Genomic DNA, 71,097 nt, shown 5'->3' on the forward strand with positions numbered 1-71,097 from the left:
GACACCCTGATCTCAGACTTCCAGCCTCCAGAACTGGAAGAAAATACATTTCTGTGGTTTATGTTTACGTTGCACCCAGTCTATGGTATGTTGTTATGGTACCATGAGCAGCCAATGCAATATAAAAATAGTCACTAGTCAATGACACAAAACTCCCAGACTCTAAGATACACCCCCTACAGAGCAAACAGATTAAATAGTGAGATATTTTGAACATAAATATGCAGACAGCGCTAAAACCAAACATATTTTCTCCTATCCATAAGTCTAAAAATGGGCTAATCTTCCTATGAAGTCTTAGATTGAATAATGAAGCAAAACCATCATAAACTGTGGACAAGAGACGAGATTCACCCAAACACAAAGAGATTCAGGAAGGTTCATCCCTTCCTCCTTTCCACTAAGGGGAATTAAGCATTTCCTATGGGCTGGCACTATTTCCTTTTTTTTTTTTTTTTTTTTTTTGAGTTGGAGTCTCTCACTCTTTCACCCAGGCTGGAGTGCAGTGGTGTGATCTCAGCTCACTGCAATCTCTGCCTCCCATGTTCAAGTGATTCTCCTGCCTCAGCCTCCCGAGTAGCTGGAATTACAGGTGCCCACCACTGTGCTGGGCTAATGTTTTGTATTTTCAGAAGAGACGGGGTTTCCCCACATTGGCCAAGCTGGTCTTGAACCCCTGACCTCAGGTGATCCGCCTGCCTCGACCTCCCAAAGTGCTGGAATTACAGGCATGAGGCTGGGCTGGCATCATTCTAAGCACCAAGGTTGGATTCATGCATAGACAAATCCTGTCCTTGTGGAGCTTACGCATAATCAAGCAGATGATTTCAAGCAGGTGAATTTCAGCCATGGAAGGAGAAGAGGGGGGAAGGACAAGTGACAGGCGGGCTTGAGAAACAGCTGGAGGGGAGCGAGCCCAGGGAAGAAGGGACATGAGGCCTGACAGGCGGCAGGGGACCAGATCTGACATTCAGAAGAGCGGCACAGCCTACAGATGCCTTTCTGAAATCATCAGCTTATTGATGGTATTTAATGCCATGAGACAGGGTGAAATCACAGGGGGCAGACGGATCACGGGTTCTTAACCTTTTTTGGTTTCACGGACCCCTTTGGTAATCTGCCTATAGAGTCCTTCCTCCAACCCCGGCTTCTGACATCCAGTCTCCTCCTCCTCCTCCAGCACCCTGACCCGCCTGCCTCCCTCTTATAAGGATGCTTGTGATTACACTGGGTACACCTGGGTAACCCAGGCTCCTCTCATCTGAAGACCCTTAATATATATGTTTTTTAAGACAGTTTTGCTCTTTAAATTTTTTATTTTTTTGAGACGGAGTTTCGCTCTTGTTGCCCAAACTAGAGTGCAATGGCACGATCTCGGTTCACTGCAACCTCCGCCTCCGGGTTCAAGCAATTCTCCTGCCTCAGCCTCCCGAGTAGCTGGGATTACAGGCGCGCACCACCACACCCAGCTAATGTTTTGTATTTTTAGTAGAAATGAGGTTTCCGTGTTAGCCAGGCTGGTCTCGAACTCCTGACCTCAGGTGATCCGCCCGCCTCGGCCTCCCAAAGTGCTGGGATTACAGGTGTGAGCCACCATGGCCGGTCTAAAATATTTTTAAAGTTGTGATACAGTTGATAGTGTTGCTACAAACTTAGAGGCTCAAAAGAATGCAAAATTTGTACCTTACCTCTGGGAGGCCAGAAGTCTGCAGTCTGACTGAGGCAAAATCAGGGTGTCGGCAGAGCCACGTTCCCCCTGGAGGCTTGAGGGGAGAATCCGTTCTTTGAGTTTTCCAGGCTTTTTTTTTTTTTTGAGACAGAGTCTCCCTCTGTCGCCCAAGCTGGCGTGCAGTGGCGCAATATTGGCTCAATGCAACCTCCACCTCCTGGGTTCAAGCGATTCTCATGCCTCAGCCTCTTGAGTAGCAGGGATTACAGGTGACTGCCACCATGCCCGGCTAATTTTTTGTACTTTTAATAGAGAAGGAGCTTCGCCATGTTGGCCAGGCTGGTCTTGAATTCCTGACCCCAAGTGATCCGCCCTCCTCAGCCTCCCAAAGTGCTGGGATTACAGGCGTGAGCCACCACGCCCAGCCTCTTTTTCAGCTTCTGGAATCTTCCTGCAGTCCATAGCTCCTGGTCCCTTCCTTCAAAGCCAGAGTGTAGCATCTTTGAGTCCCTCCTCCTCCTCCGACGACAACCCCGGCTTCTGACATCCAGTCTCCTCCTCCTCCTCCTCCAGCACCCTCTGACCCGCCTACCTCCCTCTTATAAGGACGCTTGTGATTACACTGGGTACACCCGGGTAACCCAGGCCCCTCTCATCTGAAGACCCTTAATTTAATCACAGTAATCCTAAGAAAAAAGATTTTTTAAAGCAAAAATTAATTAATTTAAAAAGAAAACTGACTTTGGTCAGTGAAAGCCTCTTCTGGTTCGTCCTCGGTTCTTTTGACAGGACCTAGAAGACTCTGAGCACTTCCTTGCCTACCCTGCCACACACATCAGTGGTGTTTCCTCCAGAGCTCAGATGACAGAGAGTCCTTATTCTTTTAATGAAGTCAGCATAACATTAAAATCCGATAAAATAGCATTAGAAAGAGATAGCTTCAGATCAAATACATTTTAAATAGTCATGTGTCACTTAACAACAGGGAAACGTCTAAGAAATTTGTTGTCAGGCGATTTTATCATTGTGCAAACATCATTTAATTACACAAACCTATAGGGTAGAACCTCCTACCCACCTGGGCTCTATGGTATGGCCTATTACTCCTAGGCCACAAACCTGTAGAGCATGTTACTTGTGAAAGTTGATTATATAACTTGGGTCATTCTTTTTTTTGTTTTTTTTTTTTTTTTGAGACAGAGTCTCGCTCTGTCACCCAGGCTGGAGTGCAGTGGTACGATCTCAGCTCACTGCAGCCTTCACCTCCTGGGTTTAAGCCATTCTCGTGCCTCAGCCTCCCAAGTAGCTGGGATTACAGCTGCCCACCACCACACCCTGCTAATTTTTGTATTTTTAGTAGAGACTGGGGGTTTCACCATGCCCTTGGCCAGGCTGGTCTCAAATTCCTGACCTCAAGTGATCTGCCCACCTCGGCCTCCCAAAGTGCTGGGACTACAGGCATGAGCCACCATGCCCGGCCTTTTGAATTGGGTCGTTCTTGTCGGACCCAATTAAAACAGTTGAGAAGCTAGGGGGAAAAAGCTCTTAGAGCACATAACACAGGTCCCAGAATGCAATTCTCTGCAAGCCTGGCGGCCAAAACAGCCTGCTCTCACCTGAAACCAGTTTTATCTAATGGCTTCTGAAACCTCCTGCTACTGCTCTAAATCTAGTTTTACCTACTGAAGCCACTTACCAGTCAGAGTGTGCCAGCTCCCCAACACTCTACTAGTGCCAATGGACTTTCTGGAAAAACAATGCATAGCATTTCTCCTTTCTCTTCTTGTCGGACAGACAGGTCTGGCTGTTACTCAGGCTGGAGTGCAGGGGTACAATCATGGCTCACTGCAGCCTCAACCTCCTAGGCTCAAGCGATCCTCCATCTTCAGCCTCCCAAGCAGTTGGACTACAGGCTGGGGGCCACCACACCCAGCTTATTTTTTATTTTTTTGTAGAGATGGGGTCTCACCATGTTGTCCAGGCTGGTCTTAAACTCCTGGGCGCAAGCGATCCTCCTGCCTCTGCCTCCCAAAGTCCTGTGATTACAGGTGTGAGCCACCACACCTGGCCAACATTTCTCCTTTTTATAAAACCTCCTCTTTGTTCTTTGGACATATTGAAGACCAGTCAGTCTGTGTGTATGCCCGAAGTTACAATTCTGGTATCCCAAATAACATGAGAAATTTAGGGATTCATCTCTATATTTTAATTTTGACTTCAATATACTGCACTGAATACTGTTGGCAGCTGTAACACAATGGTAAGTATTTGTGTATCTAAACATAGAAAAATTACAGTAAAATACGGTGTAAAAGAGAAATAGGCTGGGTACAGTGGCTCACGCCTGTAATCCCAGCTACTCAAGGCTGAGGCAGGAGGATTGCTTGAACCCGGGAGGCGGAGGTTGCAGTGAACCGAGATTGCGCCACTGTACTCCAGCCTGGGCGACAGAGCAAGACTCCTTCTCCAAAAAAAAAAAAATAATAATAATAAAATAAAATAAAACAAAATAAAATAAATTTTAAAAACAGAGAAATAGTGCTTTCTTCAGTAGCACACATACTAAAATTGGAACAATACAGAGATTAGCATGGCTGCTGTTTAAAAATTAAATTAAAAAAAAATTGACTGGGCACAGTGGCTCACGCCTGTAATACCAGCACTTTGGGAGTCTGAGGCGGGTGGATCACAAGGTCAGGAGTTCAAGACCAGCCTGGTCAAGATGGTGAAACCCCATCTCTACTAAAAATACAAAAATTATCCAGGCATGGTGGCGAGCACCTGTAATCTCAGCTATTCGGGAGGCTGAGGCAGAGAATTGCTTGAACCCAGGAGGTGGAGGTTGCAGTGAGCCGAGATGGCATCACTGCCTTCCAGACTGGGCGACAGAAGGAAGGCTCTGTCTCAAAAAAAAAAAAAAAAAAGCAAAAACAAAAATTGCTGGGTGTGGTGACTCATGCCTGTAATCCCAGCACCCTGGGAGGCAGAGGTGGGTGGATCATCTGAGGTCAGGAGTTCAAGACCAGCCTGGCCAACATGGTGAAACCCCGTCTCTACTAAAAATACAGAAATTAGCCCGGCATGTTGGCAGGCATCTATAATTCCAGCTACTCGGGAGGCTGAGGCAGGCGAATCACTTGAACCTAGGAGGCAGAGGTTGCAGTGAGCAGAGATTGTGCCACTGCACTCCAGCCTGGGGGACAGAGTGAGGCTCCGCCTCAAAAAAAAAAATAAAATAAAAAACGGTACACTTGTATGGGGCATTTACAGGACTGGAAGTTGTTCTGGGTGAGTGGGGAGTGACTGTGAAGGTTTAGGACATTACACACTGTTGGAGACTTTATAAACACTGCACACTTAGGCTATACTAAATTTATGAAAAGTAATTTTCTTTCAATAATAAATATTAGCTTACTGTAACTTCATAATTTTTTTAACTTTTTGACTTTTTTTGTAATAACACTTAGCTTAAAACACAAATATTATACACCTGTACAAAAATATTTTCTTTATATCCTTATTCTTGACTTTTAAAATTCTAGGCCGGGCACGGTGGCTCAAGCCTGTAATCCCAGCACTTTGGGAGGCCGAGACGGGCGGATCACGAGGTCAGGAGATCGACACCAGCCTGGCTAACACGGTGAAACCCCGTCTCTACTAAAAAATACAAAAAACTAGCCGGGCGCGGTGGCGGGCACCTGTAGTCCCGGCTACTCGGGAGGCTGAGGCAGGAGAATGGCGTGAACCCGGGAGGCGGAGCTTGCAGTAAGCTGAGATCTGGCCACTGCACTCCAGCCTGGGTGACAGAGGGAGACTCCGTCTCAAAAAAAAAAGAAAAAAAAAAAATAAATAAATAAAATAAAATAAAATAAAATAAAATAAAATTCTATTAACAATTTTTTTTTGTTTTGAAATGGAGTCTCACTGTCACTCAGGTTGGGGTGCAATGGTGCGATTTTGCCTCACTGCAACCTCCACCTCCCGGGTTCAAGTGATTCTCCTGCCTTGGCCTCCTGGGTAGCTGGGATTACAGGCGTGCGCTACCATGCCTGGCTAATTTTTGTATTTTTAGTAGAGATGGGGTTTCACCATGTTGGCCAGGCTGGTCTCAAACACTTGACCTCATGATCCGCCCACCTTGGCCTCCCAAAGTGCTGGGATTACAGGCGTGAGCCACTGTGCCCGGCCATATTAACAATTGTCTTGATGAATTCAGAAGTCCCACAGGTTTACAAAGCTTTTTTTTTTTTTTTTTTTTTTTTTTGAGACAGAGTCTCTCTCTGTCACCCAAGCTGGAGTGCAGTGGCGCGATCTCGGCTCACTGCAAGCTCCGCCTCCCGGGTTCACGCCATTCTCCTGCCTCAGCCTCCTGAGTAGCTGGGACTACAGGCGCTCGCCACCGCGCCCGGCTAATTTTTTGTATTTTTAGTAGAGACGGAGTTTCACCATGGTCTCGATCTCCTGACCCTGTGATCCGCCCGTCTCGGCCTCCCAAAGTGCTGGGATTACAGGCGTGAGCCACTGAGCCCGGCACAAAGCCATTTTTAAATTGTGAAATATTTCAGACACAATCAGTTTTATTTTTATTATTACTTTTTAAGCTATACCTACTGGGATGGGAGACAGTTTTAAAACTTAATGATTTTCTTGGATGTTGCTGTTTTTAACTCTGCAAGTACTTCAGTTCTGCCAGTGCTGCCCTGAGCACTGGGGCTGGGAGAGCAGGTAGCAAGGGCTAGCACTCTAGCACTGGATACAGCATAAAGACATATTTCTCTTCCCCTTCAAACTGGCTGTCCCTGTAACCAATAAAATGTGGCCCATGTGACACTGGGTGATTTCTGAGGCTGGCCCTCCAGAGATCCAGCTTATGCTGTCCTTTATTTGGGAATGCTCCTTCTTGTAATCCATCTGCCATACTACGAGGAAGCTCAAGCAGCCACGTGGAGAGCCGCAGGTACAGGAGAACTAAGAACTAAGGTCCCCAGCTAGGAGCCTGCACCACATTGCTGGCTGAGCAAGTGAGGCCATTTTGGACTTTCCAGCCATTCCAGCACTCCATCCAATACCATCTAAAGCAGAACTGCCTGGTCAATCCACAGAATGAGGGGGAGGAAAATAGTCGTCTGGGGCAAATAGTTGTTGCTAAGTTTGGGAACAATTTGTTATAAAGCAGGCCATGCACTGTGGCTCACTCCTGTAATCCCAGCACTTCGGGAGGCCAAGGCGGGCAGATCACCTGAGGTCAAGAGTTCGAGACCAGCCTGGCCAACATGGCGAAACCCCATCTCTACTAAAAATACAAAAATTAGCTGGGCATGGTGGTGGATGCCTATAGTCCCAGATACTCAGGAGGCTGAGGCAGGAGAATCACTTGAACCTGGGAGGCAGAGGTTGCAGTGAGCTGAGATTATGACACTGCACTCCAGCCTGGGCATCAGAGCGAGACTCTGTCTCAAAAAAAAAAAAAAAAAAAAAAAATTGTTATAAAGCAACAGATAACCGAGGGTGTGGATTATCACAAGTGTGAAGTAACTTGGTACCTCCTTTCTCCCTTACTCCACCTGATGGCTTCCCACTCGGCTGCCACTAATACCTTTCTAGATTCCTCTACTGTGTGCTGGGATGGAGAGTATGGCCTTTGGAGTCAGACAGCAAGTGGGTTCCATTCTAGACCTTGCACTTTCTAGCTGGGTGACTTTAAGTACAACACTTCCCTTCTCTAAAAGGTACTGAGAAGGCTAGATAAGGTTTTGTATACTCATAACCTACAGATGTGTCATTTCTCCAGGCACAGACCCTGGGAACATACGGCAGGGGGTGGGAGTGGTAACATACACAGCTTCTTGCTCACATAGGATGTATTCTGATTGGTGTCTGCCCCACCCAAGCCACCCATTTCACCTCCAGCCAGGGAATTTCCATTTCCCTTTTTTTTTTTTTTTTTTGAGACAGAGTCTTGCACTGTCGCCCAGGTTGGAGTGCAGTGGTGTAATCTTGGCTCACTGCAACCTCTGCCTTCTCGGTTCAAGCAACTCTCCTGTCCCCACCTCCTGAGTAGGTGGGATTATAGGCGCCCACCACCATGCCCAGCTAGTTTTTTGTGTTTTTAGTAGAGATGGGGTTTCACCATGTTGGCCAGGCTGGTCTCGAACTCTTGACCTTGTGATTCGCCCACCTCAGCCTCCCAAAGTGCTGGGATTACAGGCATGAGCCACCGCACCTGGTCTCCATTTCCCTTTTTGTTGTTACATCTCAAGAGTGTGAGAAGTGCGGGGCTGGGGGACGGATAGCATTAGGAAAAATTTCTAACGTAGATGACAGGTTAATGGGTGCAGCAAACCACCATGGCACGTATATACCTATGCAACAAATCTGCACGTTCTGCACATGTACCCCAGAACTTAAAGTATAATAATACTAATTTTTAAAAAGAGTGTGAGAAATTTCTTCCATCTAGGACTCTCCATCCCATTCTCCCAGACAGCCCATTACTGGCTCAGATGCACCAATAAGGATTTCTGTTTAGGAGGGATCTCGGTGCGTGGTCTGACTTTAGAGGGAAGGCTGGCTTGCAAGGGCCAGTTGAGTGCGTGCTCAGCACCAAGCTAAGACGCAGGCCCAGGCTCCTGCTGTTTGGAGATCTAGCTGGACTCAAGGGACTACACAACTCTGTCAGCCACTTCCTCCAGCCTGAAGGTCTTCACTGCACCCCAGCACAGAGACTTCTTCAGGCTGGTCGTCTCTGCAGCTGTGGGTGGAAGAGCTGCCTGGAACCTGCCCCCATTTCTCTGATTTCCTTTCTCACTCAGACTTCTCAGCTTCCACTTACCAAGCTGGGGTGCTCTCCTGGCTTCTCCTGCCAGGTGGCCCTGTCCTCTCTGTCTTGTCTTACCCTTGGGCATCAACTTGCCAGGGGCCGGCCAGCCCACATGCGGGATCTCCACCCAGAACCTTCCTGTCTGCCAACCTTTGACAACTCTCAGGGCGGGGAAAGAAAACCTCTCTCCCCCCTCCTCCCAGGCCTGACCGCTCCTTTTCCTTGGTTAATTTTCCACAGAGGCTGCCGGTAGGCTGTGTCCGACGTACACGCAGCTGCCTGGAATAGAATTCACAGCAATGACGTTATCCCTGCCGAGTCCCACTGCCACCGAACAACAGCAGACTCGTTTCCATGCGTCGGAATGAGAACCCAGATTGGAATCAGCTGTGGTTGCTAACCCTGTCTTTTTCCTCTAGGGAGAAATTGTCATTTTAATGAAACCAAGGCACAGACATGCTAAACAACCATCCCAATGTCATCAAACGAATCATCCACAGAAGCTGGAGACTAATATTGGCACTCGGGCCTGAGGCCACAGAAAATCTCCTTTCCCTCGGATGCATCTTCCTGGGTTGAAGTCCAGCTCCTAGACTCGCTCGTGTGTGCCCCCTTGAACAGAGCAGGGAGACCTGGATGCCTGGGTCCAGGAAGAGGCTGCCCAAGCTCTCAGCTGGCCTCCCCTGTAGGGGTGCTGCATCCGCCTGGCAGGCTGAGGACAGGCAGAGCCCAGATCACTGGGTCCCCTTGGCACAGACCCAGGGTCTTGGAGTGCTGCAGTTTGCAGCCACCAGAGTGCCTTCCTCCAGGGCCCCGCAGTTGATATCCGGGTTGTCCTTGCCGTCCTCAGGGAGTCTGGGGAAGGGTGGGAGGGGAAAGAGGAGAGGTGTTTAGGGTGCCGGGGCCTCGCTTCCCAGACAGACCCTCTAGCCTGTGTGCCTGTCACCTCTACCGGCCTGCGCACTGAGTGAGTCACTGCACTGGTCAGCCACGTGGCACTGCATGAATTCCCAAATCTCCCTGGGCAGCTGAACCCGCATCTGTAAAACGGGGGTGACAACCCTGCTTGGGTGAACGTGCTGGGAACCCAAATAAGGAAGGAGTGAAGTGACAGGGACTCATCAGGCACCAGGCCGTGAGCATGGGCGTGGGTTGCTTTCTGAGTGGCATTCCAGGTTAGGGGAGCAGCAAGGAGGTGGACCCTGGACAAATGGAGGATCCAGAACAGCAGAGGAGGGAGAAAAGCCCATGGTCACTCACAGCTGGGGCGGCAGAGGGGCCTCGTCAATCCAGTGCCAGCCCTGGGGGCCTCGCCAGGCCCCCACCCAGGAGTGCCTGGAGACTGGGTATCTGCCCAGGAAGTCCTGAGGGAGAAAAGTAAGATGGTCACTCCCCTGGACACTGGCGTGGCTCACCTGGGGCGTATGGGTTCCACAGGGTCCCACCTGGTCAATCCAGAAGGATCTGCTCAAGCCAGTGCTTGCAGAACAAAACCACCTTGAAAGCTGGACTGGATGCCTGCTGGGTGCCAGGCGCTGTGCTCAGGGCTGGGGGCCAGAATGGGGGTGACCTTGTCTCAGCTAAAGGGATGTGAACGCCAAACACTACTAAGCAATGCTCAATGGGCGTTGAGTGGGCAAAGAAACAAGGAAACTCAGAAAGCGAGGGAGGTGGTCAGGCACGGTGGCTCATGCCTGTAACCGCAGCACATTGGGAGGCCGAGGCTAGCAGATTACCTGAGGCCAGGAGTTCAAGACAGGCCTGTCCAACATAATGAAACCCCGTTTCTATTTAAAAAAAAAAAAAAAAAAGCTGGGCATGGTGGCAGGTGCCTGTAATCCCAGCTACTTGGGAGGCTGAAACAGGAGAATCACTTGAGCCCAGGAGGCAGAGGTTGCAGTAAGCCAAGATTGTGCCACTGCACTCCAGCCTGGGCTGACAAGAGGGAAACTCCATCTCAAAATAATAATAATAATAATAATAATAATAATAATAATAATGCATGCAGATGTGCAGGAACAACAAAAACCAAAGTATGTTGGAGAGGTACCAGAGGAGACTTTTTTTTTTCTTTTAAATATTTGCCCTCAGTGTCACATTATTTTTAACAATGAATTAAAGCAAAAAAAGACAATGTTTTAAAGTATATATTTAAGATTTTTTCTTTTTTTTTTTTTTTTTGAGACGGAGCCTTGCTCTGTCACCCAGGCTGGAGTGCAGTGGCACGATCCTGGCTCACTGCAGCCTCCGCCTCCCAGGTTCAAGCGATTCTCCTGCCTCAGGCTCCTGAGAAGCTGGGACTACAGGCGTGCACCACCAGGCACAGGTAATTTTCATATTGTTAGTAGGGATGGGTTTTGCCATGTTGGCCCAGGCTGGTCTGGAGCTCCTGGCCTCAAGTATCTATCCACTTCAGCCTCCCACAGTGTAGAATTAGTGGTGTGAGCCACTGCACCCGGCCAAGATTTTTTAACTTGGAAAAAAAAGTTTAAATATTTTAAGCCCCAGGGTCGGACGTGGTGGAGGGGCAGCAATGCCGGCACAGCCCGCATCAGCTTGTTCTTTCTGAAATGTCGTTTGGCGCTATGTAACAAGAGCAGCACCACCGCTCCTGCTCCAATGGGTGATTTCGCTGGGAAATAAATCCGAGAATATAAAGGGGAAAAATGAACTTCTCTAAAGATAACATGGTACCATTTGTGAAGAAAAACCGGAAACTCCCCAAACGCTCAGCAACCGAGAAATAACAAGGCAAATTATAGGATGTCAACGTGATGGAAAATTATAGTGCTATTAAAAATGACAAGTGTATAGAAAATGTCATTATGCAGGAAAATGTAAATATGAAATCATGCCAAGTAAAAAAAAAAAAAAAAAAAAGACTACACTAGAAAGTACATATCGCTCACAACATCAAGAAGCACATGTTCCCTCTGAGGCAGGTTAGGAGCACAGTGGTATACATGAATTTTGTGTACGCTGAATTCTTCTTCCCTGAGAAAATGGTGTAGGTCAACAAAGACAAGCCCTGGGACTCAGAAAGCCAGCACTGGAGTGATGATTGTCCCGTTGCTGCCACCTCCTCCATCCTTCAGATCTGAGCTAAACGTTGCTTTTTTTTACGGACACTGGGCTGACCCTCTCCAAGGTGTACTAGGTGCTCCTCTCTCCCCTTGGTTTCCACAACTTTCACAGAATAAAGTTGCCTCTTTTTTATTTTTATTTTTGAGACGGAGTCTTGCTCAGCTGCCTAGGCTGGAGTGCAGTGCCACAATCTCGGCTCACTGCAACCACCGTCTCCCAGGTTCAAGGAATTCTCCCGTCTCAGCCTCCTGAGTAGCTGGGATTACAGGCACCTGCCATGATGCCCATTTTAGTAGCGATGGGGATTCACCATGTTGACCAGGCTGGTCTTGAACTCCTCACCTCAGGTGATCCACCCGCCTCGGCCTCCCAAAGTACTAGCATTACAGGCATGAGCCACCGCACTCAGCCTTTTTTATTTTTTAAGAGACAGGATCTCACTACGTTGTCCGGGCTGGCCTTGAACCCCTGGGCTCAAGCGATGCTCCCACCTCAGCCTCCGAAATAGCTGGGACTGCTGGTACGTGCCAGCACTCATGTGCTACCTCCTATGGCTTGCCTCCTTGTCGCTTTCCTGTATTAGATGGTGAACCTGGTGCAGGCCAGGAGCTCGTCTTACTCAACATCGTACTATGATAGCCCAGCACACAGTAGGTCAGCTCAGTGAAACTGCCTCCCCGTGCTCACTGCCAAAAATCAGCAAGAGCCACAGTGAACCCAGGCCATCAGGCCACTGCGTGTCCCAGAAGTGTCACAGAAAACCCATCTTCTGCCCCTCAAGGTTAGTACCAGTCAGTCAGCAGCCCAGAGAGAAGCCAGGGGCAACTTCCAGGCTGAAGGTCGCTAATCTTACCCTTCTTGAATCCTAAAGAGCACACAGGAAAATGGAGAGTGGTGAGTGGGTGGAACAGAGAAGGTACACTGGGCAGCTGTTCCTTGGCTGGTGCTTCGGGGACACACTGGGGCCCAGGATGGGGCTGGGTGGGGAACCCTAGAGAGGATGGGAGGGCCCCAAGCTGCTCTGAGGTGTGAGTGAGAGGGCTGAGCGGCCCAACACCGTCTTCCTGGGAGCACTCAGCTGCCTGTTTGGGAAGGCACACCAGGGCTCAGTGCCTCTCCAGGGCTGAGATGGGGCCAGGCTACCCCCTATGCAAATTCTGGCTCCATGACTTGTGAGCCATGTGACCTTAGACAAGTTACCCAACCTTTCAGAGCCGCTGCGTGGTCCTCTGTAAAATGAGGATGCTTGTGATGAGGCTTGAGATACTAACATAAAGCCAGGGCTACCTAGTACACACTCATCCCAGTCCTCTTGCCTCTGATGTGTGGTGGGCAAAGCTTGTGACCTGCCTCCGTCACACATGAGCCCCTTTGATGCTTACAGCAACCTCAAGAGGACCCTGCCCTTCTGTTAGAGCCCCAAGCCATCTGCCTCTCTCTCCCTTCCCCTCTGGGCCTCCTGGTGACAGGAGCTGAAGGCCTCCCCCCAGCCCCAACCCTGCCTAGACCCACCCACTCCATTCCATTCTTCTTTTCCTTGCAGTTGAGACTCCTGATCTCATTGTTAGCAAAAATGGTGGTGTGGGGAAGGTATCGTTCAGAGTTATAAATAAACTCCAGGAACTACTAAGTAATTTGTGGCTAAAAGGACTGCTCTGTGCAAAAGATCCTGAGGCCTCCTTAAACTGTAGATTCTCCAACTTCCCCACTAATATGGGGAGAGGGAATGTGATCCTGAGCAGAATGGACTGAAAATCTCATCTTTTACATCTTAAAATTATAGAAAATTATTTCCTATGCCTTCATACATTTCTTTTTTAAAAAATTGTGATAAAAGATTCATGGCCAGGCATGGCTGCTCACAGCTGTAGTCTTAGCACTTTGGGAGGCTGAGGAGGGCGGATCATTCAAGCCCAGGAGTTTGAGACCAGCCTGCGTAACATAGTGAGACCCTATCTCTACAAAAAAATACAAATATTAACCAGGTGTGGCGGCACACTGCTGTAGTCCCAGCTACTCAGGAGGCTGAGGCCAAAGGATGGCTTGACCCCGGGAGGTCGAGGCTGCAGTGAGCCATGATCGCACCACTGCACTCCAGCCTGGGTGACAGAGCAAGATCCTGTCTCAAAAAAAAAAAAAAAAAAAAAAGAAAAAGTTTAATGACATAACATTTACCATTTTAACCATGGTAAGTGTTCAGTTCAAGGGCATTAAGTATCTCCACATTGTTGTGAAACGGTCATCACCATCCATCTCCTGAACTTTTTCACCTCCCCAGACTGAAGCTGTCCTCATTAAACAACTCCCCATCCCCCACTGCCCTGGCAACCGCCATTCTACTCTCTATCTTCACCCATGTCTGTTTTAATATTAAAATGTTTCAAATTACTTTTCTTAATCCTACGATGTATATGTATTCATGGTTTAAACTTTTTGAAATTAGGATCGGGCTGGAGTTCAGCATGTGCTGTTAAGGTAGCTTCCTCCCTCCTCATCCTGCAAAGCAAAGCTGTTATTGAACTAATGGTGAGCACTTACAACTTCCTACTTTTCACTAATCCTGAGCAAAACAGGCTTCTGGGGAAGATGAGCCACGTCTATCCTGTACCCCCTGGCCCTGGTGCGTTCCTGGGGTTTGTGTGCACTGCTTCTATGTGTGTGTCCTGTCCTCCCCACCCTGCCTCAGCACCTTCGGGAGCTTCCGGTCCTTGTCCAGAACTCAGAAAAATTCCAGAGTTCCACAACCATTATATTCCAGATTTTAACTGCCTGGATCTTGAATCTTAGCGTTGTTCTTTTTGCAGGGAAGGGGTTTACCCAGAATGTGATATGTTTTCTGTAGATTTACTTATGTTTCAAATGATTGATGCTGTATGCATTTTTTTTGTTAAATTCTTTATCTCAGGTTGTTTCCAATTTGGATAGTTAAACCCACCTCCCCACACTGGCAACAAGGAGGTCTAAAATCATCTGAGGTGAACCTGTCTGACGCGAGGCCCATTTTATTGGCTTCCTGTTGGCATTTGCTGTGCTCAGTTGGTCTGTCTCAGGAAAAAATGCCATGTTCATCAGTCTTAAGCGATGGGATTACATAAGTAATGGGATGAACTATGTCCCTGCAACAATCTGATCTGTGCCCTGCTTGGCTCCTGGCCCCAACTCCAGGCACTCTGGAGACCACCTTTGGACCCACCTACATTCCTATAGGCCTTCAATTTGCAGATACAACCAGTCTGGGTCATTTGGTACAGGAGCCTGGGGTGCTTTCTTTGCACAGCCCATTCCCATCTCAACGACAACACCTCAGGGCCCAGCCCAGGAGCTGAGCAGAAACCGTTCTCTACTGAGCTCCTCTTGCCCTCACGGGCTACTGGTGCCCTGGCATATTCCCCCAGTCACAGTCTGTATTATTTGTGGAACATTTAGAAATAAATGGCCGGGCGCGGTGGCTCAAGCCTGTAATCCCAGCACTTTGGGAGGCCGAGACGGGCGGATCACGAGGTCAGGAGATCGAGACCATCCTGGCTAACACGGTGAAACCCCGTCTCTACTAAAAAATACAAAAAACTAGCCGGGCGTGGTGGCGGGCGCCTGTAGTCCCAGCTACTCGGGAGGCTGAGGCAGGAGAATGGCGTAAACCCGGGAGGCGGAGCTTGCAGTGAGCTGAGATCTGGCCACTGCACTCCCGCCTGGGCGACAGAGCGAGACTCCGCCTCAAAAAAAAAAAAAAAAAAAAGAAATAAATGTTATTCCTGGTTACACAGTAATCTGTGCTCACTGTAAAACATCACCTCCAGCTGGGCGCAGTGGCTCAAGCCTGTAATCCCAGCACTTTGGGAGGCCGAGGGGGGTGGATCATGAGGTCAGGAGATCGAGACTATCCTGGCTAACACGGTGAAACCCCATCTCTACTAAAAATGCAAATAATAAGCCAGGCGTGGTGGGTGCCTGTAGTCCCAGCTACTCGGGAAGCCGAGGCAGGAGAATGGCGTGAACCCGGGAGGCGGAGCTTGCAGTGAGCCGAGATCACGCCATTGCACTCCAGGCTGGGCGACAGAGCGAGACTCTGTCTCAAAAAACAAACAAAACAAAACAAAAAATTACCTACAACAGATTTTTTTTTTTTTTTTTTTTTTTGAGACGGAGTTTCACTCTTCTTGCCCAGGCTGGAGTGCAGTGGTGCAATCTCAGCTCACTGCAACCTCCACCTCCTGAGTTCAAGCGATTCTCCTGCCTCAGCCTCCTGAGTAGCTGGGATTATAGGCATGTGCCACCATGCCCAGCTAATATTTCTATTTTTTTAGTAGAGACTGGGTTTCACCATGTTTGCCAGGCCAGTCTTGAACTCCTGACTTCAGATGATCCGCCCGCCTTGGCCTCCCAAAGTGTTGGTATTACAGGCGTGAGCCACTGCACCTGGCCCTCCAGCAGATTTTTACATGGGAAAAATGGGAAGATACCAGCCACCCTTTCCTGAGCCTGCCACGGGGGTCGTGAGGGGACCTGGCCCCAGTGTTGGTGGTGGCTCCAATGTCATCATCTTGGTCTATTTAGTCTGTTTTCTGTTGCTGTCACAGATTACGACAGAAAGGGTAATTTATAAGGAAAATAAACTACTTCTTACAGGTTTGGAGCTGGGTCAGGTGCAGTGGCTCATGTCTGTAATCCCAGCCCTTTGGGAGGCCAAGATGGGGAGGTTGCTTGAGGCTAGGAGTTTGAGACCAGCCTGGGCAACAGAGTGAGACCCTGCCTCTACTAAAAATCAAAAAAATTAGCCAGGCGTGGTTCCAGCTACTCAGGAGGCTGAGATGGGAGGATTGCTTGAGCCTAGGAGGTGGAGGCTGCAGCAAGCCATGATCACCACACAGCACTCCAGCCTGGGCAACAGAGCAAGACCCTGTCTGAAAAAAAGAGGCTGGGCGCAGTGGGTCACACCTGTAATCTCAGCACTTTGGGAAGCCAAGGCAGGCAGATCACTTGATGTCATGAGTTTGAGACCGGCCTGGCCAACATGGTGAAACCCCACCTCTACTAAAAATACAAAAATTAGCTGCATGTGGTGGCAGGAGCCTGTAATTCCAGCTACTTGGGAGGCTGAGGCACCAGAATTGCTTGAACCCGGGAGGCAGAGGTTGCAGTGAACCAAGTGGCGACCTGCCACTGCACTCCAGCCTGGGTGACAGAGCAAGACTCTGTGTCAATTTAAAAAATGAGAAAGAGGGCAAGTTGGCTCACGTCTGTAATCCCAGGACTTTGGGAGGCCGAGGAAGGTGAATCAACTGAGGTCAGGAGTTCGAGACCAGCCTGTATTTTGTCTCTACTAAAAATACAAAAATTATCCAGGCGTGGTGGTGGGACCTGTAATCCCAGCTACTCAGGAGGCTGAGGCAGGAGAACTGCTTGAACCTGGGAGGTAGGTTGCAGTGAGCCGAGATCGCACCACTGCACTCCAGCCTGGGTGACAGAGCCAGACTCTACCTTTAAAAAAAAAAAAAAAAGAGAGAGAGAAAGAGAAATGTGGGGGACACACTGAAACCATAGCAGCAGTGTTGGGGTGGGGCTTCTGAGCCAGGCGTTTGGTACAAATATCTTCTCTGACACTCTGATCAAGCACAAGTTACTCAGCTTTTCTTTGCCACAAGATTCCTTATCAATGAAAGAGAAAAAGGAACCATCATCTCCACATCACAGGGCTGTTTGTACTGTCAGGCCTCTGAGGCCAAGCTAAGCCATCATATCCCCTGTGACCTGCACATACACATCCAGATGGCCTGAAGTAGCTGAAGAATCACAAAAGAAGTGAAAATGGCCTGTTCCTGCCTTAACTGATGACATTACCTTGTGAAATTCCTTCTCCTGGCTCATCCTGGCTCAAAAGCTCCCCCACTGAGCACCTTGTGTCCCTCGCCCCTGCCCGCCAGAGAACAACGCCCTTTGACTGTAATTTTCCACTACCTACCCGAATCTCGTAAAGCAGCCCCACCCCTATCTCCCTTCGCTGACTCTTTTCAGACTCAGCCCGCCTGTACCCAGGTGAAATAAACAGCCTTGCTGCTCACACAAAGCCTGTTTGGTGGTCTCTTCACCTAGACGCGAGTGAAATTTGGTGCCGTGACTCGGATCGGGGGACCTCCCTTGGGAGATCAATCCCGTCCTCCTGCTCTTTGCTCCATGAGAAAAATCCACCTAGACCTCTAGTCCTCAGAACAACCAGCCCCAGGAGCATCTCACCAATTTTAAATCGGATAAGCGGCCTCTTTTTACTCTCTTCTCCAACCTCTCTCACTATTCTCAACCTCTTTCTCCTTTCAATCTTGGCGCCATCTTTCAATCTCTCCCTTCTCTTAATTTCAGTTCCTTTGCTTTTCTGGTACAGACAGGAGACGCGTTTTATCCGTGAACCCAAAACTCTGGCGCCGGTCAAGGACTCGGGAAGCCAGTCTTCCCTTGACGTTTAATCATGTGGGGACGCCTGCTTGATTATTCACCCACGTTTCAGAGGTGTCTGATCATGCGGGGACACCTGCCTTGGTCCTTCACCTTTAGCGGCAAGTACTGCTTTTCTGGGGGGGCAAGCACCCCCACCCCTTCTCTCCATGTCTCCACCCTCTTTTCTCTGGACTTGCCTCCTTCACTATGGGCAACCTTCCACCCTCCATTCCTCCTTCTTCTCCCTTAGCCTGTGTTCTCAAGAACTTAAAACGTCTTCAACTCACACCTGACCTAAAACCTAAATGCCTTATTTTCTTCCGCAATGCCGCCTGACCCCAATACAAACTCGACAATCCTTCCAAATAGCCAGAAAACGGCACTTTCGATTTCTCCATCCCACAAGATCTAGATAATTCTTGTCATAAAACAGGCAAACGATCTGAGGTGCCTGATGTCCAGGCATTTTTTTACGCATCGGTCCCTCCCTAGTCTCTGTTCCCAATGCAATTAGTCCCAAATCTTTCTTCCTTCCCTGCCCCCGTCCCCTCAGTCCCAACCCCACGTATTGCTGAGTCTTTCCAATCTTCCTTTTCTACAGACCCATCTGACCTCTCCCCTCCTCGCCAGGCTGCTCCTAGCTAGGTCCCAATTCTTCCTCAGCCTCTGCTACCCCACGCTATAATCTTTCTATCACCTCCCCTCCTCACACCCGGTCTGGCTTACAGTTTCCTTCCGCAACTAGCCCTCCCCTACCTGCCCAGCAATTTCCTCTTAAAAGGTGGCTGGAGCTGAAGGTATAGTCAAGGTTAATGCTCCTTTTTCTTTATCCGACCTCTCTCAAATTGGTTAGCGTCTAGGCTCTTTTTCTTTCTTTTTTTTTTTGAGACGGAGTCTCGCTCTGTCGCCCAGGCTGGAGTGCAGTGGCACACGGTCTCTGCTCACTGCAAGCTCTGCCTCCCAGGTTCATGTCATTCTCCTACCTCAGCCTCCCGAGTAGCTGGGACTACAGGTGCCCACCACCACGCCCAGCTAATTTTTTGTATTTTTTTTTTAAGTAGAGACGGGGTTTCACCATGTTAGCCAGGATGGTCTTGATCTCCTGACCTCGTGGTCCACCTGCCTCGGCCTCCCAAAGTGCTAGGATTACAGGCGTGAGCCACCACACCTGGCCTAGGCTCTTTTTCATCAAATATAAAAACCCAGCCCAGTTCATGGCTTGTTTGGCAGCAACCCTGAGACACTTTACAGCCCTAGACCCTGAAAAGTCAAAAAGAAGGCCGTCTTATTCTCAATATGCATTTTATTACCCAATTCGCTCCCGACATTAAATAAAGCTCCAAAAATTAGATTCCGGCCCTCAAACCCCACAACAGGACTTAATTAACCTCACCTTCAAGGTGTACAATAATAGAGGCAGCCAGATGGCAACGCATTTCTGAGTTACAATTACTTGCCTCTGCTGTGAGACAAAACCCAGCCGCAGGTCCAGCACACAAAAACTTCAAAATGCCTAAGCTGCAGCAGTCAAGGATTCCTACAGGACTTCCTCCCCCAGGATCTTGCTTCAAGTGCCAGAAATCTGGCCACTGGGCCAAGGAATGCCCGCAGCCTGGGATTCCTCCTAAGCCATGTCCCATCTGTATGGGACCCCACTGGATATCAGACTGTCCAGCTTGCCTGGCAGCCACTCCCAGAGCCCCTGGAACTCTGGCCCAAGGCTCTTTGACTGACTCCTTCCCAGATCTTCTCGGCTTAGCGGCTTAAGACTGACACTGCCTCATCGCCTCGGAAGCCTCCCATCACGGATGCTTTGGGTAACTCTTACAGTGGAGGGTAAGTTCATCCCCTTCTTAATCAATACGAAGGCTACCCACTCCACATTACCTTCTTTTCAAGGGCCTGTTTCCCTTGCCTCCATAACTGTTGTGGGTATTGACGGCCAGGCTTCTAAACCTCTTAAAACTCCCCAACTCTGGTGCCAACTTGGACAACATTCTTTTAAGCACTCCTTTTTAGTTATCCCCACCTTCCCAGCTCCCTTATCAGGTCGAGACATTTTAACTAAATTATCTGTTTCCCTGACTATTCCTGGGCTACAGTCACACCTCATTGCTGCCCTTGGATCTCCCCACCTTAATCCACAAGTACAAGACACCTCTACTCCCTCTTTGGCAATTGATCATGCACTCCTTACCATCCCATTAAAAGTTAATCACCCTTGCCCCGCTAAATGCCCATATCCCATCACACAGCACGCTTTAAAAGGATTAAAGCCCGTTATCACTCGCCTGTTACAGCATGGCCTTTTAAAGCCTATAAATTCTCCTTACAATTTCCCCATTTTACATATCCAAAAACAGGACAAGCCTTACAGGTTAGTTCAGGATCTGCATCTTAACCAAATTGTTTCGTCTATCCTCCCTGTGGTGCCAAACCCATATACTCTCCTATCCTCAATACCTCCCTCCACAACCCATTATTCTATTCTAGATAAACCTAACTGACCCCATAAATCCTAAATCCTTTCCCCACTCCCCTTTCCATTCCTTAAAAAATAGCCCTAAAAGCTGCACCCACACTAGCTCTCCCTAACTCATCCCAATCTTTTTCATTACACACAACTGAAGTGCAGGACTCTGTGGTCGGAATTCTTACACAAGGGCCGGGACCGCACCCTGTAGTCTTTCTGTCCAAACAATTTGACCTTACTCTTTTAGTCTAGCCCTCATGTCTGCATGTAGCAGCTGCCGCTGCTTTAATACTTTTAAAGGCCTTCAAAATCACAAACTATGCTCAACTCACTCTCTACAGTTCTCATAACTTCCAAAATCTATGTTCTTCCTCACACCTGATGCATATACGTTCTGCCCTCTGGCTCCTTCAGCTATACTCACTCTGTTGAGTCTCCCACAATTACCATTGTTCCTGGCCTGGACTTCAATCCGGCCTCCCATATTATTCCTGATACCGGACCTGACCCCCATGACTGTAGCTCTCTGATCCATCTGATATTCACTCCATTTCCCCATCTTTCCTTCTTTCCTGTTCCTCACCCTGAACACACTTGGTTTATTGATGGCAGTTCCACCAGGCCTAATTGCCACTCACCAGTAAAGGCAGACTATGCTATCATATCTTCCACACCTATCATTGAGGCTACCACTCCGCCCCCCTCCACTACCTCTCAACAAGCTGAACTCATTGCCTTAACTCGAGCCCTTGCTCTTGCAAAAGGACTACGTGTCAATATTTATACTGGTTCTAAATACACCTTCCATATCCTGCACCACCATGCTGTTATATGGGCAGAAAGAAATTTCCTCACTATGCAAGGGTCCTCCGTCATTAATGCCTCTTTAATAAAAACTCTTCTCAAGGCCGCTTTACTTCCAAAGGAAGCTAGAGTCATTCACTGCAAGCAGCCATCAAAAGGCATCAGATCCCATCACTCAGGGCAATGCATATGCTGATCAGGTAGCTAAAAAAAGCAGCTAGCTTTCCAACTTCTATCCCTCATGGCAGCTTTTCTCCTTCTCATCTGGCCACTCCCAGCTACTCCCCCACTCAGACTTCCACCTATCAATCTGTTCCCACACAAGGCAAATGGTTTGTGGACCAAGGAAAATATCTCCTTCCAGCCTCACAGACCCGTTCTATTCCGTCGTCATTTCATAACCTCTTCCATGTAGGTTACAAGCCGCTAGCCCGTCTCATAGAACCTCTCATTTCCTTTCCATCGTAAAAATCTATCCTCAAAAAATCTCAGTGTTCCATCTACTATTCTACTACTCCTCAGGGAGTGTTCAGGCCCCCTCCCTTCCCTATACATCAAGCTAGGGGATTTGCCCCCGCCCAGGACTGGCAAATTGACTTTACTCACATGCCCTGAGTCAGGAAACTAAAATACCTCTTGGTCTGGGTAGACACTTTCACTGGATGGGTAGAGGCCTTTCCCACAGGGTCTGAGAAGGCCACCACAGTCATTTCTTCCCTTCTGTCAGACATAATTCCTCGGTTTGGCCTTCCCACCTCTATACAGTCCAATAACAGGCCAGCCTTTATTAGTCAAACCACCCAAGCATTTTCTCAGGCTCTTGGTATTCAGTGGTGCCTGGTTTTACCTCAAACTGCCACCCTTAAGTCTCTCTTTAAATGGATAGAAGATCGTCAGTGACAAAGTACACTCCAATACTTTCACCCTGATGAAGTCCTATTCTTTACTTTTATATTCACTCTTATTCTCATTCCCGTTCTTATGCCACCCTCTACCTCTCCCCACCTATCTCCACCACACTATCAATCTCACTCACTCTCTCCTAGACGTTTTTTAATCCTTTTTTTTTTTTCTTTTGAGACAGAGTCTCTGTTGCCCAGGCTGGAGTGCAGTGGTGCAATCTTGGCTCACTGCAAGCTCTGCCTCCCAGGTTCATGTCATTCTCCTATCTCAGCCTCCCGAGTAGCTGGGACTACAGGCACCTGCCACCACGCCCTGCTAACTTTTTGGTATTTTAGTAGAGATGGGGTTTCACCGTGTTAGCCAGGATGGTCTTGATCTCCTGACCTTGTGATCCACCAGCCTCGGCCTCCCAAAGTGTTGGGATTACAGGCGTGAGCCACCATGCCGGGCCTTAATCCTTCTTTAACAAACAATTGGGGAGGGGGGAGGGGGAGGGATTGCATTGGGAGTTATACCTGATGTAAATGATGAGTTGATGGGTGCAGCACACCAACATGGCACAAGTATACATATGTAACAAACCTGCACGTTATGCACATGTACCCTAGAACTTAAAGTATAATTAAAAAAAAAAAAAAAAAAAACAAAGAATTGCTGGCTTTGCATTTCTCTTTCCTCCAAAATCACCAAGGCCTTGACTTACTGCTAAAAAAAAAAAAAACACAAGAAAAGGGACTCTGTATATTTTTAAATGAAGAGTGCTGTTTTTACCTAGATCAATCTGGCCTGGTATATGACAACATTAAAAAACAAAACAAAAAAACCTCAAAGATAGAGCCTAAAAACTTGCTAACCAAGCAAGTAATTAGGCTGACCCCCCTTAGGCACTCTCTAATTGGATTTCCTGGGCCCTCCCAATTCTTAGTCCTTTAATACCTGTTTTTCTCCTTCTCTTATTCGGACCTTGTGTCTTCCATTTAGTCTCTTAATTCATACAAAACCGCATCCAGGCCATCACCAATCATTCTATATGACCAATGCTCCCTCTAACAACCCCACAATATCACCCCTTACCCCAAAATCTTCCTTCAGCTTCATCTCTCCCACTCTAGGTTCCCACACTGCCCCTAATCCCGCTTGAAGCAGCCCTGAGAAACATCCCCCATTATCTCTCCATACCACCCACCAAAATTTTCGCCGTCCCAACACTTTACCACTATTTTGTTTTATTTTTCTTATTAATACAAGAAGACAAGAATGTCAGGCCTCTGAGGCCAAGCTAAGCCATCATATCCCCTGTGACCTGCCCGTACACATCCAGATGGCCTGAAGTAACTGAAGAATCACAAAAGTGAAAATGGCCTGTTCCTGCCTTAACTGATGACATTACCTTGTGAAATTCCTTCTCCTGGCTCATCCTGGCTCAAAAGCTCCCCGACTGAGCACCTTGTGAACCCCGCCCCTTCCCGTCAGAGAACAACCCCCTTTGACTGTAATTTTCCACTACCTACCCGAATCTCGTAAAGCAGCCCCACCCTTATCTCCCTTCACTGACTCTTTTTGGACTCAACCCGCCTGCACCCAGGTGAAATAAACAGCCTTGCTGCTCACACAAAGCCTGTCTGGTGGTCTCTTCACACTGACACGAGTGAAAAGGATAGTGTTCTCTTCTGAACTTATAAAACAATTTGATCCATATCAAAATGTCACGTGTGTCAGTCTTTTAAGTGTTGGGATTCCGTGTGACGGGATGAATTCTGTCACCCTAAAATTCATACATGGGTGCCCTAACCCCCAGTACATCAGAATGTGACTGTACTTGGAGTCACACCTTTAAAGAGTGCTTAAATGCACATAAAGCTGTTCAGGTGGCCCCTAATCCAATGTGACTGGGGTTGTTACAAGAGGAGTAAATTTAGACATACCAAGAGACACTAGAGATGGGAGGGCACAGGACTGCCAGGTGAGGACACAGGGAGAAGGGCCACTACCTGAAAGCCAAGGAGAGGCCTCTGGAAACCCGGAACCTGCTGACAGCTTGATCTTAGACTTCCAGCCTTCAGGACTGTGAGAACGTCAGCTTGTTGAAGCTACTCAGTCTGCAATATTTTGCTATAGCAGCCCCAGTAAACTAATACAATAAGATTTGTTTATTTATTTATTTTTTTGAGATAGGGTCTCACTCTGTCACCCAGGCTGGAGTGCAGTGGCACGATCTTGGCTCACTGCAGCCTCTGCCTCCCGGGTTCAAGCGAGTCTCCTGCCTCAACCTCCCGAGTAGCTGGGACTACAGGCATGTGCCACCACGCTTAACTAAGTTTTGTAGTTTTAGTAGAGATGGGGTTTCACCATGTTGCCCAGGCTGGTCCTGAACTCCTGATCTCAAGTGATCTGCCTGCCTCGGCCTCCCAAAGTGCTGCGATTACAGGTGTGAGCCACCATGCCCGGCCTACTTATTTTTTGAGACAGAGTTTCGCTCTGTCACCCAGTAGCGCGATCTCGGCTCACTGCAACCTCTGCCTCCCAGGTTCAAGTGTTCTTCTGCCTCAGACTCTTAAGTAGCTGGGATCACAGGCATGTGTCACCATGTCCCGCTAATTTTGTATTTTTAGTAGAGATGGGGTTTCGCCATGTTGCCCAGAATGGTCGCAAATTCCTGACCTCAGATGATCCACCCGCCTCAGCCTCCCAAAGTGCTGGGATTATAGGTGTGAGCCACCATGCCCGGTTAATACAACAAGATTTGAAAAAAGGTTTTACTTCTTTAATAAATGGAAGACTACAGGACTAGGAGGAAGATCTGAGGGCTCCCACTGGACCGTGAGGCCCGGCCATGCCTTCCACACCCCTGCATGCCCAGTCCCCAGCACAAGGTCAGGACACTGTGGGGTATAAGGAGTAGAGATTCCTTATGGCACAAGTGTGCCTAAGGGCATAAGGATATTCCCTATATAACAGGCAGACAACCAAAGGAAAGAGTTCCTACACACCAACAAGAAAAAGACTGAGTAATGCTAAGAGAAAAGAAACAGACAGGGCATGGGTAAGCAATTTTTTTTTTTTTTGGAGTCTTGCTCTGTTGCCAGGCTTGAATGCAGTGGTGTGATCTTGGCTCACTGCAACCTCCGCCTTCCAGGTTCAAGTGTTTCTCCTGCCCCAGCCTCCCAAGTAGCTGGGAATACATGCGCATGCCACCATGCCCAGCTAATTTTTTTGTATCTTTAATAGAGATGGGATTTCATTATGTTGGCCAGGATGGTCTCGATGTCCTGATCTCATGATCTGCCCGCCTCAGCCTCCCAAATTGCTGGGATTACAGGCATAAGCCACCGCACCCAGCTATGGATAAGCAATTCTAAGACTATTCCCAGACAGCCGAACCAGTATGAGCCATGGTCTGGCCTTACGTGGAAATACAAGAAATGCAAAGCCAGTCTTCCTTTTCCCGTCAAACTGACAAAGATTTAAACAAAAGTTAGAAAAATAATTAGCCAGGCACAGGGGCTCATGACTACAATCCCAGGACTTTGGGAGGCTGAGGTGGGAGGATCGCTTGATTTTGAGATCAGCCTGCGCAACATAGTAAGATTTCATCTCTACAAAAAAAAAAAAATTAGCTGGGTGTGGTGGCACATGTCTGTGGTTCCAGCTACTCGGGAGGCCACGGCAGGAGGATTGCTTGAGCCCAGGAGTTTGAGGCTGCAGTGAGCTATGATGGCACCACTGCACTCCAGCCTGGGCAACGGAGTGAGACCTGTCTCTAAAAACAAAACAAAACAAAACAAAAAAACAAAATAAAACCAGATTATGAAACAGCACATTTCTTTTCTTTCTTTTTTTTTTTTTAAGAGACAGAGTCTCACTCTATTGCCCAGGCTGGAGTGCAATGGCACAATCTCGGCTCACTGCAACCCCTGTCACCCAGGTTAAAGCGATTCTCCTGCCTCAGCCTCCTGAGTAGCTGGGATTACAGGCACCCGTCACCACACCTGGCTAATTTTTGTATTTTTAGTAGAGACAGGGTTTCACCATGTTGGCCAGGCTGGTCCTGAGCTCCTGACCTCAGGTGATCCACCTGCCTTGGCCTCCCAAAGCGTTGGGATTACAGACGTGAGCCACCGGGCCCAGTCTTCCATTTTTGTTTTTTTAAAAAAAGTTACATATCATAGAAAAAAGCCTGGAAGTAGATATTCCAAAGTATTTTGTTAGTGCTTATCTTTAGATATGAGATAATGAGTAAAATTTATTTTCTTTTTAAATGTTTATGTTTTCCAAACTTTTTGCAGTGAACATATTAATAATGAGAAAAATATATAGCAATAAGAGATACTGGTATGTGTGTTCAAGAATTCACTTCTTGGCTGGGAGCGGTGGTTCACGCCTGTAATCCTAGCACTTTGGGAGCCCAAGGCGGGCAGATCACCTGAGGTCAAGAGTTTAAGACCAACCTGGCCAACATGGTGAAACCTTGTCTCTACTAAAATACAAAATTTAGCCAGGCATGATGGCAGGTGCCTGTAATCCCAGCTACTTGGAAGGCTGAGATGGGAGAATCGCTTGAACCTGGGAGACGGTGGTTGCAGTGAGCCAAGATTGCGCCACTGCACTCCAGCCTGAACGGCTGAGCAAGACTCTGTCTCAAAAAAAAAAAAAAAAAAAATTTCACTTCCTGTCCTGCTCTCACAAGGGTCCCCAGGGGTTCTCAGGAGGGCTCCTCTTGGCTCCTCCAGAGCAAGAGACATCAGGCACTCCAGGCAGCTGACAGGACAGGCCCAGTGGCCAGTTCTTCAGGGCTCTGTCCCTCCACTCTCACTCTCATTGTCCCCAGGCGAGGTGGCACGAACAGAGGTGAGTCTCAGAGGAGGCGTGTGTCTCAGAGAGGTGTGGATATGACAGCCAAAGTGGGTGGGATAAAGGGCTGGGAAGCCCAATACAGAAGGTGGGGATACCAGACCACAGACTGTTTCAGAGCTGTCACCTGACATGTGGCAGTTCCTGACCCCTATCCCAGGGCAGAGCCTGGACCCCTAATCCTTCTGTAATGCATGGCAGGCACTCACAGGAACAATCCCACAGGAATAAAAAGCTAGGCACTCCCTCCCCTCCCCACTGTGTGGGGCAGAACAACTTTGACTCCAGGTAGGGACAGTCTGACAAAATGTCATGCATGCAAAAATCTTCATGAAATATGAACAAGTCAAGTCCAGAAATATTTGGGGAAAAAAAAATCATGATTAAGTAGAGTTGATCACAAGAAGCCAGGAATAAAACAAACAAACCACCACAAGAGATTAAAAGGAGAAACAAAAAAGATATTACCATCCCACTGGATGCATAAAAAGCATTCGATGATTTAAACTCATTCATATTTAAAACTCTTAAATAAGAGTAGAACTTTTTTTAAATGATAAAAATAGAAAGAAAAAAGGACAAAAATAATGGGAAGAGAGGCTGAGTGCGGTGGCTCATGTCTGTAATCCCAGCACTTTGGGAGGCCAGGGCAGGAAGATCACTTGAGCCCAGGAGTTCAAGACCAGCTTGGGAAACATAGTAAGGCCCTGTGTCTATTAAAAAGAAAGAAAGAAAAAAGAAAAAGAATGGGAAGAGACAACATCAGATGAGAAACATCACCATTTTGGAAGCTGGACAACTGTAACAGCCTCACAGAGCTGAGAAAGCTCAGTGGTTTTCAAGGAAAGGACAGACAGCTGGGAGAAGGCCAAGAAATACCCCAATGTGTATTGAGAAGCTCCCAAAGCTTAAGTATGAGAGACCACAGGTCCTTCTGAAGGCCAAAGTATGGGAAAAAGGACTGGTTGAAAGTCTGTAAAAGCAGCAGTTAGGATCCTCCGCCCCCAGCCCAAAGATCCACTCATCTTCCCTATGGAGCGAGCTATTTGGAAAGATGAACCACAGAGGCTTTTAGAATCCAGGATATCAGGTTCAGCTAAGGGTGAAGGTGTTTATACTAAAACGGGAAGGGGATGCAGTAGCTCGTGCCTGTAATCCTAGTATTTTGGGAGGCCAAGGTGGGCGGATCGCTTGAGGCCAGGAGTTTGAGACCAGCCTGGCCAACATGGCAAAACACCGTCTCTACAAAAATACAAAAATTAGCTGGGTGTGTTGGTGCCACCCTGTAATCTCAGCTACTCAGGGGGCCAAGGCGGGAGAATCACTTGAACCTGTGAGGCAGAGGTTGCAGTGAGCTGAGATTGCTCCACTGCACTCCAGCCTGGGTGACAGACCGAGACTTCTGGAAAATAAATAAATAAATAAATAAATAAGTAAATAGGAAGGATATTTAAGTGCTACACACTTAGAGGTGAAACCACCCCCTCCTACCCCTAGAATGATGACAGCTCAGCACTCACTAAGAAAATGACTGCATCCCTGCCTGATTCCCATATGGTAAAGCCTGCCTCTAAAAAAGCTTAGCCTCACCCCCACCCTCACACCTGACATAGAACACTTAATCTGTAATTTAGTGCTTTACTCTCAATGACAGCGGCTGAGGATCACAACATTTGAGGAAATTTTCTAACATGAAAAAGACAATAAACAGAATAAAAAGTACACACAAAAAATCAGAGCTAATGCAGGGAGCAGAGGAAAATTTCAAAACCACCAGCATCCACAATGAGACAAGAAAAGATGGCATCACCCAGGTGTGGTGGCTCACACCTGTAATCCTAGCACTCTGGGAGGCCGAGGCAGGCAGATCACTTGAGGTTGGGAGTTCAAGACTGAAAAGATGGCACCCATGAAACAGGAACAGGACAGCATAAAAAAGGAACATTTGGAAGGTCAAAAGAGTTCTGAAAATTAGAAACAAGGCAGCAAAAATGTAAATGAAGAAAAAGACCCACAGGGCATATTATTAAATTTCAGAACACTGAGAACAAAGAAGACACTGAAGTTTTCCAGAGAAGAAATAAAAATGAGTGACAAACAAAGAACTGGGAATCGGAGTGGCTCAGACTTTTTTTTTTTTTTTGAGACCTAGTCTCGCTCTGTCGCCCAGGCTGGAGTGCAAGTGGTACAATCTTGGCTCACTGCAACCTCTGCCCCCCAGGTTCAAGTAATTCTAGTACCTCAGCCTCCCAAGTAGCTGGGACTACAGGTGTGTGCCACTATGCCTAGCTAATAATTTTCCACTGTGCCTGACCTTGGCTCAGATTTCTTAATGGCAAGACTAAGAGCTGACAGTCACGGAGAATTCTGGGGGAAAGCGATTTTCTACCTAGAATTCCATACCCAGATGTGATATTATGATATCTATGTCTCTATCTCCATATCTCTAACTAAAATAATGTTTTTGGCTGGGCATGGTGGCTCACACTTGTAATCCCAGAACGTTGGGAGGCCGAGGCAGGTGGATCATTTGAGGTCAGGAGTTCAAGACCAGCCTGGCCAACATGGTGAAACCCCGTCTTTACAAAAAATACAAAAAAATTAGCCAGGCATGGTGGCACATGCCTGTAATTCCAGCTACTTGGGAGGCTGAGGCAGGAGCATCACTTGAATCCAGGAGGCAGAGGTTGCAGTGAGCCGAGATCACGCCACTGCACTCCAGCCTGGGTGACAGAGTGAAACTTCATCTCAAAAAATAAATAAATAAAATAAAATAAAACAATGTTCTTGTCCACAGTTCCTGGCTCATAACTCCCATAGCCCTTGCCACATGATTTGTTATAATGCTGTGGTGCTCCAGGCCTCAGATGCAGTCCCAGGCCTAGGAAATAGAATCTGTCTCTCCGACCTTCGGCCCAAGGCAGGACTCTAATCTGCTGTGGGTCATCAGACCTTATTCCAGGGACGGTCCTGGCCCATCTCTGCTAGAGCAAATTAATCAAACCCAAAGGGGGAACGTGGGAGCCCAAATTTAAAGCCAGCCAGTCAGAAATTCCAGAGGCCTGGACTTGTGACTGGTATCTGAAGCTGGGCAGCCTTAGGGACTGAGCCCTCAAACTGTGGGATCTGAAGCTATCTCCAGGAAGACAGCATCGGAGTTGAATTAAATTACAGGACACCCAGCTGGTGCCCAATGCTTGGTGCATAAAAGAAAAAAAAAAAAAAGCACATTTGGTCACAGAAGCCTTCTGGGTTGATGGTGGTGGTTGTGTGAGAGCAGACGAAAGACAGTTTGAGTGTTTTTTCTACACACCAGCCAAGCAATTGGTAGCTTGGAGGTTAGAATAAAAGTTCTTTAAGCACAAAAGGTCTCAAGAAATTGAGGTCGGGTACGGTGGCTCACATCTGTAATCCTAGCACTTTGGGAGGCTGAGGCAGGCGGATCGCCTGAGCCCTGGAGTTCAAGACCAGCCTGGGCAAGGTGGCAAACCCTGACTCTACTCAGGAGACTGAGGTGAAACCAATGAAAAGACAAGCGATCTATGAAACAGGGAATCCCACCAGGGAGAGAGGCAAAAGGCATAATGAGGATTCAGGTAAATAGAAATTCCGGAACAGCTGTGCAGCAGGCCTGGTGAGCAACTGGTCCAGACTGGAACAGAGAAGAGAGGATTCCAGGAGGCTGTCTGGCCCAGTGTCACTATCTTTTTTTTTTTTTTTTTTTGAGACGGAGTCTCACTCTGTTACCCAGACTGGAGCACAGTGGCGCAATCTTGGCTCACTGCATCCTCTGTCTTCTGGGTTCAAGCGATTCCTATGCCTCAGCCTCCCAAGTAGTGGGGACAACAGGTGCATGCCACCACGCCTGGCCAAGTTTTGTATTTTTAGTAGAAATGGGGTTTCACCAGGTTGGCCAGGCTGGTCTTGAACTTCTGACTTCAGGTGATTCGCCTGCCTCCTCAGGCTCCCAAAGTGCTGGGATTACGGGTGCGATCCACTGCCCCTGGCCTCACTATCTTTTCTTGAAAGTATTTTGAAAGGCACATGCTGCCTTGCTCACCTTGACCTTCAGGTCACATCCTCCTGTCATTTACTCTCGTAGCACTGTGCACCGCCCCTTCACAGCACAGATCAGTGTGGTCATTAAACATCTATTTCTATGATTTCCTGATTGATGTCTGCCTCCCTCACTGCTCTCTTAGCTTTGTCAAGGTGGGGGCTGTGCTATTCTGGCTCATTATTGAATCCTCTGTGCCAAACACGGAGTAAGTGCTTAATATACACTCATTAAAGCACTGACAGAAGGAATGTTGTGTTTTCATACGTACTAGAACAACTAATACAAATTCCTGGTACCTGCCCCCAGGTAAAATTAAGCCAAGGATTGCTGGGAATGTAAAATTGCACAGCTCCTGTGGAAAACAGCATGGCAATTCCTCAAAAAATTAAAAATAGGATTACCATATGATCCAGTAATTCTCACTTCTGGGTATATACTCTAAGAACTGAAAACAGGCCGGGCACGGTGGCTCACACCTGTAATCTCAGCACTATGGGAGGCCGAGGCAGGCGGATCACAAGTTCAGGAGATGGAGACCATCCTGGCTAACACAGTGAAATCCCATCTCTACTAAAAATACCAAAAAATTAGTCAGGCGTGGTGGCGGGCGCCTGTAGTCCCAGCTACTGGGGGGGCTGAGGCAGGAGAATGGCGTGAACCCGGGAGGCGGAGCTTGCAGTGAGCCGAGATCGCGCCACTGTACTTCAGCCTGGGGGACAAACCAAGATGCCATCTCAAAAAAAAAAAAAAGAACTGAAAACAGGGTCTCGAAGAGGTATTTGTCCACCCAAATTCATAACTGCGTTACTCACAACAGCCCAAACATGGAAGCAACCCAAGGGTCTGTCCACTGACCAATGAATAAATAAGCAAAATATGGCACATACATACAATGGAATATTATTCAGCCTTAAAAAGGAAGGGAATTCTCATACAGGCTATGACACGGGTGAGCCTTGAGGACATGATGCTAAGTGAAATAAGCCAGTCATGGACAGGCACGGTGGCTCACGCCTGTAATCCCAGCACTTTAGGAGGCCGAGGCGGGTGGATTACGAGGTCAGGAGATCGAGACCATCCTGGTTAACACAGTGAAACCCCGTCTCTACTAAAAATACAAAAAAATTAGCCGGGCGAGGTGGCGGGTGCCTATAGTACCAGCTACTCGGGAGGCTGAGGCAGGAGAATGGCGTGAACCCGGGAGGCAGAGCTTGCAGTGAGCCGAGATTGTGCCACTGCACTCCAGCCTGGGTGACAGAGCAAGACTCCGTCTCAAAAAAGAAAAAAAAAGAAATAAACCAGTCACAATAAGACAAATACTGTGTGATTCCACTTGTATGAGGTTCTTAGAGTAGTCCAAACCAAAGAGAGAGAGAGAACGCAGCATGGTGACTGCCAGGGGCTGGGGACGGGAGCAATGGGGAATTAGTGTTTAGAGGCGTTAGAGTTTCAGCTGTACAAGATGAAAAGATTTCAGGAGATGGATGGTGGTGATGGGTGCTCAACATTATGAATGTATTTAATATCACTCAACTGTATACTTAAAATGGCTAGGATGGTACATTTTATGTTATGTGTATTTTAACACAATTTTTTTAAATGGGAAAAAAAAAAAAAGCCAGGCACAGTGGCTCACACCTGTAATCCCGGCACTTTGAAAGGCTGAGGTGGGAGGATTGCTTGAGTCCTGGAGTTTGAGACCAGCCTGGGCAACATAGCAAGACTTGTGTCTCTACAAAAAATAAGGTAGCCGGTTGTGGCACATGCCTGTAGTCCTTGCTATTCAGGAGGCTGAGGTGGGAGGACTGCTTGAGCCTGGAAGTTCAAGCCTGCAGTGAGCCATGACTGCACTACTGCACTCAGCCTGGGCCAGAGTGAGGACCTGTCTCAAAAAACAAAACAAAACAAAAAAACAAAAAGGAAAATGCTAGGTGCAGTGGCTCATGCTGTGATCCTAGCACTCTGGGAGGCCGAGGCAGGCGGATCACCTGAGGTGGGAATTTCGAGACCAGCCTGACCAACAAGGAGAAACCCTGTCTCAACTAAATATACAAAAATTAGCCAGGTGTGCTGGCGCATGCCTGTAATCCCAGCTACTTTGGAGGCTGAGGCAAGAGAACCCCTTGAACCTGGGAGGTGGAGGTTGCAGTGAGCCGAGATCATGCCACTGCACTCCAGCCTGGGCAACAGAGTGAGACTCTGTCGCAAAAAATAAATAAATAAATAAAAATGAAAATAAAAATTATGCCAAGGGCTGGATCCTGTCTGTTGGTCCCTTTTTGTAGGTGCTCTCAAACCCACTGACCAGATGACTGTTCAGCAAACATCCACTCCTCTCCCTCTCCCATGGGAATGGACTATTCTACACTGCCCTTTGATATTCGGCTTGGCCATGTTATTGCTTTGACCACTGAAACGTTGGCCTGTGTGACAGGAGTGGCGGCTTCAAATGATGCTTGCACAGTTTGGCTTGTTTCTCAGACATCTGCCATCTTTCTTATGAAGAGTTTCTCTCAGGTAGAAAGATGAGAGGCTTCTGGGGCAAACACAAATCCAACCTGCAGCCTCAAACCAAGCCTGGCAATCTGCATTCTAAAGCTGAGCTGTCCAGCCAAACCCAGCCCATCAAAAGATGACCCAGAGACCAACAATTAAAACATAAGCACTTGGCTGTGTGCAGTGGCTCATGCCTGTAATTCCAGCACTTTGGGAGGTTAACGAAGGAGGATCACTTGAGGCCATAAGTTTGAACCAGCCTGGCCAACATAGTGAGACCCTGTCTCTTAAAAAAATTTTTATTTTTATTTTTATTTATTTTTTTGAGATGGAGCCTCGCTCTGTTGCGCAGGCTGGAGTGCAGTGGCATGATCTCAGCTCAACTGCAACCTCCGCCTCCCGGGTTCAAGCAATTCTCCTGCCTCAGCCTCCTAAATAGCTGGGATCACAGGCGCCCACCACCATGTCCGGCTAATTTTTAGTAGAGACAGGGTTTCACCGTGTTGGTCAGACTGGTCTAGAACTCCTGACCTTGTGATCCGCCCGCCTTGGCCTCCCAAAGTGCTGGGATTACTGGTGTGAGCCACTGTGCGTGGCCAAAAAAAAATTTTTTTTTTAAGCTGGGCATGGTGGCACATGCCTATAGCTACCCGGGAGGCCGAGGCAGGAGGATCGCCTGAGCACAGGAGTTAGAGGCTACACGAAGTTATGATCATGCTATTCCTCTATATCTTGGTGACTTCTATAATGAAGAGCTGGACTCAATCATTAAGCTTCTTTCCAGTGCTAGGATTCTGTGGTCTAGAAGGATCTGTACCCCCTTAGATTGGCCACCCCCTTCTCACCTGTGTGTGGCTTAGCAGGGGGAGGGTAGCGTGGTAGGCTGAGCAGAAAGCCTGGCTGGCTTCCCAGGCCTGCGCTTCTACAGAGAAGTAGTAACAGTGCTCCTCGGACAACACCCAGCCTGGGGGGCATGGCTGACATCTGGCTCCTGCAAGCACAGAGACCGCTGGTGAGCTGCAGGGTAAGCTGCATTAAATAAACAAAGTCTGGCTGCCACCTCAAATGAAGGGGCATGGAACTAGCAAACCTCAGGGTGGGCAGGGCCCCAGGGAGGTTTTATAGTCTGTGCAGTGCACAAAGTCCCCAGGGTGACGGCTGGCATCTGATTGCTTATCAGGGCACAAGCTGTGTCCAGTGGGAGGAAGGCACCAATTTTCCTTAACTTTGCTCATCAAGTACCATGTCTTCATGTTGCCTCTCCCAGTGTCTCTTTCGAATTCTAAGGTGTTTTAAGGGCTGGAAACACAGTCCCAGTAGTGGAGCAGCAGGGAGAAGGGATGAGGACTGCGGGGGACATCATACCTGCTCTTGAGGCCAGGACCACAATGACAACCCCAGAGACTGCCAGGAGCACAGCCATGAACACCAGGGCCCAGTACAGGGACTTCACATACATGGGCAGCCCTGGGACAGGGGCAAACAGGACAATCAGGTTAGCGGAGACCATCCCAACCAACCCTACTCAGAACCACAGACATAGCACACCAGCGTCGCACCCACCTCACCCCAGCACCCAACCCCTCAGCCTGGGATGCCAACATAAACCGCAACATTTAAGTTCCAACTTTATATTCTGGAGAAAGAAGTCAGATATTCTTTATTTTTTTTTTATTTTTTTGAGACAGTCTTGCTCTGTCGCTCAGGTTGGAGTGCAGTGGTGCGATCTCGGCTCACTGCAACCTCCGCCTACCAGGTTCAAGCAATTCTCCTGCCTCAACCTCCCGAGTAGCTGGGATTACAGGTGCACGCCACCATGCCTGGCTAATTTTTTTTGTATTTTTAGTAGAGACAGGGTTTCATCATGTTAGCCAGGCTGGTCTCGAACTCCTGACTTTGTGATCTGCCTGCCTCAGCCTCCCAAAGTGATGGGATTACAGGCGTGAGCCAACGCGCCCAGCCCTTTTATTATTTATTTATTTATTTATTTTTGAGACCGAGTCTTACTCTATCACCCAGGCTGGAGTGCAGTGGCATGATCTCAGCTCACTGCAACCTCCACCTCCCGGGTTCAAGCAATTCTTATGCCTCAGCCTCCCAAGTAGCAGGGATTACAGGTGCCTGCCACCATGCCTGGCTAATTTTTGTAATTTTAGTAGAGACAGGGTTTCATCATATTGGTCAGGCTGGTCTCGAACTCTTGACCTCAGGTGATCCGGCTGCCTCGACCTCCCAAAGTGCTGGGATTACAGGCGTGAGCCACCGCAACAATGTGGATTACAGTTACGAAGGCAGGAATGTTATTGATTGTAAGCCCGAGATGCCAGATCGGGTGGGGGATCCGGATGGCCCACTGGGTCCCTTAGTCGGTCAGCTACCCAGCGGTCCAGGACTGGGCGCGTGTGGGGGTTTCGGCTACGTCCACCCGACCTGGCGGCGCCGGCTGCCGGCGCAGATGAGCAACTCACCGGTAAGCGTTACTGCCCGGGGCAGCTTCTCGTCGCCCTCCAACCCCACGCGGGGCAGCAGCGCCGCATCCTCCTTCTCCAGCCCCAGCTCCTTGCAGCGGCAGCACGTGGGGGAGCCCGGGGAGCTTCCTTCCACTGGGCTGGCCCGGCCCTCAGCGTCGCGGCCGCTCTCCGTCCCGGCTGCAGCCAGCGTCGAGCCGCGTCCCCACGTGCCGCTCAGGGACGATGCGCGCGGCAGGAGCTGGTGCGCTGGGTCCGCTTGGCGGGAGAAGGCGGGGGACTCGGGCACCGGCACCGTGAGGAAGCGCGTGGAGGGCCTGGGCGACGGCGTGCGGCTGCCGCCGGCCGCGCCCACGGGCTTCACAAGCACATCTACCTGCAGCTCCATGGGCGCCCAGGCGCCGGGCGCAGGCTCAGCCCCGGGCGCCTCGCCATTCCCGGGCAGCTTGACCGAGGCGGGTCCCGGCGACGGCGGCTCGGGGCAGACGCAGTAGTCCAGGCTGAGCGGCGGCACGCGCGGGGTCCCGGGGCGAGGCGAAGGCAGCTGCTTCTCGCTCGAGGGCTCCCGGCCTGCGCCCGCCGCCTTCTTCATGGCCCTGGACGGACTCGGGCTGCTTTCGGGACCTTCAGGTTGTCGCGCCTTCTCGGGGACCTGGGGCTGCTCCAGCCCGGGGACCAGGCTTCCCACGGGCTCCATTGGGAGCTCCGCCCCGGCTTGGCCTCCGGGCGCAGCCTCCCAAACCCGCTCCATCCCGCGCGCCCCGCGAGCCGGGGACGCTGAGGGGCGCACCTGGGGTCAAGTGCAGAGGAGCTTCGCTCTCCTGCGTCCAGATTGCTCCAGCCGAGTCGCCGAAGTTGTCAGGCCACGCCCCTCCTCGAAGGCCCCCGTTGTGATTGGCTGTGGCTGCGGTTCTGCTGCCCCGCCTCCACAAGGCACTGGGAGGGAGCTGGCAAGGGCGGCGGGGCTAGGTGAGGGTTGCAGGGTGGGCGGGAGCTCTCCGGAGAAAAGCAGAACGCGAGCGGAGGCGTGTGGCAGGGAACCCGGAGCTCCACCTGACCTTTCCCTCTTCTTTGTCTCTGACCTCACCCATTTTCCCCTCCAGCCCTATGCCAGGGTGTTGGTTCTGAGAGTTACAGTTTGGGCGGGGAAGGATTGGCCAAGCCTGTCTGGATCCTGGGACCTCAGAGAAATCAGAACCCAAAGGAATTGGGGCGGCCTGTGGAAAAGTAGCCCAGCTGGTTGTCCTAACAATCGAACGGACTCTCCATCACACCTGGGAAGACTCCCCCCACTGAGTAACGCTAAGATAAAAGATAAGCAATTCTTCTTCCTCTTTCTTCTTTCTTCTTCCTCCTCCTCCTCCTGCTGCTGCTGCTTCTTCGTCTTCTTTCTTCTTCTTCTTCTTCCTCTTCCTCCTCTTCCTCCTGCTGCTGCTGCTTCTTCGTCTTCTTTCTTCTTCTTCTTCTTCCTCTTCCTCCTCTTCCTCCTCTTCTTCCTTCTTCTTCTTCCTTTTCTTTTCTCCTGCTCCTTCTTTTCTTCTTCTTCTTCCTTTCTTCTTCCTTTCCTCTTCCTCTTCCTCCTCTTCTTCCTCCTCTTCCCCTCTTTCTCTTCCTCTCTTCCTCCTCCTCCTTTTTTTTGACAGAGTCTTGCTCTGTCGCCAGGCTGGAGTGCAGTGGCGCAATCTCAGCTCACTGCAACCTCTGCCTCCCAGGTTCAAGTGGTTCTCCTGCCTCAGCCTCCCGAGTAGCTGGGACTACAGGCACCCGCCACCGCGCCCAGCTAATTTTTGTATTTTTAGTAGAGACTAAAATGTTGGCCAGGATGGTCTCGATCTACTGACCTCGTGATCCACCCGCCTCGGCCTCCCAAAATGCTGGGATTACAGGCGTGAGCCACCGCGCCCAGCCTGGCCTCTGGTATTTTTAACTGCCCCCAGGATAGGGTTGGTAGACAAAATGCAGGTCACTCAGTTAAATTTGAATTTCAGTTAAACAAGGGATAGTTTTTAGCAAAGTAGTCCTCCCTTATCCACTGGGATAGTTCAAAGACCTCCCAGTGATTGCCTGAAACTTTGGATAGCACCAAACCCTATATATACTGTTTTTTTTCTATACAAGTAGTTTTCAAAAGGTTCATGGAAAACGCATATTATGCATGCATGGAAAATGCAAAACTATGAATGGATTTCAAAAATTTTTGGCACCAAAATAAATTTGTACTAACTTGTTATCACATGTCTGAACGAGATCTAGTTTGAAGCACTAAGAAGGATAAGACATCAGTTTGAAAAGAGTTCCTGTCAACTGCTAAATTTGAAACAAGAATAGCCATCACATTTATGGCGAAATCACTGATGTTTTTATGAAAAGCTCATGGGGACAATGCCCCAAAGAAACCAGCAGTTTGCAAATAGATAACTCGTTTTAAGAAGGGATGAGGCCAGGTGCGGTGACTCAGCCTGTAATCCCAGCACTTTGGGAGGCCGAGGTGGGTGAATCACTTGAGGTCAGGAATTTGAGACCAGCCTGGCCAACATGGTGAAATCCTGTCTCTACTAAAAATGCAAAAATTAGGCCAGGCGCGGCAGCTCACGCCTGTAATCCCAGCACTTTGGGAGGCTGAGGCAGGTGGATTGCCTGAGCTTAAGAGTTCGAGACCAGCCCAGGCAACATGGTGAATCCCTGTCTCTACTAAAATACAAAAAATTAGCTGGACGTGGCAGCATGCGCCTGTAGTCCCAGCTACTCAGGTGCCTGAAAGTACAAATAATTAGCTGGGCGTGATAGTGGGCACCTGTAATCCTGGCTACTTGGGAGGCTGAGACAGGAGAATTGCTTGAACCCGGGAGGCAGAGGTTGCAGTGAGCCGAGATTGTGCCACTGTACTCCAGCCTGGGTGACAGAAGGAGACTCCATCTCAAAAAAAAAAAAAAAAAAAAAAAAAAAAAAAAAAAGAGAAGGGGTGAGACAATGTTGAGGATAAAACCCTCAGTAGCAGACCATCCACGTCAATTTTTGAGTAAAATAATTAATCTTGTTTGTGCCCTAATGAAGAGGACCAATGATTAACAGCACAAACAACAGCCAACACCAAAGACGTCTCAGTTGGTTCAGCTTACACTTTTCTGACTGAAAAATTAAAGTTGAGCAAAGTTTCCACTCTATGGAAAACCATTGTGTCCAGATCAACTGCAGCCAAGAGCAGAACTTTCAATGGAAATTTAAAACAAGTAGGATCCAGATCCTGAAGCATTTCTCTGAAGATTGTAACAGGAAATAGAACATGGCTTTACCAGTAGGATCCTGAAGACAAAGCACAAAGCAATGACTCCCAAGAGGTGAAAGTGGCCCAGTCACAGCAAAAGTGGACAGGTCAAGAGCAGAAGTCACAGTCACGGCAACAGTTTTTTGGGTGGCTCAAGGCATTTTGCTTGTTGGCTTTCTAGAGGGCCAAAGAGCAATAACATCTGCTTATTATGAGAGTGTTTTGAGAAAGTCAAAGCTTTAGCAGAAAACCTCCAGGGAAAGCTTCACCAAAGGGTCCTTCTCCACCACCACAAGGCTTCTGCTCATTCCTTATCAGTCAAGGGCATCATTCAACATGCTCAAATTTTAAATGCCTCCTTGGGCCCAACACCCTCCTCCCCTCCTGCTAACACCCTCTCTATTCTTCCTTGTCATGGCTGTCTCATGCCTCCGTGTGCAGAGACCACCAAACAGGCTTTGTGTGAACCAGGCTGTTTATTTTACCTGGGTGCAGGTGGGCTGAGTCCAAAAAAGGAGTCAGCAAAGGGTGGTGAGATTATCATTAGTTCTTATAGGTTTTGGGATCCGCGGTGGAGTTAGGAGCAATGTTTTGGGGGCAGGGAGTGAATCTCACAAAGTACATTCTCAAGGGTGGGGAGAATTACAAAGAACCTTTTTAAGGGTGGGGGAGATTACAAAGTACATTGATCAGTTAGGGTGGAGCAGAAACAAATCACAATGGTGGAATGTCATCAGTTAAGGCTATTTTCACTTTTTTTTTTTTTTTGAGACAGAGTCTCTCTTTGTTGCCCAGGCTGGAGTGCAGAGGCGTGATCTCGGCTCACTGCAAACTCCGCCTCCCAGGTTCACGCCATTCTCCTGCTTCAGCCTCCCCAGCAGCTGGGACTACAGGCACACACCGCCACGCCCAGCTAATTTTTGTATTTTTAGTAGAGACAGGGTTTCACCGTGTTAGCCAGGATGGTCTTGATCTCCTAACCTTGTCATCTGCCTGCCTCGGCCTCCCAAAGTGCTGGGATTACAGGCATGAGCCATCACGTCTGGCCTATTTTCACTTCTTTTGTGGATCTTCAGTTGCTTCAGGCCATCTGGATGTATACATGCTGGTCACAGGGGATATGATGGCTTAGCTTGGGCTCAGAGGCCTGACAATGGCCAACCTTTTTTTTTTTGAAACAGAGTCTTGTTCTGTCACCTAGGCTGGAGTGCAGTGGTCTGATCTCAGCTCACTACAACCATGGCCTCCTGGGTTCAAGCAATTCTCGTGCCTCAGCCTCCCAAGTAGCTGGGATTATAGGTGTGTGCCATCACAACTGCTTAATTTTTGTATTTTTAGTAGAGACAGGGTCTTGAGCTCCTGACCTCAGGTGATCTGTCCACTCAACCTCCCAAAGTGTTGGGATTACAGGCGCGAGCCATCACACCGGGCCATGACCAATCTTTTTTAACAAGGTAATTTCCCCCATTTGTCTGCCAAAATTTTCCTTGGCAAGGGTACCAGTCACCCAGCAAATGCTTTTTTTCCCTTTTTGGAAAAAAAATATACATATATATATGTATATTATAAGAATGGGGGAGTCTCGCTATGTTGCCCAGGCTGGTCTTGAACTCCTGATCTTAAGCCATCCTCTCGCCTCGTCCTCCCAAAGTGCTGGGCTGGCAGGTGTGAGTTACTGTGCTCGGCCTGCAGATGCTCTTCAGTGCTCGTTTTATCTCAGGTTTTGACATTATGATCATTTCTTCCTCCTCTCAAAACCCACTCATCTGTGGCTTGTGGCCTTCCTGACACCACCTCTGCCAGCTCTCCTTCTGTCTCCCTGGTTGTTCCTTTGAAAGTTGCTGCAGAGCTTCTCACCCACCATATATGACTGACCTTCAAGCCCAGATCTTTCTCCTGAGCTTAGGTTCTTCTTTGCAGGAATTTGACACGAGATCTGAAAGACCCAGAGCTGAGTGTTGTCAGATTTCCTAGTAGGGCAGCTCCCTAGAGAGAAGGCCCAGAAACTCCGGCTCTGGGCCCGAGTTTGTCCAGTCTCAGCCCTTCCTAAAGCTTGTTTGTTCAATTCTGTGGATTTCATGAGACCCTGAGTATCCTTCCCACACCTCTTCCACTTTTTGCCTTATCATTTAAGACTGGGTCAGGCATGGTGACTCACACCTGTTATCCCAGCACTTTGGGAGGCCAAGGCAGGAGGATCACTGGAGCCCAGGAGTTTGAATCTGGGCAGCATAGGGAGACTTTGTCTCTACTAAGAAAGCAAAAAGTTAGCTGGGTGCAGTGGCATGCCCCTGTGGTCTCAACTACTAGAGAGGCTGAGGGGGGAGGATTGCTTGAACCTGGGAGTTTGAGGCTGCAGTGAGCCGTGATTGTGCCATTGCATTCCAGCCTGGGCAACAGAGTGAGATCCTGTCTCAAAAAAAGAAAGGAAGGCAAGGAAGGAAGGACAGAAAGAGAGTAAAGGGGAAAGGAGGGAAGGGAAGGGGAAGGGAAAGGGGAAGCAGAAGGGAAGGGTGAAGGGAAGGGAGAGGTAAGGGTAAGGATAAGGTGAAGGTGAGGGGGAGGAGGAGGCAGAGGGGGAAGGCAATGGGAGGGGGAGGGGGAAGGGAAGGGGAAGGGGAGGGGATGGCGAGAGGGAGGGAAGAGAAGGTGGATAAAAGGAAGGAAGGAGGACTCTGATTGCAAGTGGCTGAAAACCCAAGTCCCACTGGGCTTCACGTCTCTCTTGGGTTGAGGGCCAGGCTTCGATGACGTCTCTCTGTACCTCCTGTGACACAGCACAGCAGCCTGGCACCAGAAGGCCATTTACAACTTCTAAAGTGGACATCCTAAGAGAGGTGAATTACCCAAATGTTTCAAGGGGGTTCAGACGTTGGCTGGCAAAAGGGAACAAATACCTACTGTGATCCTTCCTTTCATCCTTTTCTCGCTTTCCCTCGCTTTAAAATCCTGTTTTCTGCTTGCAACAGCAATGCATGCCTGCAATACGAAATGTAGATATTACAAAAGTGTATACTGAGAAAATAAAGGTCACCTGTTTTCTATGCCCTGTTATTAACATTTTGGTATGCAGTCTTCAAGATTTTGAAACAAATGTATACACTAACCTGTACTGTTATTATATATATAAATATCTTTATTTCCAAAACTTCACTCATATTAAACATTTTCCTATATATAATTTATTTAAGAAGTCTCCTATTGATGAACATTTGAGTTATTTCCATTTGGGTGACATAATTACTGCAATGCTGAACATGATATAGGTATAATTCAGTGAGCATCCTTGTATATATTGTTTTTAAAAATCACATCTGTGATAATATCTTCAGAATAGAATCATTAAAATGAAATTGCTGAGCCAAAGGGTGGTCAGAATTTCGGATGTGATGGGTACTGCTAAATTACCCGCAAGAGTCTCAACAAACAAAGGATGAGAGGGCTGTTCCCATGGCCGCCCCATCGCTCTGTATCATCAATCTTCTTAGTCCTTACCAATCTGATGGGCAAAAATATTGAATTCCAGCTTGCATTTCTTTAACTATGAATGAAGCTGAACATCGTTTCATTTGTTAATTGTGCTACTGAGAAGTATCTTGGACACTGTCAGGACCTGGGTAAAATATCACTAAAATTTCCTCTAATGCCAGTTCCAGATCACTGGCTGGTTCCAGGAGGTGGCCCTGCAGGAATCATTGTTATTTTTCCTGCCCCACACCATGAAGTTCACTGGTCAAGGGTGGCTGATGGTATCTGGTCTGTCCGAACAGACTGAGGAGTTCTACAAGCATAAATTAAACTGCAGCTTAATTCCCCAGAGAGGAGGCAAACATTCCCACTCCTGGTTCTTGGCTGATGTCATCCCGTGGCATCTTGGGCCCCTTTGGGGCCCTGGAGACACACATGAGGAAGGAAAGGGGTTTCCGCACAGCCATCTCCCTGGCACGGCCCGTCCCCAGCTCACATTCTACCTGCTCAGAGGCTCAGAGGGTACCCAAGCCAGTATGACATCCCCCACCCCGCCTAAGCCCCCACCTTGGTCTCTCACCTGTCAGCTGTCTTTCTAGCACTCTCCACTGTCTGTGGTCAACACGTACACATGGTTGTTCATCCTTTAATGCTTATCTCTGGCCCCCTAGAAGTCCTCACTGCATCCCCAGATCAGTATCTGGCACTCCATCCCTGGTTCTTGACTGACATCTCCACCAGGAAATTAGTGAATATTTATTAAATAAATTATGCTGAATGGGGCATTGCGCAGAGTGCTTCACACACCTGGTCTATCTTTTCCCCCCTAATCTTTAGTTGACACATTTTTAAACATTAAGAAAAATGGAAAGAATAAATGGTGATCACGTGAACACCCTCCGCCTTGATTCAACAGTTAGCATTTCACACGTTGTTCTTGTCCTCTCCATCTCTGTACATTCTCTCTGTTGTTATGGAACCATCTGAGTGTGAGCTGCTGACCTCATGAACCCTCACCCTTCAATATTTCAGCGTGCATCTGCTAAGAATAAACGTGTTTTCCTTAAGTACAATGCCATTCTCACACCAAAGAAATTAACAGTAACGCCAAGCTAGGTGATATTCTAGAAACCAAATTTAAATTTTTCTATTTTTTTTTTTTTCCAACCAGGTTCCCATCAGGGTTCATGCATTACATTCGACTGTTAGGTCCATTTACTCTTTATAATAACAAAATCCCTACTTCACAGGTGAGGAAACTGAGATTCAGAGAGGTTGAGGAGCTCGTGCAGGGTTGCATGGCTCCTAAGTGGGAACGCCAGCACGTCACTGGGCAGCTCTGGCTCCCAAACACATCTTTTCTCCCTTTTTGCTGCTTTATGCTCCCCTAGTCCTCCTGGTTCCCCGAATGTTTCATCCTGTCTCCCACTGATTGAGTCCTTGCAGGTCATGGGCTGGGGCAGAGGTATAGATGTTGCTCCCGTTACTTAGCAGACTAAGCCTTGCTTTCCAGTTTCTTCAGCCACACCACACCCCTGTAACTTTCCGAGACATCAGTCATCCATTGGGAGTGACGAGGCAACCTCATTTTAGTGAAGGATCCACCTGCAGCTGGGCGAGGCAGAGGAGAGAGCTAGGCAGTTCTAGGGGAGGAACAAAAGGTGGCTTTAGGTCGAGAGTGTGGGTAAGGCAGGGACTGAGAAAACATTCCACCTGAATGCATGCAAGCTTATCCTGGGAGAACTGGAAAAGAGCCGTGGCCCAGCAGGAAAACAGCTCCCTGAGACATCTGCATGTTGAAACAAAGACCCTCCCTTGAGGTGGAGGTTGCAGTGAGCTGAGATCACGCCATTACACTCCAGCCTGGGCAACAAGAGGGAAACTCCATCTCAAAAAAAAAAAAAAAAAAAAAAAAAAAGGAACATGAGGTCAGGAGTTTGAGACCAGCCTGACCAACATGGAGAAACCCCGTCTCTACTAAAAATACAAAAATTAGCTGGGCGTGGTGGCGTGCACCTGTAATCTCAGCTACTCAGGAGGCTGGGGCAGGAGAATCACTTGAACCCAGGAGGCAGAGGTTGCAGTGAGCCGAGATTGTGCCATTGTACTTCAACAAGACTGAAACAAGAATGGCAACAAGAATGTTGCCCAACAAGACTGGGTAACAAGAATGAAACTCAGTCTCGAAAAAAAAAAAAAAAAAAAAAAAAAACCCCAAAAAACCAAAACAGATTATGAGGTCAGGAGTTCAAGACCAGCCTGACCAACACAGTGAAACCCCGTCTCTACTAAAAATACAAAAATTAGCTGGGCATGGTGGCAGGCGCCTGTGATCCCAGCTACTCAGGAGGCTGAGGCAGGAGAAATGCTTGAACCCAGGAAGTGGAGGTTGCAGTGAGCCGAGATGGTGACACTGCACTCCAGCCTGGGTGACAGAGTGAAACTCCATCTCAAAAGAAAAAACAAAACAAAACAAAACCCTCCCTTTTAGGAACTCCATCCCCAGAATCCTTTCCTGTCCAATGCAGCACTTGTGGGATTGGAATGGTGTGGATAGACAGCTGTGACTCAGGAATATGGGGGGCAGACCTAGCTCTCCTCTGGATTAGTGTCCCCAGCCTTAGCTGACTTTGCCGAGTCTGGGGCTCAGCACTTGGAAAGACCTAGATGGGAGCAGGTAGAAGGACCAGGAGACCCGGGGGAGCAATGGAGTAGGACTGGGCTTGGATATACAAGACCAGGAAAAGCACTTCCTCGCATCACAGGTATGTAACAGACTTTTCCAGCCAGGCTGTGTGGGACTCCTGTCACCAGAGACTGAGGGTAGCAAAGGCAGGAGACACAAGTGCCCAGGAGCACCTTGGTGAAGAGGCCCCAGATTTAAGGATAATAGTATTCTCTTCTCCTTTGAATAGATTTTGAATAAATCATTATGAATGAGATTTGCTAGTCCGAGAGTCTTGAGGCCTAGGTATCCCCCATATCAAACAGGCCTTGCAAACATCTAATTAAAGGGCCTAGAACACACCACCAGAAAGTCATGACTAAATTTAGAAAATTGTAGTCTAATCAAATATATTAATAGCTATGTGTTCATGTGTGTTTTAAGACAAAGGTGGTAATTATTTATATAATTAGGAAAAAAAGCCACGAAGCAATCATTTTTAGGGGAAAGTGGGGAGTGGTGGAGAAAAGAGTAGAATATAAGGTCTCCGAAATAACAAGACCTTGGCAAGTTTCTCTAGCACTGCCCAAGATAGAGAGACACCAGATGTTCTGATTCCCTGAGATGCAGGGGACCCGTGCCTAATCCATGCCACCCACTGCCAGGCTCCTAACACTGAAGCCCTAAGCCAATATGGGAGGGAGAGCTGGCCTGGGAAGTATCAGGGGTTCTTCACCACTAATGTGCAGGTGGCTGGGAGTCTCTCCTCTGCTTCTGTCTTAGTCCATTTTCTGTTGCTTTAGCAGAACACCTGTCAGATATTCTGAGACTGAGTAATTCATAAAGAAAAGAAAAGTCCAGGTGCAGTGGTTCATGCCTATAATCCCAGCAATTTAGGAGGCCAAGGCAGATAGATCACTTGAGGTCAGGAGTTCGAGACCAGCCTGGCCAATATGGTGAAACCCCATCTCTACTAAAAATACAAAAATTAGCTGGTGTGGTGGTGCATGCCTGTAATCCCAGTTACCCAGGAGGCTGAGGCAGAAGAATCACTTGAACCCAGGAGGCAGAGGCTGCAGTGAGCCAAGATCATGCCACTGCACTCAAGCCTGGACAACAGAGCGAGACTCTGTCTCGAAAAAACAAAAAAATGAAAAAAGAAAAAGAAAAAATAAAAGAAAGTTGTTTCTTATAGTTCTAAAGACTGGGAAGTCCAAGGGCATGGCGGCAGCCTCTGGTAAGGGCTTTCATGTTGCATCATAACATGGCAGCAGAGGCGAAGGGCAAGTGAGTGAATAATTTACCCATTTATGCTCTCAAGAGAGGCATTGATTTCACTTAATGATGTATTCACCTCTTACTAACCTCACCTCCCAACACTGCCACATTGGGGACCAAATTTCCAACACATGAATTCTGGTCAATACACTCAACACACAGCAGCTTCCCTATCTAACCCCTGAGCATAGGGCCAGTCTGCCCAGGTCCTGGACTCCATTTCCTGCCAGACTGTCCTTAGGTCAGTCTCACCTGAAGCTTGGTCCAGTTGTCTGTCCCAACATAGTTCCTGGCCATTCCCTTCTCTTTTTCCCTCTCATTTAAAGCTGACTCCATTAGCCTGTTGTGAAAACCTGCCATTGAAAACCATCCACTCAACCTTGCCCCTTAGACCGGATCCTGCCTGCTTGGTCTAGCGTTTACTATTCTTCTGTAGTCTTAGTGCTACTGCCTCACTACTGGGGTCCCCTCATCTACTGTGATTTCTCCAGTTCCTGTTCTGCCTAATCATGGCTCTTTCTTCCCTTCAGAAAACTCCCTGCAGGTAGAAGGAGAGGCCGTGCAGCAGTATCTCCCCCACCTTACATGAATGATCTTGTATTTGGATATATGTGTGATTTGGTGACCATCTGCTTTGGCTTTTTTGTTTTGTTTTGTTTTTTTGAAATGGCGTCTTGCTCTGTCACCCAGGCTGGAGTGCAGTGGTGCGATCTTGGCTCACTGCAAGCTCTGCCTCCTGGGTTCATGCCATTCTCCTGCCTCAACCTCCCGAGTAGCTGGGACTACAAGTGCCCGCCACCATGCCCGGCTAATTTTTTTGTATTTTTTAGTAGAGACGGGGTTTCACCATGTTAGCCAGGATGGTCTCGATCTTCTGACCTTGTGATCCGCCAGCCTCTGCCTCCCAAAGTGCTGGGATTACAGGCGTGAGCCACCGCACCTGGCCCGTGCCTGGCTAATTATTATTATTTTTTTTTTAATTTAAGGGACAGGGTCTTGGTCATGTTGCCCAGGCTGGTCTCAAATTCCTGGCCTCCAAATGAACCTCCCACCTTGACCTCCCAAAATGCTGGGATTACAGGTATTGTCCAACCTGCCCAGCCAGGGGAGAGTTTTTAAAGGGAGATCTCCTAGCTCAACCATCATGTCTGCAGCGTGCTTATCCCTGATGTCCCTGATCTCACTTTCTTTTTGAGATGGAGTTTTGCTCTTGTCACCCAGGCTGGAGTGCAGTGGCACGATCTCAGCTCACTACAACCTCCACCTCCTGGGTTCAAGCAATTCTTCGCCTCACCCTTCCGAGTGGCTGGGAATACAGGCATGTGCCACCATGCCTGGCTAATTTTTGTATTTTTAGTAGAGACGGGATTTCATCATGTTGGCCAGACTGGTCTCGAACTCCTGACCTCAAGTGATCTGCCTGCCTCAGCCTCCCAAGGGCTGGGATTACAGGCATGAGCCACCACGCCTGGCTCCCGACCTCACTTTCTTTAAAGTCCAACCCCACCGAACCTTAGGAAACAGCTTTGGAGATGAACTATTTGTTGGTTGAATCCTATCAACTTCCTCTCCTATTTCTGCATTACTGTTGTCCCTTAGGTGGACAGGGCTCCTAAAAGTCACGGATGAGTAGCAATGTGCTTCTTAACACTCAGGTGTGAGAAATGTCACCTTCCTTATTTCCCTGAGTTACACTGTATCTCATGTATATTTATAAAGATACATGAGAACTGCACAATCTGTGCATTCTGGTGCTACCTCTTCCCAAGAGAGTAAACAAGGACCCCAGGGCTTATTCACGTCCTGAAAAAGGATGCTAGGCCGGGCGCGGTGGCTCAAGCCTGTAATCCCAGCACTTTGGGAGGCCGAGACGGGCGGATCACGAGGTCAGGAGATCGAGACCATCCTGGTTAACATGGTGAAACCCCGTCTCTACTAAAAAATACAAAAAACTAGCCGGGCGAGGTGGCGGGCGCCTGTAGTCCCAGCTACTCGGGAGGCGGAGGCAGGAGAATGGCGTGAACCCGGGAGGCGGAGCTTGCAGTGAGCTGAGATCCGGCCACTGCACTCCAGCCTGGGCGGCAGAGCGAGACTCCGTCTCAAAAAAAAAAAAAAAAAAGAAAAAGGATGCTTAGTCTTGGGCTGTGGGTCAGAATTTTGCTGCTGCTTCTGCCTGATGTAGATGTAGTTTCTGGGCACCGGTCTTTCACTCTTTAGGATGTAGATGTCCTTTATGTGGCATTGATAGCCATTGCACCTGCCCACACTTTTAGGGCCACCCCCTACAGGCAGGCTTCACTCACACCCTCCACAGTCTGGGGTCCTGCCGCCTCCCCAGACCCTCTGGGAACCCCTGTCCCATCAGCCTCCTCCATCTTTGGGCTATTTTTGGCTCTCAGTCCATGGAGGCTTCCTTGATTCCAAACCTCCTGTATTATTATTATTTTATGAGTCTAGGCTTTTAAAAACAAAACACTCAACTCTCCCCTGAGGCTAGGCACACTTCCATTTTCAGGATAAAAAGTTCAACTGCCCTCTTCAGAGGAGGAAGCAGAAAATCTCTCTTTTTTTGGGTAATGACTCAATAGGAAAGTGAAAGGGCTAATTTTAAACCAGACCCTCTCTAGCCATCAGCGGGGTGTTTTTGTCACTGTCAGGAGCGGGGATGATGAGTGGCTCAGCTCCAGGGATGTCATTCACATCTGCATCGGGTGAATGGCACTCTCTGGGGCTAAGCGGCCCACAGCCTGCTCTGCTGAATGCACAGCCCTGGTGAACAGCCCCTCTCCTACAGCCTGTGCCCGGGCCCCAGTGGGTTGCCAGACTGCAGAGGAAGACCTGGGGGTCTCCTCACAAGACCCTGACTACCCGCTTTGGCCTGACTATGTGGAGCTCAATGAGGACAAAGAGATTGAATCCATTTCAAACCCACCAGATTCTGGTTCCACCTGGATCTAAGAGCGTAGTCCTCCCAGGGAAGTCAGTCCACTGCAGTAAAGCTGGATGTCAGGCTAGATGGCAGGGCTGGAGGCAGCCAGCAGTCTGGGCTACCCCGGATTAAAGGGTAGACGCAAAGCCTCAGCGGCGCCACAGCTCTCCGGGGTTCAGTTTTGCCTGACGGTCTCTCGGGCCCCGGCGTTGGCTCTATCGGGACTGAACTGGCCTGGTCGCCTCTGCCTGTCCTCAGTCTGAGGTCCACCGTCCAGCCAGGCCCTGGTGCACCTCAATCCTGTCTTGCTTCTGTGATGGCTCCCTCTCACCTGCCTTCACCTGTTCCCTCCATCTCCTCTGCCCACCTCAGGACAGGAGCGGATGCTTCCTGAGAGCTGTCGGATATTGGGAGGATTCTGAATACTCAAGGACTTGCCCATGTGAAACAGAGGAGGGGGCTCACATGACCACCGTGCCTTTCCAGGGACACTCACACACCCCAAAAGGGAGCAGCCCTAGAATCCAGGTATTCTCCACACCCTGCTCCCAAATCGCAGTCACTCCGTCCTGCAGGCCGTGACACCAGCACACTTCAAGGCCAGATCTTCCTTTGGGCCTTCATCCAAACCATGTGTCCCTTTTCTCTGGGGGCTCAGGGTCACATCTTGCCTCCCACCTCACATCCAGCCCTCAGTGTCCCTATTGACCCAAAACTGGCAATGGCAGGGAGAACCCCCAAGCCAGGACTTGCTATCCATGGGCATTTTGTGCCAAGCTCTTCTGTACCTGTTGGGACCACCCTCAAGGGTGCAAATCAACTGTGGCCCAGAAAAAGCCTGAAATTCCCTCACTGCCCTGGAAGTGGGAGTTGTAGGAGTTCCTCCTTGGCCCAGGTTAATAACTCTGGCAATAACCGTGGTCTTTAAGGGAGATTGGGGGCACACAATGACACTACAGCACACCAACACTAACATCCATGCATACGGCTTGGCTGGGGAGGAGGGTTCGTGACGGCATCAGGCGGGGTTGCGTCAGACATGCGCTTTCCAAGCAGCGAGACTATCTGGTCAGATATCTGCACAGTCCTCTGTGGTACAAGCATAACATGATCGCCAGCCTGTCAAATACGAGGAGCCAGGTGGCTGGAGGCAGATGGTCACAGCCCACAAAGAGGCTTTTCTCCCCAGAGTAAAAGCCACATTCGTCAGTTAGAGAAGAATAAATGTCTGATGAGGAGCCTCTGGCTTCAGCGGAAATCTACTTCAGAAAATAGTTTAGGCCAGGTGCGGTGGTTCGTGTCTGTAATCCCAGCACTTTGGGAGGCCGAGGCAGGCGGATCATTTGAGGTCAGGAGTTCGAGACCAGCCTGCCCAACATGGTGAAATCCCATCTCTACTAAAAATATGAAAAAATTAGCTGGACGTGGTACACATGCCTGTAGTCCCAGCTACTCAGGAGGCTGAGGCAGGAGAATTGCTTGAACCTGGGAGGTGGAGAGCCGACATTGCGCCACGGCACTCCAGCCTGGGTGACAGAGCGAGACTCCATCTCAAAAAAAAAAAAAAAAAAAAAAAAAAAAAAAAAAAAAAAAAAAAAAAAGAAAAGAAAAGAAAATAGTTTAAATGCTTTGCCAAAAGTTCCTAATTTCATTCTATAAAAGTTGGTATCTGGTTGTCCTTTTCTTAATGCAAAGTGAGAATGTTCCCTACCGCAGACCCCACGAATATGATCCAGATTATGTTGCCATGAACATGTGGCCCAAAACGCCTGCTGAGGTTTTCAGGATGCAGTTTCGCTTTGCTGAAGTCTAAGCAGATATAAATATTTTAAGGGTGAAGAGTAGAGGAGGATCAGGGTCAGATGAATGGGAGAAAGAGAAAGTTGGACAGTTTGGGTCCTAATCAAAAACATCTTGAAGCCGGGCACAGTGGCTCTTGTCTGTAATCCCAGCACTTTGGGAGACTGAGGTGGGCAGGTCACTTGAGCTCAGGAGTTCGAGACCAGCCTGGGCAACATGGTGAAACCCCACCTCTATTAAAAATACAAAAATTAGCCATTCGTGGTGGCAGGCACCTGTAATCCCAGTTCCTTAGGAGGCTGAGGCAGGAGAATTGCTTGAACCCAGGAGGCGGAGGTTGCAGTGAGCCGAGATTGTGCCAGTGCACTCCAGCCTGGGTGACAGAGCAAGACCCCGTTTCAAAAACAAAAACAAAAACAAAAAAACATCGTGAGTGCGTCAGTCAAGTGGAAATTGTTAGCCATCACTTAGCTCTGGCTGAAGTGAACAAAAACCTTCTATAGATGTGTCCTTCTTTTTTTTTGAAACAAGAGTCTTACTCTGTGCCCAGGCTAGAGTGCAGTGACTCAATCTCTTCTCACTACAATCCCCGCCTCCCAGGTTCAAATGGTTCTCATGCCTCAGCCTCCTGAGTAGCTGCGATTACAGGCGTGTGCTACCACACCAGGCTATTTATTTATTTTTTTTTTTAGTAGAGACGGGGTTTTACCATGTTGCCCAGACTGGTCTCGAGCTCCTGAGCTCAAGTGATCCGCCCACCTCAGCCTCCCAAAGTGCTGGGACTACAAGCATGAGCCACTACCTCCGACATATAGAGGTGACCTTCTAAGGGACAAATCTAACATCTCTAACAATCTTGGGACCAAGTCCATGGATCCACCAAGGTCCACCCTCCTCCCTAAGGGAATAGACACCCCTACTACTGAGTACCCATCAGAGACACCAGACCCCTGAGAACAAAATAATTTGCCATTTTGTGATCACAGGGGCTCAGACTGCACTTTATATATCCACATATGTAACCTTGACAGGAATTTCAAGGCCCAGCTTGGGAAATCGACCACTGTCAAGTTTAAAGCTTTTGCTTTCATTGCTAACAATTCTAGTTTCATGATGAACCTTTTACACTTCAGGAAAAATCGGTTTACTATTTTACTTGTGGGTAATGGGAGTTCCTAGGGAAGTAGTTCCAAATTGGTTTGTATATAGATTCCTTGAAAATGCCAGTAAAAGTTGGGAAACTTCTCCCTAGTAAATACCTATACATTTCCGTTTCAGGGGGTCACACACAACCTGAAACCCACTCATGAGCAACAACAGAAGGAGCCCTGGTTCCAGGCGGGAGCTCTACCAGCTGGCTTACTGAGTCCACTGCTTTTTTGCCCAGGAGGCTTTCACAGGGCATGGGAGGGCTGTTTTCTTTCTTTCTTTTTTTTTTTTGAGACAGAGTCTCGCTCTGTTGTCCAGGCTGGAGCGCGGTGCCACCATCTCCACTCACTGCAAGCTCCGCCTCCCGGGTTCACACCATTCTCCTGCCTCAGCCTCCCGTGTGGTTGAGACTACAGGCGACCGCCACCGTGCCCGGCTAATTTTTTTTGTATTTTTAGTAGAGATGGGGTTTCACCGTGTTAGTCAGGATGGTCTCAATCTCCTGACCTCGTGATCCGCCCATCTCAGCCTCCCAAAGTGCTGGGATTACAGGCGTGAGCCACCGCGCCCGGCCAGGGAGGGCTGTTTTCTATCCGATTCTTCAGAGCCCCAAACTGAGATGATGGATGGCTTTTAACCAGATTTAATACCAGAGTTAAATACGCTGACTCAGCCAGCATGAGAGCTAGTCTGATCATGGCGCTTGAGAATGGCACACTGTGATATTCAGGCAGAAAACTTTCACATTTCTGCAAGCAAAACACATCAACTAAAACAGGCGTTGCTTTGGGAGGCCAAGATGGGCTGATCACGAGGTCAGGAGATTGAGACCATCCTGGCTAACATGGTGAAACCCCGTCTCTACTAAAAACACAAAAAAAACTAGCCGGGCGAGGTGGCAGGCGCCTGTAGTCCCAGCTACTCGGGAGGCTGAGGCAGGAGAATGGTGTAAACCCGGGAGGCGGAGCTTGCAGTGAGCTGAGATCCGGCCACTGCACTCTAGCCCGGGCGACAGAACGAGACTGTCTCAAAAAAAACAAAAAAAAAAAAACAAAAAAAAACAAAAAAAAAACAGGCGTTGAAGCTATCGTCAGTTTTGAGAGGTCTTCACAATGATGATGCAGAAAATGTATTTCAAAAGCTGAAGGGGTGACCTCGGCGAGGCCTGTGGCGGCTCAGGCGTGCTGACCAGGCCCACCTGGCCTTCTGCAGATCTCAGTTTCTCTGGCCGCTAAGCTAACTCAGGGTCTGTTTTGGCCACCAAAACCTCCTTCCCCTTGGGAGTCTGTCCCCTGCCTGGATGCTTGCTGGGTGCAGAAGGTGCTTGCTCCTGGTGGCTGTGCCTGTGGGAAGGGTGGTGGGGAGCGAGGTAGTTCTGAATAGCTCTGAAGAGACTGTTCTGGGACCTAGGAGTTCTGCTCTCCCTGTCTTCAGGGTCTATAATGGAGGTCCCCTCAGGGAGGGCAGGGGGCAGGCGTTCTAGTCAGTGCTGGAGCCCCCTCTGATATCCTTGTCTCCCTGAACAGTTTTGTTTTTGTTTTTGAGATGGAATCTGGCTCTGTTGCCCAGGCTGGAGTGCAGTGGTGTGATCTCGGTTCACTGCAACCTCCACCTTCTGGGTTCAAAGGATTCTCCTGCCTCAGCCTCCCAAGTAGTTGGTATTACAGTCGTGCACCATTACACAGGGCTAATTTTTGTATTTTTAATAGAGACGGGGATTCGTTATGTTTGTCAGGCTGGTCTCGAACTCCTGGCCTTAAGTGCTCTGCCCGCCTCGGCTTCCCAAAGTGCTGGGATTACAGGTGTGAGCCACCGCACCCGGCCCCATCTCTGAACACTTTTCCCACCTGCCAACAAATGATGGGATTTCCTAAGCCCGCAGGACTTCCAGACAAGTCTTCTGCTCTGGAGACGCTGGGGATTCAGTCAACATGATCTAGTGTTTGCATTAGAACAGCCTTCCTCTGGGGAGTCGGCCCCAGGCCGCGTGTTGCCGAAGAGCCAAGGGCCCCCAGTGATGCTCCTCACCAGAGTCTGGATGAGGTGCACTCCGGAGCCGCAGAGTTCTCCTGCGCAGACCAGAAGCCCCAGAGCCGCAGCGGTGGAAGCCTTCGCGTGGGAACGTAGCAGTGCGTCCTTGTTGTCACTAGAGGGCGACCGCGCGTAACAGGAAAGCAAAGCGCTGCAGGACCGCGCTCCCACGCAGGCTTGCAGAGGCAAAGAGGGGACGCGGAAGTTTTCCAAGGCGGGGGCCTTGAGGCCATGAAGGCAACGCAAGCCTGGAGAGAGCAGGAGACTCGGGAGATGTGACTCAAAAGCATTCCGGCGGGGGGCGTTGGCTCACGCCTGTAATCCCAGCACTTCGGGATGCCCAGGTGGCCTCGGCAGCTCGCGAGCGAGCGGCGATCCAAGGGCGGAACCAGAGTGGCTCTGTGTGCTCACAGCTTGTAAACGAAATAATGACTAAAATTACATAACACAATAACAACAACAGCGTGTGTTTGGGAGCTTGATGTGAATTCGCTCTGCCCTGCGAATGTGCCGGGCACAGGTTCCTGGGCGTCTGCTCAGGATTCCAGGGTCTAGGCTGTCAGAGGCCATTGGTGTCACCTGTTGGTTAATAAACTGGGAAAGAGTGAAGAATGAGATGGGGCTTCAGAAAGGCTGTAACCTGTTGTTTCCAAAGCCAAACCAGGGAAAATAAAGATTTAAAGGTGTGGAGTCCTTTGCAGCAACGAGGATGCAGCTGGAGGCCATTATCCTAAGTGAATTAACACAGGAACTGAAAACAAACCAAATATGCATTATCTAACCCTTTTTTTTTTTTTTTTTTTGAGATGGAATTTCGCTCTTGTTGCCTAGGCTGGAGTGCAATAGCACAATCTCGGGTCACGGCAACCTCGGCCTCCCGGGTTCAAGAGATTCTCCTGCCTCAGCCTCCCGAGTAGCTGGGATCACAGGCATGCGCCACCACCCCTGGCTAATTTTGTATTTTTGATAGAGATGGGGGGAGGGTTCTCCATTTTGGTCAGGCTGGTCTCGAACTCCCAACCTCAAGTGATCCACCCACCTCAGCCTTCCAAAGTGCTGGGATTACAGACGTGAGCCACCACACCTGGCCGGTTGCATGTTCTCACTTATAAGTGGGAGCTAGACATTGGGTACTTATGGACATAAAGATGGGAACAGTAGACCCTGGGGACTCCTAGATGGGGGAGGGAGAAGGGCAAGGTTGAAAAACAGTTGGATACTGTGCTCAGCACTTGGGGGAAGGAATCATGTTTACCCCAAACCTCGGCATCACACCATATGTCCAACTCACAAACCTGCACATGTACCCCTTGAATCTAAAATAGAAGTTGGGGAAAAAAAAAGATTTAAAGGTTGTATTTTTGCCCCAATCAAAATGAAAATACAAGGCCGGGCGCGGTGGCTCACGCTTGTAATCCCAGCACTTTGAGAGGCCTAGGCGGGTGGATTGCTTGAGGCCAGGAGTTCGAAACCAGCCTGGTCAACATAGTGAAATCCCATTTCTACTAAAAATACAAAAATTATTTGAACCTAGTGGCCTGCGCCTGTAATCCCGGCTACTTGAGAGGCTGAGGCAGGAGAATCGCTTGAACCCAGGAGGCAGAGGTTGCAGTGAGCCGAGATCATACCACTGCACTCCAGCCTGGGCAACAGAGCGAGACCTTGTCTCCAAAAAAAAAAAAAAAAAAAAAGAACCAAAATGAAAATACAGTTTTAAAAACTACAGGAAACAATGCTTATTCATACAACTTTGGATATCTATTTAATTGGATCATAGAATGTGAGGGAAAAAAAGAACCCTGCTTTTATCCCCTAAAATGTGAATCAAGGTCTGGGCATATTTGAAAAGTGATCTGAAGGTAGCTTTCTCTAGTCTTTACCTCTTGCATTCATTTGCAATACATATTTGTGTGTATCATTTAATTGCAGCCCTGAACTAACCCCATGAGGTCGATGGTGTCTCACTCTGTCCCATGGGGGCTTGAATCCAGGCCTCAGGTCTGGATAAGGGAAAACGCCTAATAATAATTACCAAAAGTCACCTTTTGCACGGTCACGCCAAGCCAGCGCCTGGGCCTGGAACTGGGCTGCAGCTCCTCAGCCTCGCCCACCGCCTCCCGACTGTGGACCCCAGCAAAGTGAACAAGCTTCGGGCCTTTGTGAAAATGTGTAAGCAGGATCCAAGCGTTCCGAGCGTTCTGCACACCGAGGAAATACGCTTCCTGAGGGAGTGGGTGGAGAGCATGGGGGTAAAGTACCACCTGCTACTCAGAAAGCTAAATCAGAAGAAAATACCAAGGAAGAAACACCTGACAGTAAGAAAGTGGAGGAAGACTTAAAGGCAGACAAACCGTCAAGTGAGGAAAGTGATCTAGAAATTGATAATGAAGGTGTGATTGAAAGAGGCACTGATGCCCCTCAAGAAGTGGGAGATGAGAATGCAGAGATAAGAGAAGATGATGGATCAGGCAAATGATAAGAAAGTGACTGCTATTGAAGCCCTAAATGATGCTGAACTGCAGAAAGCCATTGACTTGTTCACAGATGCCATCAAGCTGAATCCTCACTTGGCCATTTTGTATGCCAAGAGAGCCAGTGTCTTTGTCAAATTATAGAAGCCAAATGCTGCCATCTGAGACTGTGATAGAGCCATTGAAATAAATCCTGGGCCAGGCACGGTGGTTCACGCCTGTAATCCCAGCACTGGAAGGGGGAGGTGGGTGGATCACGAGGTCAGGAGTTCAAGACCAGCGTGGCCAAGACGGTGAAACTCTGTCTCTACTAAAAATACAAAAATTAGCTGAGTGTGGTGGCGGGCGCCTGTAATCCCAGCTACTCAGGAGGCTGAGGCAGAGAATTGCTTGAACCTGGGTTGTGGAGGTTGCAGCGAGCCAAGATTGCGCCACTGCGCTCCAGCCTGTGTGACAGAGCAAGACTCCATCTAAAAAAAAAAAAAAAGAAAGAAATCCTGATTCAGCTCAGCCTTACAAGTGGTGAGGGAAAGCACATAGACTTGCCTGTAAATTGGATTATGATGAAGATGCCAGTGCAATGCTGAAAGAAGTTCAACCTGGGGCAGAGAAAATTGCAGAACATCGGAGAAAGTATGAGCGAAAACGTGAAGAGCAAGAGATCAAAGAAAGAATAGAAACAGTTAAGAAGGCTCAAGAAGAGCGTGAAAGAGCCTGGAGGGAGGAAGAAGCCCGACGACAGTCAGGAGCTCAGTGTGGCTCTTTCCCAGGTGGCTTTCCTGGGGGAGTGCCTGGTCATTTTCCCGGAAGAATGTCTGGGATGGGAGGAGGCATGGCTGGAGTGGCTGGAATCCCTGGACTCAATGAAATTTTTAGTGATCCAGAGGTTCTTGCAGCCATGCAGGATCCAGAAGTTATGGTGGCCTTCCAGGATGTGGCTCAGGACCCAGCAAATATGTCAAAATACCATAGCAACCCAAAGATTATGACTCTTATGAGTAAATTACCAGCCAAAGTTGGCAGTCGAGCATAATGCTCTTCTGATAAAGAAAGCCCTTACGCCGGGTGTGGTGGCTCACACCTGTAGTCCCAGCAGTTTGGGAGGCTGAGGCGGGCGGATCACGAGGTCGGGAGTTCGAGACCAGCTTGACCAACATGGTGAAACCCCGTCTCTACTAAAAATTAGCGGGGCGTGGTGGCACACGCCTGTAATCCCAGCTACTCGGATCCTGAGGCAGGAGAATTGCTTGAACCCAAGAGGCAGAGGTTACAGTGAGCCGAGACCACATGCCAGTGTACTCCAGCCTGGAAAAAAAAGAAAAGAAAAAAGAAAAAAAAAACCCTTGCCGAAGGAAAAGTAACCTAGATTACCTTATGGATGTCGCAATAATACAAGCCAGTGTATTTCTGACCTTCTCATTAAGAGAGCTGGGGTGCTTTGAAGATAATCCCTACCCCTCTTCTCCAAATGCACCTGAAGCATTTTACAGAGGTTTGCCATTAGGGTATTCATTCAGATAATGCTTTTCTGCTAGGAATTACAAACGTTAAACACTTTTTAAACCTTAAAAATACTTAAAACAAATTTAAAGGTTCTGTTCATTCTTATATTTTTCTTTACTAATCATTTTGGATTTTTTTCCTTTGAATTATTGGACAAGAAAGATACTTATGTATGGAAGATTATTGCTCTAACTGAGTGAAATAAAAGTTTATTAGTGCGAGGCAAACATAACTCATTTGAGGATAAAGCTTGTGTTGGATATGTGGTTCCCGAAGCATTTTGACTTGTCTTTTGAAATGCTTTATCTTTTCCTTTAAAGATTTATTTCAGGCCAGGCACGGTGGCTCACGCCTGTAATCCCAGCACTTTAGGAGGCCGAGGTGGGTGGATCCCGAGGTCAGGAGTTCGAGACCGGTCTGAGCAACATGGTTAAATTCCGACTCTACTAAAAATACAAAAATTAGCCAGGCGTGGTGGCACACACCTGTAATTCCAGCTACTCAGGAGGCTGAGGCAGGAGAATCACTTGAACTCGGGAGGCAGAGGTTACAGTGAGCAGAGATCATGTCATCACACTAGACAGAACTGGACTCCGTCTCAAAAAAAAAAAATTATTTCAATACAACTAATTGGGACCACTAGTATTTCAGTAGGACCCGGGTAGGGACTGGAAGTACTTGGCAGGGCCGCAGCAATCTTGCTGTGTTTTATGTAACATGCATCCGCCTGGGCGCGGTGGTTCACGCCTGTAATCCTAGCACTTTGGGAGGTCAAGGCAGGCGATCACCTGAGGTAGGGAGTTTGAGACCAGACTGACCAACATGGAGAAACCTTTTCTCTACTAAAAATACAAAATTAGCCAGGCGTGGTGGCGCATGCCTATAATCCCAGCTACTCGGGAAGCTGAGGCAGGAGAATTGCTTGAACCTGGGAGGCGGAGGTTGTGGTGAGCCAAGATCGCGCCATTGCACTCCAGCCTGGGTAACAAGAGCGAAACTCTGTCTCAACAACAACAACAACAACAACAACAACAACAACAACAAAACATGCATCCTTGGGCAGGTTGCCCTTAAATCTTACACTGTGGTGAAGGGATGGATTTTGTAATGCTGCAGTAGAGTTGGAGTACTTAGTTTTGTTTTTGTCCAGTATATCTAATAAATGTTTCATATTATTTCCACATAAAAAAATAGTTACCAAAATCCAAAGAGGTTCCTACTGTTGTGGGCAGGACACACAGCTGCTGCTTGGCCTTCCGGAGAGCTACTTCTCAAGACCTTCCTGAACCAAACGTTCAAATATGGAAGTGGTTCCAGAAACATTTTTGGTTGTCACAACTGGAAGCCAGGGGTTGCTACTGGCAGCCGGTGGGTAGGCACCAGGGATGCCGCCAAACATCCTACTATGCACAGGACAGCCCCCTGAAATGAGGAAGTTTCTAGTCCAAAATATGGAGAGTGTGGAAGTTGAGGAAGCTTGAAATATGAGAACGTTTATTTGGCTCCTTTAAAAATCGCAGTCCAGGCCAGGCATGGTGGCTGGCGCCTGTAATCCCAGCACTTTGGGAGGCCGAGGTGGGCAGATCACCTGAGGTGAGGAGTTCGAGACCAGCCTGGCCAACATGGAGAAACCTGGTCACTACTAAAAATACAAAAATTAGCCGGGGGTGGTGGTGCATGCCTGTAATCCCAGCTGCTCAGGAAGCTGAGGCAGGAGAATCACTTGAACCTGGGAGGTGGAGGATGCAGTGAGCCGAGATTGCACCACTGCACTCCAGCCTGGGCAACAGACTGGGATTCCGTCTCGAAAAAAAAAAAAAAAAAAAAAATTGCAGTCTAGAGTTGTTCCTTTGCCTGTTCTCCTACTGCACAGCAGGTGACCACCTTTCCATTTCCATTTCCAACGAACTTTCCAATTGCTTGACCATTTTTCAAGCCATTGTGCCAGTTCCCATCAGTTTCGGAGCAGCACGGAGAGTTCAGTAATGTGGGTGTGGCAGTGAAATGGCGGTGACATGTGGACATTGACTAACTGGGAGGCTCATCTGCTAGCTCTGGGAGTGTCCTTCTACACCATTCCATACCGTGGGCCTTTGGTCACTCCCAAAATGAGAACACTCACTCACTAAGACTCTCCTGGAGTCTTATTGTGTCATATTGTATTAACATTAGTTAAGAAGAAGTTTAGACAGCAAACATTTGCTGGCGAGTTTCAGAAGAAGAGAAATTGAACCCTGCCTTCTCCTCTAAAGGCAAAGGCCAGCCGCTGGTTGCGTGAGAACAGGTGCTGGCATCTGCATGACACCTGGGGGCGCTGTTCTTTCTACAGAGCAGCACTTACTGTGAGTCCGAGGGCTTCTCTATCAGCTGTGTGCTCACAGTGTGTGGTGTGTTCACTTCATGACTACTCCTGAGGCCACCATCAAAACCCTTCCCGAGGCCGGGCACGGTGGCTCACACCTGTAATCTCAGCCCTATGGGAGGCTGAGGCAGGCGGATCACCTGAGATCAGGAGTTTGAGACCAGCCTGGCCAACATGGTGAAACCCCGTCCCTACTAAAAATACAAAAATTAGCCGGGCGTGGTGGTGCACCCCCATAATCCCACCTACTCGGGAGGTTGAGGCAGGAGAATTGTTTGAACCCGGGAGGCAGAGGCTGCAGTGAGCCGAGATGGCACCATTGCACTCCAGCCTGGGTGACAGAGCAAGACTCTGTCTTGAAAACAAAAACAACAACAACAAAAACCCCCAAAAAACCCCTTCCCAAGGTCCAGCAGTGGGATCAGGGGCACGCTGAGCCAGGATCCTTCTCTGTACATTTCCTGTCCTAGCAGGAAGGCAGTGCCTGGAACATTTCTGAGCAGGCCTGCCAACAGCATCCCCTCCAGCACACTTCACAGTTCACCATGAATAAATAATCATGTGTATCATTTTCTGCCCCTCTGGTCTGCAGAGTGTTCACTCATAGGGTATTCTTTACCTCAAAATCAAATTCTACAATTTCAGACAGCTTCTGACCCAGTAATTCCACTTCTGGAAATTTCTTCCACAGAAATATTTCCACAAGGGCGCAGAAGTATATGTGCTAGGATGTTCATTGCAGCATTGTAGTAAAAATTTAGTTTGGGAGGTTGAGGCAGGAGGATCACTGAGGCAGGAGTTTGAGATCAGCCTCGGCAACATAGTGAGACCCCATTGCTACAAAAAATACAAAAATTAGCTGGGCAAGGTGGCATTTGCCTATAGCCCTAGCTACTCTGGAGGCTGAGGCAGGAGGGTCGCTTGAGCCTGGGAGGTCAAGGCTGCAGTGAGCTGTGATCACACCACTGTACTCCAGACTGCCTGGGTGACAGGGGTGACCCTGTCTCAAAAAAAAAAAAAAAAACAAAAAAAAAAAAAAAAAAGAAAGAAAGAAAGAAAGAAAAGAAAAAAGAAAAGTAAGAATTTAAATGTCTATCAATAGAAGAATAGGACAGGCACAGTGGCTCATACCTGTAATCCCAGCACTTTGGGAGGCTGAAGTAGGAGGATTGCTTGAGCTCAGGAGTTTGAGACCAGCCAGGGCCACATAGTGGGACACGATTTCTACAAAAAATAATTTTTAATAATCAGCAATGGGGCTAATGGTGATACGTACCTGTAGTCCCAGCTACTCAGAAAGCTAAGGCGGGAAGATGGCTTAAGGCCAGGAGGTCGAGGCTACAGTGAGCTATGATTGCTTTGCTGTACTCCAACCTGGGTGACAGAGTGAGATCCTGTCTCAAAAAACAAAGAAACAACAACAACAAAATAGAATAATGAAATAATTGTGGTAACTCCATACTCTAGAATTCTACTTTTTCTTTCTTTCTTTATTTTTAATAATAAAATAGACACAGGAGTCTCACTATGTTGCCCAGACTGGTCTTGAACTCCTGGGCTCAAGTGATCCTCCCACCTTGGCCTCCCCGAGTGCTGGGATTACAGGTGTGAGCCACTGTTCCTGGCCTGCCCTGGAATTCTAGGTCAAGAATGTGATGAAGCTATATGAAGTGACACAAGAAGCAAGTTTGCGGAGTGTATGAAGTCATCCCATTTATGTGAAAAACAAGTTTATAAGTATTTATTTTGCATATATTTAAAAAGTGCTTAGAAGCATGTAAATAGTATGCCAAATTCTAAAGAAAAATTATTTTAAACGTTTATATACTGTTTACATGAAAACAGCCTATGTGCTAGTTTTACAGTAAGAAAATCTGTGCTCATTTCTGTTGTTTTATAATAGAAACAAAAAATCCGATCAGATTTGTTTTTTTTTCCGTAGTGGGTGTGAGTTGAGTTTTCTGTGACTCGCGGGTCCTGTTACCCTCCAGGGAGAAGGCTAATGCCCGAGGCAGTGGTTTTTGGCAGGATGCTTACTGAAGGCATCATTCTCCAAAAGTCAATGTTTTAGCCAGGCCCAGCTTTTTCTTGACTGTAGATTTTGTTTCCATCAGGAAATGCTAAACATATTCCCCTCTGATTCGCAGAGCTGGTTCCTAGGCTACCTTTGTGATGAGTGAGGCGTGGGGTCTCCCCCTCAGGAACTTCTATTGAGAACAAGAGCCTACCAGGTGACTGAGCTGGGAGCCTGAGCTGGGTACGTCATTCATCTCTACATTCCCGGTACCTAGCGCAGTGCTTCGTGCACAGCTGACGCTAATTGTTGAATGAATTTGTGGAAGGAAGAAGGAATCTTTGAGTCCTGTCAGCTTGATTCTCGTGTGTCTAGGGAAGTGGGGTGTCAGTGAGGATGGCTTGCAGCTCCTGGCCGGTGAGTCCAGGCTTGCCTCCAGGGGTCCCCGTTTTGTAAGGTTACGCTCAGAGGGTCCTGCCACCCAAGAAGCACCTTATGACATCAGCACATAGGAGCAGATGCCATGCCTGGGCCTGAGCTCAGAAACAATACCCAGGAATTGATCTGACATTTCTTAGCAATTTCCAGAATGTTTCTGCTACATGATAACTAGACATAGGCTTGATGCAGTGGCTTATGCCTGTAATCTCAACACTTTGGGCGGCTGAGATGGACAGAGAGCTTGAGCTCAGGAGTTTGAGACCAGCTTAGGCAACATAGTGAGACACTGTCTCTATTTTATTTTTTAACCAAAATAGGTGGGGAATTACAAGGCTCACGCTTGTAATCACAGCACTTTGGGAGGTGGAGGCGGGCGGATCACGAGGTCAAGAGATGAAGACCATCCTGGCCAACATGGTGAAACCCTGTCTCTACTAAAATACAAAAAATTAGCCGGGCATGGTGGTGGGCGCCTGTAGTCCCAGCTACTCGGAGGCTGAGGCAGGAGAATCGCTTGAACCCGAAGGTGGAGGATGCAGTGAGCCAAGATCGCGCCACCGCACTCCAGCCTGGCGACAGAGCGAGACTGTCTCAAAAAACAAAACTAAACAAAACAAAAAAGAAAATAATTTTATTTTAAAAACCCAGTAGCTAGACATAAACATTAATCACCTCACATATAAACATTAATCACCTCCCATAAGGAATGGTGAGTGGCGTTAACGGCCAAAGCAAAATAAACACTTCCAGGGCAGCTTTGTGGCCAGGGTACAAAGGAAGGGCCTGAGTGGGCTTGCAGCTGTTCTGAGCTCCTCCAAAGGCCCATTGGATCCCAAATCCAGGCGTGCACAGAGACTAGCCCTCCCTATCTCCAGCCTTGAGCTCTTACGGCTGAGCCCCAAGTTCCCCTTTTCAGCTGAAGATATCCCTAGCCTCTGCCCCCAACCAAAAAAAATGTGATGGGGGGGCTTTGCTTTGCCCCAGCTCCTGCTCTAGATCCCTGGGCTTTGCTATCAAAATCTCTTCCAGTTCACAGACTCCACACACCTACACCTACACACACCTACCTCGTGGTATTCTCCATTCTCTGTAGAGGTAAAAATTCTGATATAGATGTTCTGAATGGAACTAAACCACTGGGCCTGGCTAGTTGATATTCACTGAAAATGCACATGTACACAGTTAAACATCAGAAGTCTAGAAAACAAAAAGAGTCTTCATTCCACCCTACCCAGCCAGGTCTGCACTACAGAGATAAACACCATTAACTATGTCTTGTGTATCCTTCCAAAAATCTTCATGCCTATACAAACACACACACTCATCCACATGCACATGTCTTCTGCACCTTCTTTTTTCTAACTTAATGTATCTTGGAGATTGTTCCAAATCAGGATATACACATCAGCATTATTCCTTTTAAACAGATGCATACTATTCCAGTGTATATGTGGCCTTTTCTTCCCCGGGAAGCTCTCCCCTTTCCTCTTATAATAGTAGCCTGAATTTTGATGGGGAATCATGTCTTCCCCATTTTCAGTTCTTTGATTTAGGTGGAGGTGACCCAGGGTTGGGCAGATGACTCAGGCCTTACCACCATGATTGGTTCAGAGATGGACACAGAACCCATGCTGGGACAGTGCCAATCATGACCAGGACTTTCTTTGAAGTATTAAAGGAAGAGAAGCTCTCTTTTTTCTGCTGGCTTCACACATGAGGAGATACTGACCTGGAGTGCTGGAAGCCAAGTTCCTATGGTGTGGAGTCCAGGAATAAAGCTCACATGGTGAAGAACAAAGAGATACGGTGCTTGTCTTATTTTTTAAAAAATTTTTTAATTTTTTAAATTTTAATTTTTATTTACTCTATTTTATTTTTGAGACAGTTTTGCTCTTGTTGCCCAGGCTGGAGTACAATGGCACAATCTCCTCTCACTGCAACCTTCACCTCCTGAGTTCAAGCGATTCTCCTGCCTCAGCCTCCCAAGTAGCTGGAAGTACAAGTGCCCGCCAACACACCTAATTTTCGTATTTTTAGTAGCGATGGGGTTTCACCATGTTGACCAGACTGGTCTCGAAGTCCTGACCTTGTGATCCACTCATCTCGGCCTCCCAAAGTGCTGGGATTACAGGTGTGAGCCACCACACGCGGCCTGGAGCTTGTCTTGACGACACAGCTGAAGTGCCTGGTTCAGGCAGTACTCGGAACCCTTCCTCTCCACTCTGAACTTTCAGTTACATAAGGCAATGAATTCCTTTCTTTTTGTTTTTGCCAAAGCCAACGTGGGTTAGGCTTTCTGTTGCTTACCCTGGGAACAGTCCTGACAGAAACTGGCACAAAGAATGGAGGATTATTGACTAGGTACAGTGGCTCATGCCTGTAATCCCAGCACTTTGGGAGGCTGAGGTGGGAGGATCACTTGAGGCCAGGAGTTTGAGACCAGCCTGGCCAACGTGGCAAAACCCACTCTCTGCTAAAAATACAAAAATTAATCGGGCGTGGTGGCATGCGCCTGTGATCCTAGCTACTCGGGTGGCTGAGGCAGGAGAATTTGCTTGAACCTGGGAGGTGGGGGCTGCAGTAAGCCGAGATTGCACCACTGCACTCCAGCCTGGGTGACAGAGCAAGACTCTGTCTCCCTCCCCAAAATAAGAAAAAATAAAATAATGGAGGATTGCAGTGACCCTAAAGTGTAGAACTGGCTGAATCAAGGTAAGATGAAGACCCTTCTATCCTTGGCTAGCATATTGGTGATTCTTGTTATGTAACAATGAAGCAACATATTAAATCGTTGCCCCTCAAACCAGGTGTTTACAAATGCAGGAGAGCTAGGAGGCTGAAGAGATGAAGTTGATGAGCTTTTCCTGTCACTTTGGGTAAGATCTTACACGAAACAAACAAACCTCAAGGACATTCTGACCTGTGCTACAACTGTGTTGAATCTTGGCATTTTCCTAAGTGAAATCAGCCAGCCACAAAAAGACAAATACTGTTTGATTCCACTTATGCGAGGTCCCTAGAGTAGTCAAATTCACAGAGACAGAAAAGAAAAGGGTGGTTGCCAAGAGAGTCGGAGAAAGGGAAACGGGGAATTGTTTAACAGGGACAGAGTTTCAGTTTTACAAGATGAAAGGGTTTAGGAGATGGTGACGGTTGCACAGCAATATGAAAATACTGAAGGAATGCCACTAAAATGTACGCTTGAAAATGATTCAGATGGTAAATTTTATGTTCTGTGTATTTTATCACAATTTACAAACAACAACAAGAGCACACAGAAGGGAGAAAATGCAGCTTTATTAAGAAAGGCCCTTTCTGTCCAGCGATGCTGCCTTAGAACAGTGGAATTATCTGCAGTGCGCTAAATCTACTGTGAGCAAAGCCTGGGAGGCAGAAAACACAGCAAGAGAGAAGGATGGAATTTAGGAGAATAAGGATGATAACATTTCAGCTTGTCTTATAAATGTTTTACAGCCGGGAGCAGTGGCTCACGCCTGTAATCCCAGCACTTGTGAGGCTGAGGCAGGCGGATCACAAGATCAGGAGATCGAGACCATCCTGGCTAACATGGTGAAACCCCGTCTCTACTAAAAATACAAAAAATTAGCCGGGCATGGTGGCGGGTGCCTGTAGTCCCAGCTACTCCAGAGGCTGAGGCAGAAGAATCGCTTGAGCCCAGGTGGTAGAGCTTGCAGTGAGCCGAGATCGCGCCACTGCACTCCAGCCTGGGTGACAGAGTGAGACTCTGCCAAAAAACCAAAACCAAAAACAAAAGAAACTTTTACATATATGACCTCATCTATTTCTTATAACACCCCACAAAGTTGGTACTGTTCTACAGCTGAGGAAAATAAAGTTATGGGAAGTTAAATGAATCCATCCTGATGCAGTAAGCGACAGAGCCAGGCTGTGCCCCACTCAGTCTGGGTCAGGCCTGAGCTTCTAACCTTTGCACAATGTGGGTTCTGCAACACCTGGGCTCTTCTTTGTCTCCGTCTCCTTCTCCTTTTTCCTCTCCCTCTTCTTCTTCTTCTTCTTTTTTTTTTTTTTTTTTTTTTTTTTTTGAGATGGAGTCTCACTCTGTTGCCCAGGCTGGAGTACAGTGGTAAGATCTTGGCTCACTGCAAACTCTACCTCCTGGGTTCAAACAATTCTCATCCCTCAGCCTTCTGAGTAGCTGGAACTACAGGTGCATCACCCCTGCACCTGGCTAAGTTTTGTATTTTTAGTAGAGGCGGGGTTTTGCCATGTTGGCCAGGTTGGTCTTGAACTCCTGACCTCAAGTGATTCACCCACCTCGGCCTCCCAAAGCGCTGAGATTACAGGCATGAGCCACTGCGCCCAGCCCCTTCTGCTTCTTCTAAACACCTCCTTACTAGTACCTCAAGGCAGAGACCAAGATGGGGATCCTTAGCGATTGATCAGAGCACTGAGGCCTGATTCAAGACATGGAAGGTTCTAGGGCGGAGCCTGGAATCAAACACTGCCCCTTGGCAAGATCTCTGGCTTTGTGACGGCTCCACAGCATTGACTGGAAGCAAATAGCCAGGGTAGGCCTGAAATCCTAAGGGAATTGTGCCGGCAAAGGAACTGGCATTTGGTTCATAAAGGCTGGGGTTTGCTTCACAGGGTAATCTCCAAGCCCTGTGGCACCAACGAGGAGCAGGCTGTGCCTCTGGCTCTGCAGACAAGACATGTCACCTTGCCCATCCTCAGCAGATCTTTCCCTCATTCCCACACCCTTTAAATCCTGCACACTCTTCCTTCTCTAGAAAAATCGTTGGAGCAGCTGAGGGAAACATTCGACCATGAGAAATTATCTGCTGATTCAAACCACTTGATGTGTGTGGATCCAAGAACTCACCCAGCCAAGGCTCACTTCCTGGGCTATAATATCACTGACGACATTTCCCACAGTTAACTCTGGGATCTGAACAGCTCTTGGCCCAAGTCTTCTGATGAGCCCCGCTCTTTCTGCTTTGAGTGATCTGTCTGTGTCCCCTACTTGCGGTTGCACATGGAGGCTGTGTATCAGCGTTGGGCTGGGGGTGGAAAGGCTGCTGGGTCTTCACCTGGCCTGGGAGGAGGATGAGAGCAATGAGTTGAGGAAGAGTTACATCACCGGGAACCCATGGCAAAGGCAAGACCCAGGAGTGGTCCTTAACTGCCGGGGAGACTTGTTCTAGCAAGAAGAGCCAGCATCCAGAGGGAAGCAGAGGTAGGCTTTACAGAGGCATGGGCTTGCACCCGTGCAGAGGCATTTCTTCAATAGACGGCAGCACCCACCGCTGCTCCACAGAAAGGACAGTGTTCGCCTGAACCCCAGGAAGAAGGGCCTTGAAACCTCCATGGCTCCGAGCAGAGCAGTAGGTCATAGAGTGATACTCACATGGTCTTGGCAATGGGAATTTGATTGTTTTTTAAATTGTTTTATTATAAACTGACAAATTATATATATATATATATATTTTTTTTTTTTTAAAAAGAGTCTCGCTCTGTTGCCCAGGCCGGAGTGCAGTGGTGCCATCTCCTCAGCCTCCTGAGTAGCTGGGACTACAGGCACCTGCCACCACACCTGGCTAATTTTTGTATTTTTAGTAGATACAGGATTTCACCATATTGGCCAGGCTGGAATTTTTTTAATTAAAAACAATTTTTTTTTAGCAATAAGGTCTTGCTCTGTTGCCAAGGCTGGAGTGCAGTGGCACAGTCATAGCTCACTGCAGCCTCGACTCCTGGGCTCAAGCAATCCTCCCACCTCAGCCTCCTGAGTAGCTGGGACCACAGGCAGTGCCACCACACCCGGGCAACTTTCAAATTTTTTTTAGAGATGGTGTCTTGCTATGTTGCCCAGGCTGGTCTGGAACTGCTGGTCTCAAGTGATCCTCCTGCCTTGGCCTACCAATGTGCTGGGATTACAGACGTGAGCCACTGCGCCTGGCCTATAATTGTATATATTTATGGATACAAAGTGATATTATATGTATACAATGTAGAATAATTAACTCAAACTAATTAACACATCCATCACCTCAAATACTTACTTTTTTTGTGGTGAGAACATTTGAAATATACAATACTGCACATTATTATTAACTATAGTCACTACGCTATGCACTAGAGCTCAAAAATCTTATTTCTCCTAAGGGAAACTTTGTGCCCTTTGACCAGCAACTCTCTCTGTCCCCTCTCCCCGTGGATTGGATTGTTAGTCAAGAACAGAGTGAGGAAGGAGAACGTGTCAAAATACGATCATGTAATAAAACGTCTTCCACTTCCAGTACTTAGTGTTTCTGCTCTTTGTCTTGGTTTCACAATTTGTTTTACTTGATTAATTTATTAAAATGTAGTGAATATTTATTTATTTATTTAGAGACAGAGTCTTGCTCTGTCGCCCGGGTTGGAGTGCAGTGGTGCAATCTCGGCTCACTGCAACCTCCGCCTCCTGGGTTCAATATATTTGTTATTATAAGTCACCGCTTCCTAGTCCTTTCTCCCAACAACTAAGTCCTCCCTGGCGTCCCACAGTAACGTGAAGACAAGGGCAACCTGGTTGCAGATCTTAGGTGGCTTCATTAATTTCTGACATGTGGCAGACTGGGGGGAAGGGTATGTGATTTCTCAAGCCCAGGCCAAAGGAATAGACTGAGAAACCTATAACCCACTTATGGCTAAGTTCTCATTCATATGCAAATACCTTTCCTGGCATTCTCCCCATTCTGCGCCTCCTCGTCGCACCAACAGCATCTTGTGCTCTATGGGGCCGCTGCCACCCTGCCTTTGAATGTGTTGCTTAAATCAGGGATTGTGACCTGGCAACTCAGGGGCTGAATCCATCCTGCAGATGCATTTTGTTTTGTTTGGGCTCAAAACAACATTTTATATTAAAAATCTGAATTATTTGCCGGCATTCAAACTTGCAGTTTCATGTAACAACTCAGATTCCCAGCTCCTTTGGGAAACTGGAAAGTTCTGGTAATAGTGGGGCAGTGATTTTAATGACCTGCTGACATGAGCAGAGGTTGGGGGACTTACTCCTTCCTGTAAAATGTCTAGGGAGATTTCAGCTTGCAATGCTGTCCCCTACCTGGTCCAGTAAACACCAACATTCCAGAAATGCTCAAGGACCCATTGGGAAAAGACAAAGGATTCAGGTCTAAGCACCACACTCTGGCAGGTGGCAGGATAATTTATTGATACAAAAGTTTTTGGAGAAAAAGGTGGGTGGGGAGGCCGAGGTGGGTGGATAACTTGAGGCCAGGAGTTTGAGACCAGCCGGGTGAAATTCTGTCTGTACTAAAAATACAAAAACTAGCTGGGCATGGTGGTACATGCCTATAGTCCCAGCTACTTGGGAGGCTGAGTCAGGAAAATCACTTTAACCTGGGAAATGGAGGCTGCACGAGCCAAGATCATGCCACTGCACTCCAGCCTGGGCAACAGAGCAAGACTCCGTCTCAAAAAAAAAAAAGTTTTTTGTCTCTCTACATATTTCCTAACTGTAAGCCATTTGGCAGGCTTTGTGCTTCCTTTCCTACAGGATTTCAGTGGGGCCGAGAGCAAAGCAGCTTGAGAATGAGGCTGGTCTGTACTGAAAACCTAAGACCACTAGGAGATTATAGGCTGTCCTGGAAAAGGAGAGGAAAAGGGAAACAGCCTTGGAG

The 71,097-nt window shown here is 48.3% G+C and overlaps 1 protein-coding gene and 1 pseudogene across 1 annotated transcript; one reads left to right on the top strand and one right to left on the bottom strand.

Moving 5' to 3' along the window:
- Positions 1 to 7,672: 7,672 nt before the first annotated feature.
- On the bottom strand, positions 7,673 to 36,889 carry KLRG2 (killer cell lectin like receptor G2). The gene is made up of 5 exons (XM_007983102.3): positions 36,058 to 36,889; positions 34,955 to 35,056; positions 34,435 to 34,580; positions 9,750 to 9,853; positions 7,673 to 9,344 (listed from the first exon to the last, which is right to left on the bottom strand). Exons 1-5 carry the CDS (start codon positions 36,806 to 36,808, stop codon positions 9,224 to 9,226), a joined length of 1,224 nt encoding a protein of 407 aa, XP_007981293.3. The 5' UTR covers positions 36,809 to 36,889; the 3' UTR covers positions 7,673 to 9,223.
- A 19,706-nt stretch (positions 36,890 to 56,595) lies between these two features.
- LOC119622901 (hsc70-interacting protein pseudogene) lies at positions 56,596 to 58,146 on the top strand (annotated as a pseudogene).
- Positions 58,147 to 71,097: the final 12,951 nt, after the last annotated feature.

The sequence above is a fragment of the Chlorocebus sabaeus genome, chromosome 21, assembly GCF_047675955.1.
Source record: "Chlorocebus sabaeus isolate Y175 chromosome 21, mChlSab1.0.hap1, whole genome shotgun sequence".
NCBI classification, from domain to species: Eukaryota; Metazoa; Chordata; class Mammalia; order Primates; family Cercopithecidae; genus Chlorocebus; species Chlorocebus sabaeus.

What these genes read in the sequence shown, in the direction of transcription:
- KLRG2 (XM_007983102.3), bottom strand. Translation starts at nt 36,808, where the DNA reads ATGGAGCGGGTTTGGGAGGCTGCGCCCGGAGGCCAAGCCGGGGCGGAG. An exon ending in CCCTGCTAAGCCACACACAG is followed by an intron (nt 9,854 to 34,434) that starts GTGAGAAGGGGG and finishes TTTCTCCCTCAG; the next exon opens with GACTTCCTGGGCAGATACCC. An exon ending in GCCCCTCTGCCGCCCCAGCT is followed by an intron (nt 9,345 to 9,749) that starts GTGAGTGACCAT and finishes ACCCTTCCCCAG; the next exon opens with ACTCCCTGAGGACGGCAAGG.